Below are 69,486 nucleotides of genomic sequence, written 5' to 3'. Positions count from 1 at the left end.
CCTCCAGGGTGATCTGCGTGGCTTTGTTTCCACCACTGCGGCAGGCCAAGCCCTTTGACTCCTGCGCCTTCTCTGTCCCCGTCTCCCAGCTGTGTCGTCTCTCCTTGTTCTTGTCTCCTCTCCCTGTCTATGCCTGTCTGTGTCTCTCGGTCCCTTTCTCTCCCTCCTTCCCTCTCTCTCTCTCTGCCATCCACCTCCATCTTCCTCAACATAACTATTACTCCTCCACCTCATTCAACAAACTATTACTCCTCCACCTCATTCAACAAGTTAGTTTTATTCAAAGTTTGTTTTTATTTATTTTGAGAGAGAGAGCAAGTAGATAAGGCCAGAAAGAGAGGGAGACAGAATCCCAAGCAAGCTCTTTGCTGTCGGCGCAGAGCCCGATGCAGGACTCAAACTCACATCGTCGTGAGATCATGACCTGAGCAGAAATCACGAGTCGGACGAACGCGTAACCTGCTGAGCCACCCAGGTGTCCCAACGAGTGAGTTTTAAAAACCAGTTGCTGGTGCCTGTTATATGGCAGACACTGTCCCAGGCTCTGGAAAGTCAGTGAAGGCAAGTCAGAGTCCCAGGCTAGGGGCAGAGGCGCCCAGCAAAGGAGGGCTGCGGTAGATGAGCCCCTTTTATCTTCTGCCTTCTCCCTACCCCTCTCTTCCCTTCCAAGAACTACTTAGCAGAACGAGCCAGAAGTGTGCTCCTCTTAGCTTCCAGCCTCCCCATACACAAGTCTCCCCAAGGTTCACCTCTTCATCATTGAGAAGGGTTTTGGGGGCCCCACCAAGGCCTTGAGTGATTCAGTGACTGAGATCTTACCACTTCCACTCTTACTCATGTGTTAGACCCCGGCTCCAGATGGGGCCAACTAAGGAGATTCTTTTTTACCTTCGCCCAGATATTTACCCCACCTTATTCCTCCTTCTTTCTTCAGGGTAAGGGGTCACTCCAATTGTCCACTGCTGATCCCTCCATCAGACTCAGGTCCATTCTCTCTCTCCTCTAGAATCCCCCTCCCCTCCCTCTTTCTCTCTTCTTACGGAATCTTTCCTATCGGTGTAATAATCTCTCACTTCCACCTTCAGAGTGCTCACCTCCATGCCAGCCAGTGCAATTAGACAACAAAGAGCATCTCAAAGCCTTGAAAGGAGGAGATAGAGCTAACACTTGCAGGTGGCTGGGTACTGAAAAGGAAGTGCTATAAATAAAAATACAGTAAGTCACCGAGGCACAAAATTCCTACAGAGTAAATTGCGTCCTGATCAGATATTGTAATGGAAGGAAAGACTTTATTTATAGTAGTATTAGAAAAGATAAAGTACTTTGGGATAAACTTAAGAAATGTTCAAGATCAATATGAAGAACATTGCAGGATTTCTGAAGAACACAGAAGACCTACAAACATGCCACGGCCACGGGGCAGTAGACTCGATATCACGAAGATTGTGACTTTTGGTGTGTTTCTTTGCACATTTAATGCAATTCCAATAAAGATATCAACAGAAGAAGACGTGTGCCCAGCAAGCATATAAAAAGAGGCTCAACACCATCAATCACACCCACTAGAATGGCTAACATCAAAAAAAGACAATACCAAGTGCTGGTATGATCACTTTGGAGTTGGTTTGGCAGTTTCTTGACCCAGAAATTCTACTCCTATTTACCCAAGTGAAACATATGCCCATACAAAGGCTTGTATATAGATGTTCAAAGGAGCTTTATTTGATCACCAAAAACGGAAAACTACAAATAAGTAAATTGTGCAGTTATCCATATAGTGGAAGGAGCATAAACTAAAAAGGTGCCAACTACAGATAGACCTAATAATACAAATGACCCTCGGCAGCACTACAGGGAGAGAAAGAAGCCAGACACAAGAGGGGATGTACTATGTGACTCCATTTTGTATGAAGCTCGAGAAAAGTGGAATTTATTTATTTTTATTTTAATGTTCATTTATTTTTGAGAGAGAGAGAGAGACAGAATCCGAAGCAGGCTCCAGGCTCTGAGCTGTCAGCACAGAGCCCGATGCAGGGCTTGAACTCTTGAACCACGAGATCATCACCTGAGCCAAAGTCAGATGCTCATTGGACTGAGCCACCCAGGCGCCCCTGGAAAAGTGGAATTTAATCCATCGCAATAGAAAAGCAGATCAGTTGTGGCCTGGGAAAGGGATAGGGGAAAGGGGCATGGGGGAATTTATGAGTTGATGGAAATGTTCTAGCTCTTGATCGTGTTGGCTGATGGTTACACGGTGCTCACATTTGTCGAAACACATCAAGCTCTACATTAAAATCGGCGCATTTCATTATATTATACTTTTTTTTCTTTTTTTAGTAATTTTTTTTCTTTTTTTTTCTTTTTTTAGTAATTGCTGGAGGAAAACCCTGTTTTTGCTGGGACTGAAAATCCAAGTTAAAGAGCAGTAAGCAATTGAATGGCAATAAAAACCCTACGCTGAGATGCAATTTTTCACTTAACCAGATTGTTAAAAAATCCAAAAGTTTAATGACACACTGTGTTGGCATGGCTAGAAGGAAAAGCACACTCTTCATCACTAATGATGGGAGTGTAAATTGGAATAACCCCTAGCGAGGGTATTTGGGCAATATTTAATTGAACTACGAATGCTTTGACCTAACAATTCCCCTGCTGGGATTTTATCCTCCAGATCTCAACCACAAGCAAAATCACGTATGTTAAAGATTATTACCAGTGTTGTTGGGAATAGCAAAACATAAAAAATAATCTGAATGTCCATCGATGCAGACAGGTTAAATATATTACGATACGTTTGTAGGAGGGAATCCTACGTAACTACAAAACCCAGTGGGAACAGTCTCTGCCTGCTATTACAAAAAGATCCTTAAGGTGTAATGTTAAGTGAATGAAGGATTGTTATATTTGATGTTGCCATTTGTATTTTAAAAATCCAGAGGGGCACCTAAGTGGCTCAGCCAGTTGAGTGTCTGACTCTGGATCTCATCTCAGGTCATGATCACAGGGTTGTGGGATGGAGCTCTGTACTGGGCTCCAAGTTCGGCGTGGAGCCTGTTTGAGATATTCTCTCCTTCCCTCTCTCTCTCTCTGCTCTTCTCCCTTACTTGCATTCTCTCTCTGAAACAAACAAATAAATCTAGAGGCAATATATTTGGATTTTCTTGTATTTATATGCATTAAAAAATTCTGGAAAAATAACAAAGAAACTAGTATCAGGAGGAAGGTGTGGGAAATACGTGGATGGAGTGAGGAGTAGGAGAGACAATTTTAAAAGTAGGCCTTTTTAATCCTTAAAAAGTTTTTAGGGGTGACTGGGTGGCTCAGTCTGTTGAGTGTCCGGCTCTGGATTTCAGCTTAGGTCATGATCCCAGAGTCATTGGATGGAGCCCCGCATCAGGCTCTGCGCTGAGTGTGGAGCCTGCTTAAAATTCTCTCCTTCTGCCCCTCTGCCCTGCTCACCATCTCTCTCTCTCAAAAAAAAAAAAAAAAAAATTAAGGAAAGTTAAAATAATTTTTTGAACAGGACCATATTAACTATTCAAAATTTACTTATTTTTAAAATAACATCAAAGTAATATGTCAACATAAGTATTTTAATTATCATTACACACAAGGTCATCTTGAGGGGGGAAATGATATATAGCAAGCATCTAGTCCAGTGCGGGGACATATTTGGTAGTGTTACTATTTTTTACCCCCCCCCCCCACCATACTTTAGGTTCTGGTTCCCCAAATGGAGGCGCTGGGCTGCCTCTGCTGTCTGTGTCCTCCAGGGCACTTTCCGGCCTATGGAACGCTTTGCTCCCATCTCTTCCCTTCCTCATCCCTTCCCTCTCCACCACCTCCTCAGGGAAGCCTCCTCCGACACTTTCTCCCTCCCTCCTCACATCCTCCTCCCTCACCTAAGTGCCCTGGGGACGGGGAACTGTAAGGCCTTCTCAGCCCCCCGCAGCCCAGGGGTCCTTGAACCCGTGTGCTCCCTTTCTTGGAGTGCTGCCCTGGCCGAGGAATGAGTTCCCCTCGACAGGGGGACTGAAGGGCAGGCCTTACCCTACACCTATACAGATATCCAAACGTTTCCATTTCCTGTAAATGTTTTGTTCATCTTCCCACACCCACAAAGAAAATCTGAGTTTCAGTTTCTCTGAAGGAAGACGCCTGGGTTTTCCCGTGAACTCGCAGTGCACCGTGTGCAGTCGTGGCGGAAGGAACAGACACATGGCTCACTTGTGCAGCTCATGGTCCAGCAAGGAGAGCAGGCACTTCTGCAAGGAACAGTGGCACAGTGTGACAGCCCCAAAGTGGAGACGGGGCCCAGTCAAGAGCGGAGGACCATGCCCCACTAGGCCTCAGGGGTGGCAGAAGGGTGGCTGGCCGGGGCAGGAAGGATTGGAGGGAAGGCTTCTGAACAGAGCCCTGGCTAGTGGGGTGGCCTCCAGGTGAGGGGACAGCGGCAGAGCGGGGACAGCGGCCTGGGGCTCTGGTTCTCCAGGACGGGGCCCCATAGCTGAAACCTGAGCCCGCAGGCTACGCAGGGTAGGCTGGGAGGACTTACAGGAGGAGGAAAGGGTAGGCACTGGCAGAAACCAACGGAGCCTGGTGCCAGGGGAGCTTGGGGGGGGGGGGGGAAGCCCGGAGGGGAAAGGCCTGGTGCCAGAGGACAAGCCAGAGGCTGCTTCTCAAAAGGAGAGGTCCGGGTTTCTGTGGCCTTCCCCACCCCCAAAACTTTCCAGGAAATGAGATTCATTTCTTAGGGCTGAAGAAGTAAAAGTCCCCTTCTCTGGGGTCCCTGGGGTTTGGGCTGGACCACTGGAGCAGAAAGCCGCGGCCAGGCCTCCAGGCCCAGTTCCTTCTGTTTCCTTCCCTTCTGCTGGTGGAGAAAGAGTGACCTGGGTGTAACAGGATAAGGGGAACTGACAGTGGCTCCTGAATGTGATCAGAGCCCCTACCCGGCCCCTCAGGAGGCTGTTGGCAGCCCCAGCTCTGACACACCCATTCCCTCTCTTCCCTGGCAAACCTCTGCCCTAAAGAGGAACAGAGTGCCCAGCACCTGCCCCAGGGGCTTTGAAACCCTTGGCAGGTAGGGGAACTGTGGGTGGTTCAAGTGTATCTTGAGGGCGTGTCAGCCTCCAAACCCTCATTCTTGCCTGGGGGTGGGGGGCAGTAGGGAAATGGCCTCAGGAACCCCCCAGTCCACCCAGTGCCCCCACTACTCTCCAGGAAGTGTAAACAGCACATTTATTGGTAGTTTGCAAATCTCTGGTAAAAAGCACAGAACAGCAGGGCTCTCCGACATGCTGCCCTGGGCCCCAGCCCGCCAGGCATGCAAGACGGAGCTGGCCAATTAGTCAGGACTCAAGGCGTCTTCAGGGGCAGGGCCGGCGGCAGAGCAGGCCCCACGCTTTCCCATCCCCACCACCCGCTAGCCTGGGCCCACACTGCAACCAGGGAGGCGGGCCCAGCCCAGGCCCCAAATCCCTGCCCTGCAGTGGCCTGCCTTCTCCCCGACTCCACCTCTCTGATCCCTGCTCTGGAGCTGGGACCCGAGCCACACGCCCTGCTCCCTCACACTGGCACCCACCCAGCTGCGGTCAGACTGCTTCCACGGGCCCTGCGTCTCCAGTCACCTGTCATCACACTGTGTACTCAGCTCAGGGCTGGGCACCCAGCAGGAGACCAGGATGGGCAAAGGCTTGTCCAGAGAACAACTGGAGGGGAGAAAGGCAGGGCGGCCTGACTCAGTCTCTCCCAGCCTGTTGTGTGCCAGCCTCCATTCATTGGCTCCTGGCTGGGGATGAAACTTCTCCGGGCTTCAACAATCCAAGGTGCAGCACTGGTGCTGCCTCCTCCAAGATGCCTGCCTGGCTTGATGCCAGATTCAGGGCTGGGCTATGGACAGTCAACCAAGGCTGCTACTTTAGGGCCCTGAGGACAGCCTCCAGCTTCATGGCCACGGCCAGGTCACCTTTCACCTTTAGCCGCCCACTCATGTAGGCCCCCAGGGGCCGCAGCTCCCTGCACAGAAGGGCCCGCAGGTCCGCCTCAGCCATCTCCACCACCACGTCAGGGACGCCGTCAGGCACCCCGTGTCCTACTCTCCCGTGCCCTGTGTGGCGAGAGAAAACTGAGTATTAGTAGGGATATGGCTGTGCAGCAGGGAGGAGGGGAGAGCAGTAGTTATGTGTTCGGGTTCTAATTCCCTGGGTTCAAGTCCTCTTCGCTGTGAGACCACTCAGGGCTTTGGCTTCTAAATTGGCAAAACGATCATCCCAAAATCAGAGATCTCGTGGTGAGAAGCAGGCGAGATAATGCACAGCAAGGGCTTGGCCTAGAGCCTGGCGTGCAGGAGGCCTGCACTCCATGTGTGGCTCCTGGTGTAGGAAGCCACTAGACTGTCCCGCTGACGAGGGCGGGGCAGGGAGACAGTCACTGCACATGGTGCCTGAGCCCCTGACCAAACTGTTGGCGGGAGCAGGGAGCAACTTTAAAAAGGACCACGGGGGCGGGAGGGGGGTGTGACAGAGAGGGTGGGGAAGGCGGTGGCACCTGTAGTAAGGTCGAGGAAGTAGATGCTCTGGGTACCGCTGGGCAGGAGGACATTGAACTGGTAGCAGGCCCCGACCTGGCCGACCAGGGCCTCCGACAGGAAGGGCTGCAGGGCAGTCAGCAGCCCCTCGGCCAGAGGCTGCTTAGGGCTGGGCCCAGCACTGCCGGGAGGGGCAGGCAGCTCCACTTCGCTCACCATCTCCACAGTGTCCGCTGGGGGGGGCCGACAGGGTGGGGGAAGGAGGCAGAGAGGAGAAAGTCAGTGTGCTGCCAAGATCAGGGTCACCGTGACCTCCATACCTCTCCTGGCAGCTTCCTCTTACATGCCCTTCAGGCCTCAGTGCAACTTCCACCTCTGCTAAGAAGCAGCCCTTAGGTTTTCAGCCTTACCCCCAGACTCTGTTTCTAAGCTACTCCAGCCCTGAGAGTAAAATCCTTTCCCAGTGCTGTCACTTCCTCCCACAGAGGCTCCCAAAGGCCTCTACTCATTCAGATACCTGGGCTCTTCTTGCTGCTTAGCCCTGGTCCGCTTTACAGTGGGGCTGGCTGAGCAGCTGGGCAGGGGTGCACTGTGCACAGGGGCGGAGCTCAGGTAGGGGGACAAGTGGCAAAGTGGAGCCCGCGCAGGACACCAAGCTGAGAGCCCTGCTGAGCACCTCCCAGTTCTTCCCTGGGGCTCCTCACCTGGCCCTGGGGGTGGGGCCCCTCCTGGCCCTGAGGACAGGCCTCCTCCCAGGAAGTGGAGGGCCAGCTGCTGGAGGGTACTGTCCAAGCTGGGCCCCACTGGGCTGTCCTGGGGGGGCTGGAGCACGGCCTCCACTGCTAGTTCCACTCGGTCCACCTCCAGCCCCCAGGCCCTGGTCACATCATTGATTTCCATCTGGAAAACAGCATGGGGAGAAATGCGGTTAAATCAGCAAGGCTTTCTGGGGGCCTCTTCTTTGGGCTGGAGGTACCACAGCCTCCCAGGACAAGCTCCCCTGAGGGCCACTGCAAGCGTGCTGTGCGAAGCTGGTGAAGAGCAACTGGGAGAGGGGCTGACCCCCCGGAGGCCCAGGGCGGAGCACAGGTGCTGGGAGGGCAGTCAGAGTGGTGACAGGGCCTAACAGAAACGAGGATGGTGGTGTTATACGAAATACACATCTGAGCATTTAAATCATCAAAATACACTTCTGTGCATTTGCTCTGTTCCTGGCTCCCAGCTCCTACAACCCTTGCAATTGCCTGTGAGAAAAGTGATAAAGGTGTCTCTGGTTCTGATGGCAAAGGTGATTTTGGAGCCTACCCAAAGGTGGGGGCTGGCTGCCAGGAGCCATGTGACTGGAGAGTCGGAACTTTCAGTGCTCAGAAGCCTCCCTAAAATCACCAAGAGGCCTAGGATCCAGAGCTCCCCAGCTGGTGAAGACCAGGGGGGTGGGGAGAGCGGTGTGTCTGCAGAGGGTGTGGGAGCTCCGTGCCCCTTCCCCAGGCCACGCTCTGTGTATCTCTTTGGCTATTGAGTCATATCTTCTATGTTTTAAGAAACTGGGGAACATTCAGTGTCCCCCGGAGTCCTGGGAGCCGCTCTAGCAGGAGAACCGGGGAGGTCGCCAGAACCTCCGGTCTGCAGCTGGCAGGTCAGAAGCACCGCTAACAGCCTGGGGCTCAGGACTGGCATCTTTAGTGGGGCGTGGGGGGCAGTCCTGTGGGACGCAGACCTCAACCCAGGGGATCTGGTGATGCTGTCTCCAGGTAGATAGTGTCAGAAGTGAGCTGAATTCTTGGACACTCTCCTGGTGTCTAAAAATTGCTTGGTGTTGTGTGTGGGGAACCCCCCCTCAAATTGGAAATGGGTCCGGGAACCCCGAAAAAAGGACTCTTCCGGGCAATGGAACAGCATGTGCAGAAGCCCGGACGGGAGAACCTGGAATGTTCGGGGAAGCGTAAGTCCACGGAGCTAGCCCAGCAGGTGGGTTGGGAGACCGGAGCCAGCTGAGGGCTCAGGGTGGATCTGCCACGGTTCACTGGGTCTAATCTGACACACAGGAGCCCAGAGAGGAGTTTAGCAGGGAGGTGACAGGCTGCTTGTCGGGACCCTCCCGGCTGCTGTGTGGACACTGGAGTTAAGGGGGCCGAAGGCGCAGGTGTGGAGTGCCGGGTAAGACACTGTTTCAAACTACAGGCAGAAATGATCTGGATCTGGCGTCAGGCAGAGAGGTGGCTGGAAGCCAAGATACACAGAGGCCAGAGCACAACCCCGTAAACTACAGAAAGCTACAGCAAGACACCAGAGAAACAGCAGTGGGCTCGGTGGCTGCCTGCATGTGCAATGAGGGAAGCGGTGAGCAGTCGGGTTTCTGGTGTGGGTTGCTCTGTGGATCGTGAGTCTGGGTGCTCCCCTAGACAGCAAGCACAGACAGACACACAGACTGGGGGGTGGCGAGGGGATGGATGATAACTTTGGAACGGCCAACTCTCCAACAGGGGCCACACTGGGGGTACACAGGGTCCAGGGCGCAGGAGTAGGGCTAGAGCAGAAAGCTGTAAATGGTGTCCAGAGGTAGCCCAACGCGCAGGTGGACGAGCTCCCCCAGGCGGTCCTAGACAAGAGGAGGCCATTGACGGAAACTTGGAAACTGAAGGGCAGGAGAACAAGGAGTAACTGCGAGTGAGCTGGAAGCAAGGAGGAAAAGCGGGCTGTGGAACAGTGGGAGCCAAGGGAAGCAGAGGGTCTGAGAGTGAGAGGAGGGTCCCCAGAGTGAAAGGCTACCGCCGGGTGAAGCGGGTGAAGCGAGCGCAGGACTGAAACGCACCCCAGGGCAGGCAGGAGGGAGGTCATGCTGCTATCTGTCTTAGGGGCCTGGAGGAGGCCTACACTGAGGACATGCTGAAGGGCAGGAGAGGGGCAGGTGGGAGCCAGGAGGGGCCGGGTGGCGGCAGAGCCTTTGCCCACAGGGAAAGGAGAGGAGGAAGGACTAGCGGAGGCAGGAGCCGAGCCCTGGACCCAAAGCACCGCCCTGGCAGGTGGAGTCTCCAAGGAAACTGGCAGCAAAAATAGCACCGAGGTAGAGCAGGTAGAAGAGGTGACACTGGAGGTGCTGAAAGGGCTCTTGTCCTGGAGTGGCTGCCACCTCCCCCCCCGCCGCAACCCCCGGCCAGGAGCAAGAGGAGAGGCTGCAGCAGAGGAACGTGGGGTGGGGTGGGCAGTGAAGGGGAAGCAACCAGCCTGCAGGAAGAGTGAGCAAGCAGCTAAGGGAGGGCCCGCAGGGGCAGTGGGGAGTGTGCACCCCTCCAAGGGGGAAGTAGGCAAGAAGGCGACTGGGAACGAGACACTCCCGGCTGACCAGGGCTCCGGGGAGGCATGCCGGGTTTCCTGGGATTTCGTTTTAACCACAGGCCCCTGACCCTATCCTACCAGGCACCAACTCACGCTCGGCACCAGGCCCTAAATGACTAACATCATGCTGTGGGACTGACCCCCCCCAAACTGCCTCTTTTCGGCTCTGTTGCATAACACATCTGGCTTTCTGGTTTCTTCCCTTCCCCGCTCCTGACAGCAATGACGGAGATCAGTCTTCTCTGCAAAGCACATTAAAATGGAATGTGGTTTCATAAATAAAAAGTGGTATCAACTGTAGAAGATGGAGCACTGGATGGAGGGGTGTGGGATGGGAGTGCAGGTGATCTGCTTCTAGGCTAGCCCTGTCCTTGACCGAGACTGTTAGAGGCATCTCAAATAGTTTCTGAGCCCTGGGTGCCTGAGTGGCTCAGCAAGTTAAGCCTCCGACTTCGGCTCAGGTCATGATCTTGGGATTTGTGGGTTCGAGCCCCCTGTGCTGACAGCTTGGAGCCTGGAGCCTGCTTCATATTGTGTCTCCCCCTCTCTCTGCCCCTCCCCTGCTCATGCTCTCTCTCTCTCAAAAAGAAACAAACATTAAAAAAATGTTTTTAAATAGTTTCTGAGCTTTTAGGGTCCTCAGTCTGAAATAAAACAGTGATAATCCAGCCCTCTCGCAGCAAAAGGTAAAGCAGAGCTACACCTGGGCAGGCAAAGGGGCCCGTAAACTAGAAAATGCTCTGCACGTGAGCGCTGTGGTCACCATCACAGCAGGATTTCTTGAGGAGTTTCCCTCACGCGGCTGATCCACCTCCTGAAGGGACTGGCATCACCCCACCCCTCCTGTCCTCTCCCCCCAGGTCCCTGGGGGAAAGCGAAGCCCAGGGGAACAAGGGGAAACCTCATCCACGGTCCACTGGGACATGGGACAAAGCACATGTTGAGCGTGGGGAGCAGGGGACGTGCTGCCACATGCATATTCACTTCTGCCCCATCTTGTCACAGAAGGGACATGAGGGGAATTCTGCTGTAGATCATTACTCACGCACGGAGAAGAGGCAGGAAAAAGGTCCCCGTGTCCCTTTGTTCTGTCCCCAAAATGCACATGGTGCACACGAGCCTGGAATTCCCCAGAAGGTGACTGGCAAGAGGCCTGCCTGTGAGGCCCAATGGCTCCCGGCCACGCTGGCAGGGCAGGGTAAAACCCCAGTGGTGAGGCAGGGCCCAGGAATCTGGCGGGCCGCTCCCCTCCCCTTTGCCTCTCTAAGACGGGCTCACCCAGGACCGCTATGGTCTGCATCCATTTTCTGTTCCTCAACTCACAGTCCCACCCACACCACTGGCTCTTCAGAAGTTAGGACACATGGTAAACTGAGGCCCAGAGTGATCTGGCACTTTGCTCAAAGTGCTCTGGAAGCAGAGCCAGGCCCAGGTGCCCACCACTGACCTCTACCGTGTGAGGAGCTGCCTACCAGGAGCTGGTCGCTGATCTTGAGCTTCTCCATCTGGATCTCCCGCAGAGGCCTCTTGAGCAGGGCCTTGGTCATGGCATTCTGGGCCGTCATGCGTGTGGCTGTGTTCAGGTCCTTCACAGTCATCACAGATAGTACGGGGTCCCAGATGCGGAACTGGACATCGGCGCCCACAGACAGCACAGCCCCATCCTTAGAGGCCAGCTATTGGGGGGGGAGGGGCATGAAAGAGGAGACACTCAAGGGGCTGGTGCTGCTGGGAGGTCGGGCCCATTGAGACCACCCAGCTTGACCCACCCACCAGGGACCTAGCTCCTCAAGGGGAAAACTACGTCCTCAGGTGCATGGGTTTAGGTACATGAAGCAAGGACGTCGTTCCACCTCCATCCTCAATGTTCTGGTCACTTCCCCCACCCCAACCCCGACGGCTACTCATACACCAGGGTACCGGCTCCCACAATACACTCTGCACCAGCCCCCCGCCCTCTGTCCAAGGGAGCCAAGAAGCCCCGCACCTTGCAAGGAGGGATGTTGAAAGCTCGTGTCCTCAAATCCACCCGCTGAAAGGAGTCAATGAAGGGCAGGAGCAGAACCATGCCAGGACCCTGAGGGGTGCGGATCCGGCCCAGTCGAAACACGATCATTCGCTCATAGGTGGGCACGATCTGTTCACACGAGCAAGGGAGAGGGGTGAAAACGCTGAGCCTAGACAGACAACAGCGGCTGGCAGGATCCCCCCCACCTCTCTCTCCCTTGCTTTGGTTGGTGTCAGTTAGTCTTAGATCTTTCTAGAAAGAAAACCAAGGCTCTGAGAGATTAAATGACTTACTCAAAAATCTCCGAGACCCCATGTGAAAAGCCAAGATGTGAATATAGTCCTAAATGACTCCAACCCCAAGCAAAGGGCTTTACCAATTTTTGAAGTAAGTATGTCCCAGTTGAGAAATGAAGGCCCAGAGAGGCAAAGTGACTTGCCCCAGGTCACACAGTATTTGTTTCAGTGGCAGTTGTAGGACGAGGATTTAGGACCTTCATAGGCTTCCTCCCCAACCACACCAAACCCAAAGGCTTTCTAGAAAAGTTAACTATTGCCTAGGGCCACACAAAGGGCAAGGCCTTCCTGGGCTTCCACCTTCACTGCAGCTCTCAGATGTGATCCTTAATGGAAGTTCATCTTTTTCCCCTCTGCACAAGCCCTTGTTGAAAACCAGGCCCGAATTCCTATTACTCATTACCTGCTGGGCCAAGTTGAGTGTTTTTCATTTCAAATTTTAACCTAACCCAAAGAAAGGAAGATATGGCCAAGATATCCGCATGTACCATCAAGCCAATGTCCAGACCCCAGGACTTGGGAATTTGGGAAGGCTTGCTGAACATCTACTGGCTCCCAGTATGACTTTGAGCAAGTCTGAGCCCCTGTTTCCTCATCTGAAAGATGCAAATGAACAATCTTTGACTAGCCCATTTCATCAGGGTGTGATAATCTAATATTTAGGGGAAGGGGATGGAGAATGGGGAATTCATCCAACAAAGCTAGAGCTTTCAGTGTGGCCCAACCACCCTGAGGGTGACCTGGCCAGCCTTACCTTCAAAGCAAACCAGCCAGAAACAGGAAAGGTGATCATCAGCAGCAAGAACCCCAGGAAACTGATGAGGCCGTGGCAGAGGTAGGAAGGCCAGCTCTGAGGTGCATCTGGGGACAGGAGAGCAAAGGCAATCAAGAAATGCCACTGGTTCTGGTAGGATAGCAGCAGACTGAATGAACTTGGTCAAGCGTACCTTTTGCCCACCCCACCCCCCAGCCCCCTTCATCGGTTCTTTCCTTTTCAGGGCTCTCAGTCACCTCCTTGCCTAGTACTCCCATATCTTGAACCAGATGCTAGTTACGGGGGTTCCCTCCTCCTACACATCAAAACTAATCCCTCTCAGAGTCCCACTCCCACAAGGCCCAGTCTCTGCCAGGCAAGAGCCATTAGATGTGAGAAGCCAGTCCATGGGATGCTCTCCTCACTGGGTATCTGGATCAATTCCCTTGTCTGATAGAGAGCGCCTGGCATCTGTACACACCGTGCTGGGCTGAATGGAATGCGGATGGTATACAACATTCCTCCTCTACCATCAGCCCCAGAAGCCTGCTTTCAGGGACATCCTTTTGGAGATAATACCTTAGCCTAAAGGGATGAAGCATTAATGGCTCAACAGGGATGACAGGGAAGATGTTCGTCTCTGGCTCACAATTCACCCCCTTTAATGCCCTAAGGACTACTGAATGCTTCACTCCAAGCAGCTTCAGATGGGAGGTGGAACTAGGAAGACAGCCTCATCTGAGACAGAGGTCCTGGCCCCTGGAGAACCAAGAGCCCAGAATGAAAGTGGAGTTGCGAAAGCCCCAGAATCTAGGATGATTACCCTCTGCTCTCCTTCCCATCCCAAGACTGGACAGGAGGCAGATAGGAGCCTCTGCTGGCTCCTCCCAGGAACTCCATGCCCTCTGGGCTCTCGGAGCCCTAGGAGACTGCCTGGCTCTGACTCCTGTGGCTGCTGCAGCAAAGAAACCCTTGGATAGACAGGTCGCCTATCCTTACAGGAGGGTTCTATTGTCGGACTGAGGCATGTGGGATCTGGCCCTGGGGAACCACGCAAGCTCTGGAGCAAGAGGACCAGAGCTGACCCAAAAGGCAGCCTGAGGCCTGCCTTTGTCTCTGGTCGCTATCTACCAGGAAACGGGTAGCTGCTTTAGCTCCGGACATGCAGAAGCAGTCACTGGGTTGAAGACGCTGCCATTTCTCTGTGGCCAAAGTGCCCTTGGCGCGCCGGTGACCTGCTATACCTAGACCCTGGGTTTTTTCTGGTCAAAACGGGAATGTGAAATCCCTTCCCAGGCTTAAAGGCCTGATAAGAGTCGAGAGGAGAAATCAGGGGCGTGAGGCCTGTGAAAAGATGAGAGAGCTCCGGGGCAACAGCCCAGCAGTCCTAGGGAGGGCGGAGGAGCGCTAGCATCCCAGTGTTCGGTCCAGGCCCTTCCCCACATCGGGGCCACTCCCGGTGCCTCCTCTTAGGGTGCGAGGGCGCCAGACTGGCTGACTCCAGAGGGTGCCGGCCGGTCCGCGCGCCGGGTCCGCTGTGCTGGGCGGCCACTCACCGGCCCCCGGCCCCACGCCGCCCCGCTCCGGGGACAAGCAGCCCTTCTGCGAGCCCAGGAAGCCGAAGCTCGACTGCTGGAAACGGTCAAAGTCCCCCAACGGCAGCGCCCGGTACCCAGACCTGCCGAGCATGGCTCTTGCCTGGGGCGCGCCCCGCGCCCCCGCGCGGTACCGGCCGAAAGCAGCCGGACGCTCCCCAAGCCTGCCCCCGGCTGGCAGGGGCCGTTTCCGGTTTCCCGGGCCGCGGCGCAGGAGATGGCTAGCTCGGCCTGGTTCCCCCCGGCGCACAGCGCCCCCTGCTCCGGGAGGACCGAACTCGCTGGAGCCTTGCCTCCCTGCTCCCTCCGCCCGGCTCTAGAAAATCTAAATGCAAATGGTGAATTTACTCCGGGAAGCATTGACTTTCAATATGGTGTTTGGGCAGGGTGTCTTTCAAAGTAAGCAAAGAGGGGGAGCCTGGGTGCAACCGACTTTAGCTCAGGTCTCCATCTCGCTGTTCATGGGTTCCAGCTCTGCATCAGGCTCGGCGCTGAGAGCTCAGAGAGCCTGAAGCCTGCTTCAGATTGTGTGTGTGTCTCTCTCTGCCCCTCCCCCACTCACACTCTTTCTCTCTCTCCCCAAAATAAATAAACATAAAAAAAAAAGTGAGCCTTGAATGCCGAGAACAAACTGAGGGCAGATGGGGTGGGGGGAGTGGAAGGGGGTGATGGGCATGGAGGAGGGCACTTGTGGGGATGAGCACTGGGTGTTATATGGAAACCAACTTGACAATAAACTATTTTAAAAAATAATAAAAAAACAAGTGAGCTAAGAAATTAATAAAACTTTCCTTGTCTCAGCCACATGCCAGTCCTGCCTCCTCAGACCCCTCACACCCCAGCCATAGCCAGGTCTCTTCGACGTCCTTTCTGCAGATGCTGCTCACCATCTTTGGCTTTTCCTAGTTTGATGGCCTGATTCTAAAGCCCTGGTGGGTACTGGGCAGGCTGGTGGGTAGGGTAGGCCCCTGAGGCCTCACACAGTTCCTGGGAAGTTGGGTCTCCCAGCCATTCCCTTTCCCCTCCACACCCCAGACAAATAAGCTTTACAAGGGCAAGGTCCTAGCACCATCCCTAGTCGGCTCCAAGCTGGAAGTGAGTGCAGAATTGTATACAGCAGTTAGCACAGTGGTTGGGATGGTTTGATGTTTGAAGCCAGGGGCCTGGCCCCAGTGAGGAGTGCGCTTTCTCCCCTCACCAGCTGGGAGCTGGCATGCTTCTCCTTCGGCCAAGAGCTGATTTGCTCTCCTTGTGGTCTTCATATCTCCTCACCAGTTCTCCCCCTCCCAGCCTGCCTGCCACCATTGCCGCAGACTTACCAGCCTTTCCAACTGTCACCCAAGGCATCGTCCTGTCCCCCTCATCTCCACTCAGTGACCTCCCAGTGTCTCTGGCTCAGATGCCTCCTCTGCATCCCATAGCCGTTGTCCTAGAGCAGGCCACCTGTTTCAGGTTGTCAGAGTGACCATCCCAGCATGCATGTTGGGTCATTTTCCTGGGTTCTAAACTCACTCTCTTGTTGCCCACAGAGCTGGTCCATCTCCTTGGCTCTGATGTCACTCATGGGTCCCCTCTTAAATCTGAAAAGGACTCAAACAGGCTCTCCTGTGTCAAACCTCCATGCCTTTGCACGTGCCGTTCCAAGCTTCCCTCCACCCCTAAACCCTGGCGACCACCCACCCTCCTTCCCGTTCCTTCAAGTGCCACCTGAGAATCTCCTTTCCAGCCAGGCCCAAGAGTGTATGAAAACCTCTGTTTGGGTAACTGCTCTTCTACTAGACCTAGGGTTCTCCCAAAGCAGGGCCACCTGTGGCTCATCTCTGTGCCCCCCTCCCCGCCCCTCCCTCAAAGCCAAGGACGAGCGCTGCTCCCTTTCCAGCTCAGCTCTGCTACATTCCCTTTACCCCCAGGTCTGTAGAACATCTACTCCTCTCCTCCCACCCCTTCCTCCGGCCCTGGGCGTGTCTTCAAAGCCCATAAGCCGGCCTCTCCGCCCATAGAACCGCCTCTCCGCCCCTAGAACCTCCCCTCCGCTCTGTCTCACTTCCTCTCGGGAGGCGGGCCCTCAGCGGGCACCGCCCCTTTCAGACTGACTCGCAGCGACTCCAGAGACTTGGCCCTCTGGCGCCTGCCTCTCGTTCCGTTTCTCCTCCCTCCCCTCAAGCTCAAAACCCAGAATCGAAACTGTGCTGTGATCCATGCAGCGGGAGCCTGCACTCGCCCGATCTCCGGGTCCCCAGCAAGACCCCGCCCGGCCCCCCACACCCACCATGCCTCCCCCGGAGTCCGTCTCCGAAGGCCACCAGCCCAGCCCCAGCCACAGCCCCACGGAGGTACTACTGGGTTTGGGGAGATGGGGTTTAGACTTCGTTGATTTGGTCAGTTGCGGGGAGCGGTGGGAAGGGAGAGGGCAACTTGGCCAAGTGCCTTAAAGAGTGCCACAGCGATAAAAGCGGACATCGGGTCCCGACCCTCTGGGCTGGGGTAGGGGGAAGTGAGCGCAGAAAAGGGGACCAGCATGAGTTAGGGGAGCCTCTCTGGCCTGTGATTCTTCACGATTCTCCACGAGCAGGGGTCAAGATGCCCACCCTGGCGCTTTGCCTCCTAAGCCCCTGCCTCAGATGAAGGTCCACGGGTTAGGGAGGATGCCCTATTTCGCAGGCCTGGGGCCAGGGGCACGTTCCAGGTGTGACAAAACCAAAACCCGAGTTCCCAGATCAGGAAGTGGGAAGCTGGCCCAGATGAGAGAATTGTCTTGGCTAAGGCCTCACAGTTCCCGTGGTGGTTTCTTTGCTAAGATACCTCCAGGATCTTTCTCTTGGACCACCTCGGGTGCACAGCCCCCGCCCACAAGGGGGTTATTAGGTCCTCCTCCTGGAATCTTGCCTCAGTCCTCTCTGGGGCAAATGCCCCAGCTCCCTGAAGGAGCTACTTATATCACTTGCTGTATGTTCTTCCAGGTCCTTTGGCTTGCTTTCATGAAAGCACCTTTTTGCCGTAACTTTTTTTATTTGCATTATTACAACTAGGAGTAATCTTACTTAATTCTGAACACTCATGTGCCAGGTACTGTGTTAAGCACTTTTTTTTTTTTTTTTTGCTGTAAAATATCCATAACATAAAACTCACCATGTTTTTAAGGATTTTGTTTTTTGTAAGTAATCTCTACACCCGACATGGGGCTTGAACTTACAACCCTGAGATCAAGAGTTGCATGCTCTTCTAACTGAGCCAGCCAGGTGCTCCAAAAACTTAAGCACTTTTTTAAATGTTTTATTTATTTCTGAGAGAGAGAGAGACAGCATGAGCAGGGGAGGGTCACAGAGAGAGGGAGATAACAGAATCTGAAACAGGCTCCAAGCCCTGAGCTGGCTGTCAACACAGAGCCCAACGAAGGGCTCGAACCCATGAACCGTGAGATCATGACTGGAGCCGAATTCGGAGGCTTAACTGACTGAGTCACCCAGGTGCCCCAATTTAAGCATTTTTAAGTGTACCTTTCAGTGGCATTAAGTATGTTCACAATGTTGAGTAATTATCACCACCCTCTATTTCCAGAATTCTTTCATCACTGGCAACAGAAACTGTACTCTTTAAGCAGTAGCTCCTTAGTAACTCCTTCTCCCACCAATCTACTTTCTGTTGCTGTGACTTTGCCTAGTCTAGAAAGTGGCACCATGCAGTATCTGTCCCTTTGTGGTTTGGCTTATTTTGCTTAGCATAATGTCTTCGAGGTTCTCGTAGCATGTAAGAGAACTTCCTTCCTTTTTATTTTATTTTTAAAATTTTATATTTAAGTAACTTCGACACCAAGCATGGGGCTCAAATTCACAACCCTAAGATGGAGAGTCACGTGCTCTACAGACGGAGCCAGCCAGGCACCCCCTTCCTTCCTTTTTAAAGCTGAATATCCCGTTGCACATGTAGACGACTTTTGTTTATCCATTCATCTATTGATGGACACTTGGGTTATTTCTGCCTTTTGGCTATTGTGCATAATGATGTTGGGAACATGGGTGTACAACTACTTGTTTTCAGTTCTTTTGGGAAACACATCTAGGAATGGTATTTCTGAGTTTGTATGGTTTAACTTTTTTTTTTTTAATTAATTTATTTATTTCTAGGAGAGAGAGAGAGAGCGTGAGCAGAGGAGGGTCAGAGAGAGAGGGAGTCACAGACTGAAACAGGCTCCAGGCTCTGAGCTGGCAGTCAGCACAGAGCCCGATGCGGGGCTCGAACCCACGAACCGCGAGATCATGACCTAAGCGAAAGTCGGACGCTTAACCGACTAAGCCACCCAGGCGCCCCTATATGGTTTAACTTTTTGAGGAGCCACCAAACCGTATTAAGCACTTTATACGATGTTAAATGAGATACACTTTAGTGTGTCTCCTTTCTAAACTGAGTTCATCGGAGGCAGAGATTTATCCCATCCATCCAGGTATCTCAGGGCCAAGGGGAAGCAGATGCTCAGTAAATTGTGGAGGGAGAGCTGGAAGGCTTGATGAGTGGGAGAGTGGGGTGCTGGGAAGCCTCGGTTTTGTATCATCCTGCCTGCAATGGGGTATGGAGTCCCATTCCAGCCTCCAGCCACAGGAACGGGTGCGGTGGGTGGGGACTTCTGGATGTCAGGCCTCACCCGCATCTCTCTGGTCCCCGTCTCTGGTCCCCCAGAAAGCCGTGGAGGAGGAGTTCCAGTTCCTGCGCTGCCAGGGCTGCCAGGTAGAAGCCAAGTGCCCCAAACTGCTGCCTTGTCTGCACACGCTGTGCTCGGGATGCCTGGGGGCGCCAGGCATGCAGTGCCCCATCTGCCAGGCGCCCGGGCCCGCAGGCGCGGACTCGCTGGCCCTGGATAACGTCTTCTTCGAGAGTCTGCAGCGGCGCCTGTCGGTGTACAGGCAGATCGTGGACGCGCAGGCACTTTGTACCCGTTGCAAAGAGACTGCCGACTTCTGGTGTTTCGAGTGTGAGCAGCTCCTCTGTGCCAAGTGCTTCGAGGCGCACCAGTGGTTCCTCAAGCACGAGGCCCGGCCCCTGGAAGAGCTCCGCAGCCAATCGGTGTGCGAGTTTCTAGATGGCACGCGGAAGTCCAACAACATCTTCTGCTCCAACCCCAACCACCGCACCCCTATGCTGACTAGGTGAGCCGGCCGGCCCATGGTGGGGTGGCACATCCCAGATACAGGGAGAAGGTGCAGGGAGCAGAGATCCAAAGAGGCACATAGCTGGGAACGTGGGATAAGGAGGGTCTAGGGTCTTGCAACTCAAAGTGTGGTCCTCAGACCAGCACCATCTGTGCTGTGGCCATGGCCGCAATTTATGCTGTCTCATACAAATAGATAGTAATCGTTTCTGGGTTCCCTCTGTCCTAAATAAAGCTGCAGAAACCGCTTTACACACTTATCCAATAATTTCTTCAGGATAAAGTTGGAAATGCCATTGCTGAGTGGTGAAGGGGTGTGAAAATTTTATACTTTGATACATGTTACCAAACTGCCTTTAGAAAGTCCTACAGTGGAATTTTCCATATCACAGCCATGGAGTCGGGGTGTATAGGTGGATTCTAGATGAGATGCAGGTAGTGCGTTTCTGTCTGAAAAGCCAAAACCATCACACCATACTATCTCAGAATGTCTATTTGAAAGAAATCCTATCGACTCCGGTTAAAATTCTTTTTATTAAACAGCACAGGATTTTAATTCAATATTTTTGATAATACATTTGTATGTCAAAAAGTCACAACATTTATAAAGTGAGGGGGCAAGTCTCCATTCCACTCTGCCCCCATCTGCTTAATTCCTACCATTTCTCCCTCCCTCCCCCATCCACCGTTAAACATCGTTGCCAGTTTTGAGTGCTTCCAGAGTTTCTTTGTGAAAATATTCACAGATAGGGGTATATAGTCTTATACATTCTTATCTTCCCTCTTTTAGCCAAAAAGGTAGCCTACAAATGTGAACTATCCCCACTCCCAGTAGATTGCTTCTGTAAGATTCTGTAGATTCCTTGGGGATCACAAAAAGTGAAGGTATTCTTTGCCCATTGGGGACACAGAACTGCACTCCTCAAAAAACTCACAGTGGCCTGCTTCCTGCCTGGTCTTTTACCACCTGCACTACCAGAATGCATTTCCTGCAAATTCCTCAATAGACAGATAGTATCACTTAGAATTTGGATTTCTTTGTTGTTAAGATTCAGGTTTAGTGGCTTTTTATATGTTTATTGGCCATTGTCTTTTCTTCAATTGTGAATTGCCTACTTAAGTCCTTTGCCTATTTGTTTTTATTTCCTTCCAGAAATTAGTCTCTTTAATTGCAAGAGCCAGTAGCTGTGCAAATGTTTTCTCATGTTGACCTTTGTCATTTCATTTCCTAGAAGGTATTGTGTGTAAGTTTTTAGTTTTATAGAATTCAGTTCATCAGTCTCTTCCTTTACAGTGTCCGGCTTTAATCCTACTAGGAAAGACTTTTCCCCCCTGCCAATATTAAAAATACTTTCCTATATTCTATTTTAATAATCTCATGGCTTTGTGTTTATAATTAAATCTTTAATTCATATGGAATTTATTTTTCTGTATGGTATAAAGTAGGATTCTTACTTTGCTTTTCTCTCCAAATGGAAAGCTGGTTCTCTCAACAACTTTTATTGAATAATCCACTCTTACCTTGTTTTGAAATACCCTTTAATGCTCTACTAAATACCCAAGTAATGAGTATGTTTATAAATATCTGTCCTGGGCCAATGATCTGACTATTCCTGCACTAATCCTTCCTGCTCTAGGGAATGCTTCATGTTTGATAGGGCAAATGAAATTCCCATTATTCCTCATTTTTCTTTTTTTTTCTGTTCTTACAGTTTATGCAATTTCAGAACTTACATATTTATTCGTTGGGATTTTGATTGAAATTGTGTTAAATCTGGGGAGAGTTGGCCTCATGTCTAATTATATCTTTTGAGTTTTATAGTGTTATTGACATACCTCTTGAACTTTTAAATTATAGTTGAATTTATAATATTGAATAGCCCTGTGAATAAACTCTGTTCCATTATCATTTCTAGCTGGTTATCATGAACATCCTCTAGGCCCCCTGATTCATGTATATTCGTATTACACTAGCCATCTGATTGAGCTCTTTCATTTTGGTAAGGTTTTCTAATCGATTTTTTTGGATTCTTTTGGAGTTTCTAGGTAAACGATCATATCCTCTGCAAACAATAAAACCTTTTTCTCTCCAGTATTTATGCATATTTCCTCTCTGTAGCTTTGTTTCATTAGCTAGAACTGCTAGAATATTAAATAGTGTGAAGAAGTGGTCAGGAAAGGCAACTTTATCTTATTGCTAGCTTTCATGAGAAAGTTTATGTGTTCTTATTTAGTACGCTGTTTATTATTGGCTTCCTTAGGTAACTTTACAAAATCACCTTCGCATTCTTCTCTCTTACTATGAGTTTTTTTTTTTTTAATATTTTTATTTATTTCTAGGAGAGAGAGAGACAGCGTGAGCAGGGGAGGGTCAGAGAGAGAGGGAGATACAGACTCTGAAATAGGCTCCAGGCTCTGAGCTGGCAGTCAGCACAGAGCCCAACACGGGGCTCAAACCCACGAACCGTGAGATCATGACCTAAGCAAAAGTCGGACGCTCAACCGACTAAGCCACCCAGGTGCCCCTCTTACTATGAGATTTTTGTGGCTGCTATTTTGTTTTATTTTTAACTCAAGAATGGGTGTTCCTTGGGATTCTGTGAAGGTGTCATTTTACCTTTCAGTATGATGAATTATACAGCAGTATGTTTCCTTATGTTGAGCCATTTATTGATTCCCAGGAGAAAAAACCCTGTTTGGTCCTGATATACTATTATTTTAATTCACAGTTAGATTCCATTTAATACTGTCTTATTTAGGCTATTATCTATATTTATAAATGTGATCAATGTTTATGATTATGTGTAATTTCTTTTAAGTTTTTTGATCCATTTTATACTAATCTTCAGTGAATTTGTAAGCTTGTTTGAACTGGTACACACACACACACGCATGCACGCACACGCACACACACAAATTGCTTAGCACAGTGCCTGGCACATATTAGGTACACAGTCAACGTTAAAACCCTATCCCTATAATTTCTCTGTTCTGCTCTAGAACAGTTCAAGAACATAAGCAATTTGGGTTTATTTCTTTCTTGAAAAACTATCTGAGACTGGTGCTGTGTTTTTTTTTTTTAATTTTTTAACGTTTATTTATCCATGAGAGAGACAGAGACAGAGTGTGAGTGGGGGAGGGGCAGAATCTGAGACAGGCTCCAGGCTCTGAGCTGGCAGCACAGAGCCCCATACGGGGCTCGAACTCACGAACTGCGGGATCATTACCTGAGCCGAAGTCCGACGCTCAACTGACTGGGCCACCTAGGCACCCCGAATGGTGCTGTTTTTGACGAGTCAGGTTTTTTCTCTGGTATGGGTCTGTTGGTGGATCTTGAGTCAGATTTCCTAGAAAATTTTCCAGTTCACCCTAAGCTCTTTCATAATTTAGACATTTCCTTTATACCTGTAATTATGCCCCCTTTCTTATTTCTAAATAAGATGTTAGTAGCTTACAAGTGGTCCCACCTCTGACGTAGGGGTTGGGATGGGTTTCTGTCCAGGTACAATGGGCAGGGGCTGGTCCAGCCAAGAGAGCAGGATTCAGGTCCCTTGAGCAAGGCGGATGGCTTCAAAAACCCAATCATACCACTTAAAAATCATACACAGACACTCACAGTTTACCTTGTTTTCACAATTTGCTAGCACTTACTGGAAACACTCAACTTGTTTTCTCTGCACAAAACTTCAGTGCCATAAATAATCCACAGCTTTCTTCAGGTCACAGTGCAGTCGTAAACCACTCCATCCTTTGACACCGAGCTGATTTAGGAGTCTGGTTGGGCAGCAGCACCACAGGTGGCTTTAAACTCACAACTCAGTCTGGAAATGTCTATCCTGGGGCCACTGGCTTTGATCACAATCACCACTCCTACCACGTGGAGTACATTTTTCTTTTTTTTACATTTCTTTATTTTTGAGAGACAGGGATAGACAGAGCACAAGCGGGAGAGGGGCAGAGAGAGAATGATCACCACTTTCAGCACTTGTAACCACATCCACCACTTGTGTGGAGTACTTTTTTTTTTGAGAGACAGAAACAGAGCACAAGTGGGGGAGGGGCAGAGAGAGAATGAGACACCGAATACAAAGCAGGCTCCAGGCCCTGTCCGAGCTGTCAGGATCTGACGCGGGGCTCGAACCCACAAACCAGGGGATCATGACCCAAGCTGAATTCAGATGCCCAACCAACTGAGCCACCCAGGCACCCCGCGTGAAGTACATTTTTTCAGCCTGCTTCCTCATATGTGGCAGGCTGTCTACTAGGTGCTAAGGTATAAATATGAACAGATACATCTCTGGCCCTCTGTGAGGTCGCAGTCTGGTAGAAGAACCAGATCTGCAACTCACCATCAAGGCTAGAAAGTGCCAGGAGGAAGTCTGCTCACCCTGAGCTTGGATAATTGCCCTTTTCATGCTGTCTTCTACCTTACTACCGTTCATTTTCCCCAAGCAGTATCCCCACACGCACTGGGTTGACATCTGGATGTGTGCTCAGTCAATTGTTAAGGACAGAAAGGAGGAGGAAGCACAGGCACAGAAGTGAGTCATCTTAGAAAGGGCATTGGCTGGCCGTATGCAGCTTCCAAGAGGGTGTCACGTTTAGCCTGACATGTGAGAAAGGAGAAATGGCACTGGGGGCAGGACAGGGTGGACCGGGCAGCATGTGCAAAGGCAGAGGCACTAGCCGGTCGGCTGTGTTTCAGGAATTGCAAGTAAAGGGTGCGCCTGAAGGCAGGGGCTGGAAGGGGGAACTGGGGTCAGACATGGGAGGCTTGATGGATTTAGAACTTGATCCTAAGATTTTAGGACACAGACTGTTCTCAGCTTGTTCCTTTTTCATGCATTTCACTCTTGTTTTATCAGGGAACAGCCTAGAGAACACACTTTGAAAGGGACCCTATGAGGGGTGGGGGGCTCTATTGGAAGCCCACTGATGGCTGTTAAGGCAGAGGGTGGGAGGATCAGATTCTCTCTCTGTGCTGTGGCTCTGTGAAATGGGTAAGCTTGGGAGCCAGGAGACCCAGTATTTGTTCCTTTGGCTACTTATTTATACTTCACCCCATTCCATAAAGAATTTGAGGAGATTGACTACCATATGGTTGGGCATATGTACCCAGCAGAAACTGAAGCAAAGGATCTGGACCAGGAGAAAGGGAGCCCCATTAGGAGACTGAGGCTGTGGTACAAGTAGGGGTGAGGTCTGCAAGAGGGTGGAGGTGGAAGAATGGGGAAGGGCCCTAAATCTCACACTACCAAGGCCTGCCTGACCTGGAGTTAAAGGTGGCCACCAGCCTTCCCATTCTGGGGAGTGGTGGGGAGTACCTTCCACCCAACAGTACTATGGGCCTGCAGGTGGAGCTAAGACCCCTATCTGGGTGTCACTTCCCAAAGCTTGGCCAGATGGGGTGGGGGAATTAATCCAGGGGCATCAAAGCTTGTAGCCAGAAAGCATTTGAAATAGTTGAGTGGAAGAAACAAAAGATCTATTAATCCAGTTGAAAGGTATGATGAGATCATAACCCGGGGAAAAGAGTTCCCAAGACCAGAAGTTGGAATAATTCTCCTAGGACAGGGAGAAGCAGGCAGGACAGCCCAGGGCAAGATTCAGGGCAGAGACAGACAGTGCACAGTGGCAAAGCTGGTGACAAGGAAGGGACGGGCTGCTAGCTGAGAAGGAAAAGACATCCTCCAGGGCCCCACTTGGGGCTAGGGCTGGGGAGAAGAGGGCCAGATGCCACAGGTGCAGACTATAAGGAGCCCCCTTGCCCTCGTGAACCAAGCAAGTGCCTCCTGAAATTGTTTTGCACCCTTGGTGTCTGGCGGGCCTCCTCGGGGCCTCTCTGGTACCACTGTGAAGTTATCAGTAAATTGCATCCTCTTGATGATCTCGCTGGGGTTGAAAGGTGACCCAGGAGCACCACATGGGCAAGTGGGATGATGCTGCCGGGAGTTAGGGCACAGACAAAGAATCCATTTCCTAGTTATTCTATGAACTCACCCAGGGGACTTGGTTTCCAGACCCAAGAGTGGCTGCTTTTCCTTTCATGGGGATTGGGGGCATGGAGCCCCAAGGTAGATTTGGTTGAATGCACAGATAAAAGGGCCATGTGAGGCACCTGGGTGGCTCCGTCGGTTGGGCATCGGACTTCAGGTCAGGTCACGATCTCACGGCTGGTAGGTTTGAGCCCCGCATCGGGCTCTGTGCTGACAGCTAGCTCAGAGCCTGGAGGCTGCTTCAGATTCTGTATCTCCCTCTCTCTCTGACCCTCCCCTGCTCACGCTGTCTCTCTACCAGAAATAAATAAAGCACTCAAAAAAAATTTTTTTTTAAAAAGGGCCATGTGAGCTGTGCCTTGAAGAGGTCTGTCTGTATGAGATACAAAGAAAACAAATATGTAAATTACTAACAACTTTTTACTTAGTGGCTTAAGCAAAAATGAATGAATGGCTTATGTAAGAAGTGAATAGGGTTGTGGCCAGCTTCTGACCCTACTTGATTAGATATTCATATTCAACAGGACCTACTTTCTCTGTATTTCTTGTGACTCGGCTTTGCTGCAAGTCAGCCCCGTTCACGGAAGGGTTTCATCCTCTCGCTTGCAGCACCACAGGTCTTTGTACACACCCTCATCCTCAAATCCAGTGGGAGAGAGCAAGAATCTCCGCCCGCATTCTAAGCCTAGTCTGAGTGTGTTTCTGATTGGATCAGATACCCGTCCATGTAGGCTATAGGTTTGAAGCCAGCCTCAGGTGAAACTTCCCAAACCCTCGGAACCTGGACAGTCCCTTTCCAGAAGGAAGCTTCTTCCCTTTTCCAACATGGGCAGAGAATGGGCTCTTCTGGTTGGAGTATCCCTTTTGTTAGTACCTTCCCGTCTTTTGAGATGTTTTTCCTGGGCTGTTATCTTAATTCTCACACCTTCTTGAAAGAGAGAATGGTTCCCATTGTATAAATGAGGCGAGAGGCCAGTGCATTCATGGGAGCTAACCCAACCAGGAGAACTTGTCTGAGCCAAGACCCACCTGGGGTCCAGGGTTTCCTGACTGCAAACCGTGTGTGCCTTTCCTGGCGCGGCTGGCCTCTACATGCAGGCCATGAGGTTCTCCTCAACTAACAACCGGGCCGAGTTGCAGAAAAGGATTCTGCAAGTTGCTTGTTTAGAACTCGAGTGGTTTTTCCCTTGGAAGCAGATTATTGAAAGAAAGCGTGCTATTTAAGCAATGATAAATTTAATTTTCCTTAACTTTAACAGAAGAAAAAGGCACTGAAATAAAATTGGACCTTACTAAACTTCAAAGAAATACTTCTTCATTGTGAAATGGTTTCTAAAATATCTAAGATTAAGCAAAAAAAAAAAAAAAATATATATATATATATATACTAAGACATTAAGAGGTTGTAGTTATTATAGTTTGGTTTTAAGGAAACATTTCCATTTTAGACAGTAGTAACTAGAATCTCTGCTGAAAAAGATCAGGATGGCCTCCTTCCATCTACGTCTCTTGTTTCTATGTTAAAATGGCTCTCATGTGTGGCCCTGGCCCTTGTACTTTACCATTCCTTCCTACAAATTCTTTATTTCAATTCAGCTCTTAATTGGATGGATGTTGTCAGTAAGCAGTCTAAATTCCTAGGGTCTCTTAGTTTGAAAATATCTATCAGCTGCTCTTCTACTTGAATGATATCTTGGCTGGGTATAATATACCTGGGTCACACTGTTGCCTTTAGACTTCTGTAAACTTGGCTGCATTGTCTTCCAGCATCAAACGATCATTTGCTTTTTCTGTTTTGATACCTAAAGATTTTTTTTTTTTCATTCTTGAAGTTGATTAATTTAACCAAACTGTCTTGGTGGTGAGCATTTTGTATCCAGTTCTTCTGAAACCTGGCAGACTCCTTCAGTCTAAAAATTCTCTTATTTCAGTGACGTTTTCTTACTGCTCTTTTTTCCTCTTCCCTTTCCTCCTCATTGTCCTCTTTTTGCTCTATTGCCATTGGTATTACAATGTGTTAGTATTATTTCTTGGTTTTTCTGATTCGTAATATTGACAGTATTACTGTGATGTGGGGGGAACTGATTTGTTTAATGACTGTTGAATGAGTACTGAAGATGATGATAAATCATTTTATACACTTGAGTACTCGAGACTATCAAAGTTATTTGCTGCACATAAGGATTTACCGCCTGTTTTCTATTTTACCAGAGTCCATTAACATTTAATGATTAACTTTAGTTTTTGAATTTTGTAACAAACTCCTGCTTTGGCATGTCTTTCAATTTGGATTTGTTCTGTCAAAGCTGTTAGAGTTAGAAAAGTATTTCAAGACCGGTATGGCCAAGTAGAAGCGCTGCCTTTTTATACCATATGCCACTTAACTATGGTATTGTTTCTTGTTAGCTTAGTCATCAAATCACATTTTTCTTATTCCTGGGTTTAATTAATCAATTGTTTTGGCTACTTCCATCTCTTTTGCCATCTCATTTACTGAAATTAGATCAGATTTAAATAGTTTGATAGTCAGTGTACTTATCTATGTGATAAACCTTGTCTTGTTGCCTTGCAACATTTCCTGGCATATAAATCCCTATTTCATCACTGTTCACCAACACTCAATACTGTATAATTGTAGTACGTTATGATAAAACGCAGCGAATTCCAAGTTGTCTAAAACGTTGTTCCAAAAATCAAATCTCCAAAAATACAAGCTGTGTTAACATATAGCTTAGGTGATGCTTTAAAAATGTCTTGTACTTGATGCTGTTTGGACTGTACTTTGGGGGGGTGGGGGTCATTGCAATGGTCCCAGCATATGCGATCATCACATTTCAGAATGGGATGTTGGTGGCACTGGGAAGGGTTGATTGGAAAGACCAGAGGCAGGGAAGCCCGTTAGGGGATATGCAAAAGGAGATAAGTTGTGATTGAGATGAGAACAAAGGTGGTGGCAATGGTAACTCATGTGACAGATTTAGGAACCAGGATTCTACCTTGACTGTCTTTACATCCAGTGCCATGCTTGTGCATAGTTGGTATTTAATTAATTAATTTATTTATTTATTTATTAGGTAAATGAAGGTAGAGTCAGCAAGAATCAATGACTTGTTGAAGTGTTTGCAGAGGGATGTGTATCTGGCATTCCCCCATGGTCTCTGGCTTGAGTGGCCTTTCAGTGGGCCATAAATAGTGATGTGGCCTAACAGAACACTGTCCACCATGAACATGCCAGCCCTCTGTCTTGGGAGCAGGGACCTGTCTAGAAAAGAGTGGGGAAGGTAGATGGGTGATGGGCATTAACAAGGGCACTTGTCATGCTGACCCCTGGGCATTGTGTGTGAGTGATGAACCACTGAATTCGACTTCTGATACCAATATTGCATGGTCTGCTAACTAACTAGAATTTACATGAAAGTTTGAAGAAAAAAAGAAAAGAGTGGGGAAAGAAAAGCACAAACTTTCTCTTCCTCATTCGTGGCTGTGGGATCGGCATACAGTGGGCGTGAGAGACAGATGAGGCTTCCTCACTGCTGCTTTTCAAGGATCTTCCTCTCTGAGCCCTTAGGTGCTCCCATCTCTGCCACCACCTTCTCAACCAATGAAGAGTTGGAGAAGGGGAAGTCAATAGGAATGATGCTTTTGCTCTAAGTATCCCAGGCTCTGCAATTACCCATGTGCTCTCCTGGCTTCAGAAATCTTTCCTCAACTCTGTTTTCCAGCTGAGATTTTTGGAAACCAGTCTGATTAAAAGCCTTCATACTTGTATGTAAATGGCTGACGGATCCCTTTAATTGCCCTCTAGCCAATAATTTGAGTTTCCAAAGGAAGCTGTTCCTTTTGCTGTTCCAGCAAAGTGAAAGCTCCTATACCTCTTGTGGAGGTGAGCATGGCAGAGTGGAGAGTTTTTCAGTTGCCATTCAGACCGCCGGGCCCTGCCCTGGCATCCTACTCTAGGGCCAGCTCTCCATGGGTCCCGTTTTCATAGGATTTTTGCTTCCTGCATTTCCAGGCCCTGTTTCCTAGAACAGCGGAAGTGGCATGCCGCTCTGGTCTCAGCAGGACGGTCAGGGGTGGCCTGTCCCTATGGGAAGGGAACAGCCCAGAGACCATACTCAGTATGATTCCTTTCTATCCGAAGTTGAGAGGTCAACCCACCAAAAGTAGGGCCATCCTTGCCGTGCATCCATGTGTTGTTGATGCCTCCCCTTCTTGTGTGGCCCCAGATTGTCCAATGTGTAGCTGGCACTGTGCAGGTGGCTTCACATACACCAGCCCATCTTTTGTCCTCACAACAGTCTATGAGAGGCATTCTTATTTATCCTCATTTTATAGACAGGAAAGTTAAGACTCAAGAGAAAGTATTTTACTCAAGGCCTTGAAGCTAGGAATCAGAAGGGCTCAGATTCAGGCCCAAGGATGTCCACCTCCAGAACCCATATCCTTTCTGCCATCACATGGTCTCTAGCTCAGCAACTTAAGACATAGGCAGCTTTCAGATGGGGAGACTGTGAACCCAGGAGACATATGGAGACGTCTACTAAAATATTAACAACACAGTCAATGCACTGAAGGTCACAAAGGGATAAGTGAACATGTCAGGGAAGAAGAGGAAGAGCTTTATAATTCCTAGTTGGCATGTTTTCTGAGGGTTCTCCATTGCCTCCTATTTAAAGTCCAAACTCCTTCACTTGGAAGTGATTATGGAAATTTTTGGAAAATCTAAATAGATGGAAAGGGGGAGGGAAAGAGAAAGAGAAAGAAGTAACCCCCATCAATATAGACTGTTTACGCTCCTTCCTGCTGTCTCGATAATGACCTGAACTGAAACGAACAGCAGGTAGTTCTGTAACTTGCTTTTCTCATGATAGGAAGTTGTGAATGTCTTTCTGAAAAACACATAATTTTGAATTTTTAGGTCGTCCATCTGTTGAGTGTATGATTTCTTCCATCTCTTGGTTGTTATAAGATCTTTACCATCGTTAAGTAGTCAACTGTCGCATCTTTATCGTGTTATGGTTCCTAGTTAAGTCTGTGACCCGCTGGAAATGTATTGTGGTGTCACATGTGAAACAAGCTCTAATTTGCTTCTTCCCCTCCCCTACCCCGGTAGCCAGTTTTCCCAATTCTAACTGTTGAATGGAATTGTTTAATGTCCATTAGCATGGGATGCTTTCTTTATTCTATAAAATATCACATTCTTCTATGGATGCCAGGACCCAGATAAGGACTATCTGGTCTGTTCTGCTGCTTTTTCTTCCTCTTTACTCCTGGGCTAGTGCCCCACATACTTTTTTAATAATGATAGTTCTATCCTGTGTTATCTGGCAGAGAAAATTCCCCTTCCTGACACTGATTTCCCAAAAATTCCTTTTTTGTTGTTGTTGTTTAAGTTTATTTAGTTGAGACACAGAGAGACAGAGAGAGAGAGAGAGAGAGAGACAGAAAGAGAGGGGGAGAGAGAGAAGTCCAAGCAAGTTCCTCACTGCCAGCACAGAGCCCAACGTGGGACTCGAACTCATGAACCTTGAGATCATGACCTGAGCAGAAACCAAGAGCTGGTAGCTGTTAACCGACTGAGCCACCCAGGGGCCCTTTCCCAAAAATTTCTGAACTCTTTGATCTGTTTATTCTGTCCTGTGAAATTTAGAATCTGTAGGTGAAGATTCAAACTCTCATCTGTAATTTGATTAAAACTGCTTTAAGCCTTTATCTGAACCTGAGGAGAATTGATATTGTGATATTGACCCTTTCCAATTGGGACCTTGATACACTTTTCTGTTTTTTAGCCTCTCTCTCAGTGGAGTTCTTTTTTTGTTCCCCCATGTATATGTTTTTTGTTAGATGTATGCCTACTTTTTTTGGAAGCATTTGAAAATTGTTTCTGAATGAGAGCATGGAGATATTTTCCATATTTCTTTTCATTTGAGTTGCTGGGATAGCATTCCACTGTATGGTGGTATCATAATTTATGCAATTCCTTGCCTAGCGCTGTTTCATTTCTTTGCTGTCATGGACTGTGTTGCATTGTACAGATGTTATTTTGTACATGTTGAGGTAGAGCTACAGAATAGATACACAGAAGGGAGACTGCTGGGTCAGAGGATAAATGCATTTGTGATTCTGATGGATATTGCCAAACTGCCCTCTGTAGAGTTATTAGTTCTTTTCATAATTGCTCAGCATTTATTTTTATTTTTTTGTGTGTGTTTATTTATTTTTGAGAGACAGAGCATGAACAGGGGAGGGACAGAGAGGGAGACACAGAATCTGAAGCAGGCTCCAGGCTCTGAGCTGTCAGCACAGAGCCCGGTGAGGGGCTCAGACTCAGGAACCATGAGATCCTGACCTGAGCCGAAGTCGGACGCTTAACTGACTGAGCCACCCAGGCGCCCCCGAGCATTTCTTTTTAATAGTATCATTGGTGAGCATTAATACTGAAGTCAGTTATAGTAATTGCAGTCTTTGTTGAGAACACGTATGTAGGACTTCTCTCATTTGACCCTCTGTAGCATTCCCATATGACGTGGGGATTATCCCTGTTTAACAGATAGAAGATACAGGCAACAAGAGGCTAAGTGACTTGCCAAGGGCACAGAACTGAGGTCAGATACATATTTGCCCTCTGCTTCCCTTGACACTTACCTCAGTCACTGGCCCTGCCTCTTGGTGATGGGTCTCTGTTACTTAGGTCACGTTTCTCCAGGCTGGAGTTGTTGAATGCTCTTGACCCAGTGGCAATCCCCATGCTTCCCTCACACTCTGAGCTCTCCAGGAAACCTCTGCTAGCCTGGCATACATCTCCTGTGTTTGGTCAAGAGATTCAGGCTCCGAAACCTTGCCTTGTCGGGTGATCTGGAGAGGTGGAGAGCCAGCCATGCTGAGCACCAGTGCCTAGTGCCACAATTTTCGAGTCAGGTTGGCCAGCAGGGTCTTTACTGGCAGTTCCAGGACAAGCTGATCTTTAACTGAGGCCAGAGTGGCTCCACCTAAGAGCCTGTCTCCTGGCCTCAGGTGGATCGACTTATTATCACTACTGTGGATAATAGATGACACAGTATTTCTGGGCAAGTAACTAACAATATTTTCCTGGTAGTATTTGAAGAGGCAGCATTACAGTGTTTCAGAGCACAGGCTTGCACCAGACTGCCTGGCTTTTTATATTAGTTTCCTATTGCTGCTGCAACAAATTACCACAAATTGAGGAGCTTAAAACATTACACATTTGTTACTATGCACCTCTGGGGGTCAGAGTCTGAAATGGGTCTCATTGAGAGAAAATTAAGATGTCAGCAGGGCCATCTTCCTTTTGGGGGCTCTTGGGGAGAATCTGTTTTCTTGCCTTTTCCAGTTTCTAGAGGCTGCCTGCATTCCTTGGTTCATGACCCCCTTCCATCTTCAAAGCCAGAAGGATAGCACGAGATCTCTGCTTCCATGATCACATCTTGATTCTCACATCTCCCTGCCTCCCCCTTTTCCTTGTAAGGACCCTTGTAATTACATTGGGTCCACCCAGATAATCCAGGATAATCTTCACATCCCAAGACCCTTAACTTAATCACAAAGTTAATTAGCTTAATACAAAGTCCTTTTTGTCATGGAAGGTAACATACTCTGGTTCTGGGAATTTAGTGCATTATTCTGCCTCCTACAGTTTGTCCTCTGCATTCTATCACTTACCAACTGTGATCTTGGATGAGTTCATGTACCTCATGTTCAGTTTCCTTATCCTGAAATTGGGAATATAATAATTCCTACTCTGTAGGAGTGTTAAGAGAATTAAAAGAGTGATATTTCTCAAATGCTTATAATAGTGTCTGACATAGAGTAAATGCTATGGAAGTGTCTGCTAGCTAAAATGTATTAAATAAATGAAAATACTGCACACTCTTTAATTTACTATTCCTATTTTTTGTAACCTATTTCACAGAAACAAAAGCATCCATGTGTTAGGCCACATAAAGCTTTGTCCGATATTGACAAAAAAAAAAGTACAAACAGGAAATCACTAGAATGTCCATTAACAGGAGAATGACTGGATCATTTGTGGTACATGTGGAATTTAAGGGAGCTATAAAGAGAATACATTAGATCTACAATTATTAGACCTAGAGAAATGTCCTGAACAAAAGTTAGAGGAGGAAGTTACAAAGGCATTACTCATGATCTTTTATAGCATGATCTCTCTCTCTCTCTCTTTTTTTTTTAATGTTTTATTTATTTCTAGGAGAGAGAGAGAGAGAGAGAGAGAGACAGCGTGAGCAGGGGAGGGTCAGAGAGAGAGGGAGTCACAGACTGAAACAGGCTCCAGGCTCTGGGCTGGCAGTCAGCACAGAGCCCGACGCTCAGTCAGTTAAGCCTCAGACTCTAGATTTCTATTCAAGTCATGATCTCAGTTCATGAGTTCAGGCCCCTGATGGGCTCTGCACTGATAGCGTGAAGCCTGCTTAGGATTCTCTCGTCCTCCCTCTCTGACCCCTCCCCCCAGATGTCTACCTCAAAATAAATAAACTAATACTTTTTTTAAAGTTTATGTGTTTTTGAGAGAGCGAGCAAGCGTGTGTGCACGAGTGGGGGAGGGGCAGAGAAAGAGCGGTGACAGAATCCTCAAGCAGGCTCCGCGCCGTCAGTGCAGAGCCCGATTGTGGGCTCCATCTCACCAACCCCAAGATGATGACCTGAGCTGAAGTCAAGAGTCGGAGGCTCAATCTACTGAGCCATCCATGCACCCCGCGCCCTGTAAACCTTAAAAAGAAAGAGGATGAAACGTATCAAGTCCTTAAAATCCTGTAGGCAGTCTGGATATTTGTGTGGAGTGGTTTGAGCAGACAGTTGCAGAAGGATGCACCCAAATGCTCACCGTTGCCTTGGAAGCGGGGAAGGGAACTTCAGAAGTGGTGTGAAGAGATGATCTGTGTGCCTGTGCATTATTTTTTGTGTATCTGTGCCATGTTTCACGAATGGAAGCTAGCTGTTGTTAGTTAAGTAACTTTTTTACGTTCTAATGTTTAGTTGGTAGTTTGGAGACTGTCACCAAAACCACACACTGAATGGGGAAAAGCACGAACTTAGATTCAAACTTTTGTAATCTTTGAAGAGGAGTTTAATAACGACAAATGTACAGGGGTTAAAAGCAGGAGAGCCCTAATTAAGGCCGGCCTCATGTGTCTGCAGCATCTACTGCCGAGGCTGCTCCAAGCCGCTGTGCTGCTCGTGCGCGCTCCTGGACAGCGGCCACAGCGAGCTCAAGTGCGACATCAGCGCGGAGATCCAGCAGCGGCAGGAGGAGCTGGACGCCATGGCGCAGGCGCTGCAGGAGCAGGACAGCGCCTTCAGCGTGGCGCATGCGCAGATGCATGCGGCTGTCAGCCAGCTGGCCCGCATGCGCGCGGACACCGAGGAGCTGATCCACGCGCGCGTGCGCCAGGTAGTAACGCACGTGCTGGCCCAGGAGCAAACGCTCCTGGAGGGAGTGAACGCGCGGTACCAGCAAAGCTACGATGAGATCGCTGGCCAGCTGGGCCACCTGGAGGCGGTGCTGCAGCGCATCCGCGTGGGAGGTACGCTGGTGCAGAGGATGAAGCGCTACGCCTCTGACCAGGAGGTGCTGGACATGCACGGCTTCCTGCGACAGGCGCTCAGCCACCTGCGCCAGGAGGAGCCCCAGAACCTGCAAGCCGCCGTGCGCCTCGACGGCTTCGACGAATTCAAAGTGCGCTTGGAGGGACTCGTCACCCGTATCACTCAGGCGACAGGTGAGCACCCGAGCCACCCTTGTGGCCGGCCCTGTTGACCATTTAAGAACCTCGGTCTTGCTGTCGCTCGCTGGGGGAGACCGGGCAGAAAAGATCATCCACATGTGACTGAAAAGGAAACTGTGGGTTTGGGTTTGGGTTTGGTTTTGTTTTAAAGGCTGGGATTTGCTCACATTGTAGATTCCAAGGCACGGGATAAGGAGGAGAGGAGGCTGACGTGGGTCTGTAACCACCCCGGGGTTGGGGGTGGGGTCACGTTTTACTAATTTACAGGGCCTTGTGGATTAGCTCTTGTGACCCTCAGAGAAGTTACAAACTAGAAAGCTGAGAACCAGACACAGTATCATTTTAACCCCAGAGGGATAACCACTGCAAGCCTGTCTAGCAACAGAGAAGTCAACAGGAACTTGAGGTTAGAGCAGGAGGGGGCTGAGAAAACACCCCGGAGTGGTCAGGTGTTTACCCAGAACTGTGCTGTGGCCCAGTGGAGGCGATACTTTGTCTCCAGCCTGGCCTGCCCTCTGGACTGGCTGCCTACTTTGTGGGCCCTGCCTGGTTTTAGGCCCTTGGGAAGTGGAGAGCAGACCAATTTCTGTCCTCAAGAGGTGTCCAGTCCAACTGGGACACAGGGTGGAAACACGTCGCATAGCCGGAGAGTGAGGCAGTGCTTGGATCCGCAGTCCAGGTCCCGGGGTTGTAGCTGGTGTGTATCTGTGTGAGCTGGTGACGTCCTGGGGGCTTTCAGGAGACGCCAGGGGTGGGGGGGTGCCCCAAAGGGCCTCCAAGGTGAGAAAGCTTTAACAGCTCTTTGAGGAGATATCTAGGCTCAGATCTGAGCTCTGCTGTGAGGATGCCCTTACTGGGAAAGAGGTGGATGGCAACAGAATCTGAAGGCATCGGGGCAAGTGCCAGTGATAGGGGCTCCCTCATTCACTCCTGCCCTTGGAGCTGATGGCTGTGGACTCAGAAAAGTATAATCCTAGAGTGGGCGTGGACTTGTGCCTATACCTAGGCCGTGAATATTTCCATATACAGGAAATGACCCCGCAGGGTTGAAACAGCTTGCTTTGGGTATCATAACTGTGTAGTGGCGGGGAGAGGGGCTCTTTTATTCTCAAGCGTGAGACATTTAGATTAGATGTAATGAAAATCAAGCCATGGGTCATAAGTATCATGAAGCTCTCACTGTGTGCAGGGAAGTGAGCGAGCAGTAACAACTTGAGGATTGTTCACACTTGCCTTGGTGGTGGCCAAGAGACGGACAGAGATGCACCTGGGGTTTGCACTCTCTAATGCCACCCTCCCTCGCTTCTGTCTGGGTGCATGCTCAGTGCAATCAGGGAGTTCTCCTTCCAAATGACAGTCCCTCCATAGAGCTGCCCCAGTGCTATGAGGGGCCCGGAAGAATGAGTCTCTAGGAAAAGCAGCAGGGACATTTCCTCTGTCACCGTCCCATCTCAGGCGAAGATGCCTCCCACCAGACATGTCCCTGACCTGCCTGTGACCTTTTCTGTGTTCTCCAGATGCAGCTCTACCCAGGAGAGCGAGCCCAGAGGCTACCAGCACTCCCAGGGACGCTCCTGACATCGACTCGGTGAGATGGGTTGAGGTCTGAAGGGGAGGCGGTATGGTTCCACAGTTCAGAGGGATTCAGAGTTCTCCTGTGTCGGGAAGGAAACCAAGTCTTGTTGTCCCTGTATCTGCAGGCACTAGGGGGGGAGAGTGCTTGAGAGGGACAGCAAGTGGCTGGACTGGAGCTTTCGGTGGGAGGGAGTGAGGGAAGCGCAGGTGAACTGGCCGGTTCTGGGATCCTAAATGCCAAAGTAGCACCTGATGGACTTGAGAGGGGTGAGGAGGTAAGGGAGGGGGTCACCAGTACGTGGCCCTGACAGATGTGGTAGATGACCTCTCCCTTACCCTGTCCCCCATCCCAGATATGTGAGTGTTTTCCTGGAATCGACATGGAGGCTTTCCCCTCCTGTCTCCCCAACATGGTTCTTGGACAGGAGAATGGGGCCAGGAGGCAGACCTCAGTCCCAGCAGGTTGGGTTTCACTGGTATGATTTCAGGACCAGCATACATGCAGGAATCATAGCTTCTCAGGGTTGGGAGGTGCCCATACCCCCTCTAATGTTGGCAATCCTCCACAGCACCCTTGACCTGTGTCTGTCCACCCTCACACACCTCCCAAGGACAGGAATCTCACTCATGCCTGAGACAGCCACTCCCATCTCTGGACTGCCCATAGATTGCTTCCCTGGGTGAAAATGCAGCGGTACCCCTTTGGCTTGCCCTCTCAGGTGCTTGCATGCACGGCTCCTCTCTGGGATAAACTTCCTGAAATCCATTCCTGCACTAGGCATCTGGTCTCCTCCACATGCTGGTCATCCAGGTTTGTCTGTGTCTGTCTGTCAAGGACGTGGGCCCAGGATGGATCAGACGTCCATGGAAAGCAGGTCTTCTGGTAGTAGCGGTCAGGTGGTGAGCCCAGCTTTGCCATGCATGGCCGTTGGGATAGAGACATTGTTGTAGGTAGAGGCAATCTGGAGAGGCTTCCTGGAGGAGGCAGGATTTAGGATCTGACAGTTTTAGAGCTAGGAGAGCACATGGAGTCTAACCCCCTATTTTGCATAGGTTGAAGCTAAGGCCCAAAGAGAGGGTGACTTAACTCTGGGCCACGTGACACAGCAAGCTAGGGATAGGACTGGAAGCCAACTCTTAACTCCTTTGCATCTCCATATACGTAGCTTGAAAAGTAAAAAAAAAAAAAAAAAAAAAGACATTTTTATTTCGGGGGGGGGTGTTAAATAGTACAATCACATGGTCAGAAGTAAAAACGTGAATGATAAATCTGTCAACTGTACTTCAGTTTTCTTAATCAATTGATTTGTCCACTTCCCATTTGTACATTTCACCATATATAAATTGTACCTGGATCCCCAGGTACAATTTTTTCAAGTCTCCAGGTGATGATAATCTCTAGCTAAGTTGAGAACCAATGCTTGGAGGTGGGGCGGACACCCCAATAACTCCTCTCCACACCCTGTTCCTCCTTTGAGCTCTCCATTACTCAGCATCACAGAGATTTTTTATGCAAATTAAGACTGTATTTGTGCATATCTGATATTTTCACATAACACCCTACATATGGCAACTTACTGCCCGAATTCTGCACATTACAGTATCTGGTGCTTAAGAAAGAAAGTGACACATCATGTCTCCCTCCCATCTGGTCCCTGTCCTTCCACTTCTTATGCCCATACACCTGTCTTTATTTCTTGCATATCCTTCTGGAATTTCTTTACGTGATTATAAGCAAATATGATGACAGGTAGTTCCTTTTTCCATTCTGTCTGTTTTTGCACGAAGGTAGCATACTACCCTCTCTTCCTAGTATCATGTCCCAGGCTTTTTCATCCAACAAAGTATTCTGGAATTCTTACACTTTCAGTAGGTAGGGAGCTCTCTGATGTCTTTCTGTGTCTGCATGGTGGCCTAGCGAATGGATGTAGCATGTTTTATTTTGCCAGTTCCCTGTTGATGCATCTTTAGGTTGTTTTGGTATTATAATGCTAGGATGAATACTGTCCCCCAAAGAAACCCTATGAATAGTTGGGGAAAGTGCCATGGGGTCCACAGAGCTCAGCCATATTGCATGTGGTTAATGAACAGCGAGAGACCCTGTACTGTCTTGTATAATCCTAGGCATTTGCCTAGAGTTATAACACTTCAATGGAAAAACTAAAAAAATATAAAGCTATCAAACAACACATTGGGCATCCTGATTCTTTTTTTCTTTATATATATATATATTTTTTTTTTTTTTTAATTTATTTCTGAGAGAGAGAGACAGCATGAGAAGGGGAGGGTCAGAGAGAGAGGGAGACACAGAATCTGAAACAGGCTCCAGGCTCCAAGCTAGCTGTCAGCACAGAGCCCGACGCGGGGCTCAAACCCACGAACCGTGAGATCATGACCTGAGCCGAAGTCGGCCGCCCAACCAACTGAGCCACCCAGGCACCCCTGATTATTTTTTTCTTTAGTGAGCCTTCATGTGTGCCTCCTGCTTCATTAACACGTGAGGGAGGGCATCATGGGTAGGACAGAGGCAGAGAGAGGAACACAGGGACACTTTCGAGGAGTTCACAACCCACATGGAAGAGTCTTTCACATACCAGTGATTTGTAGATCCAGGCACGAAAGAGCCTTTTTAAACTTTTTTAAACTAAGTTTTTAATGATGGTAAAATACACGTACATTTCTTTCTTTTAACTATAATTTTTTTTTTATTGTGGGCAAATTCATCTAGGAAAACTCCCTGTACTAACCATTTCAGAGCATACAGTTCAGGGACATTTAGCACACTCCCAACCCTGTACAGCCACCGCCCCCCTCTAGTTCCCAATATTCCCATTAACTTGAAAGGAAACCTCATCCCCAGGACGCGGCCACTCCCCATCTGCCCCGCCCCCACCCCCACTCCAGCTTCCGGTCTGCTTTCTGTCTCTATGCGCTCAGCTCTTCCGGAGATTTCACACAAACGGAGCCACACAACATGTATCCCTCTGTGGCTGGCTTCTTTTCACTTTGTGTGACATGTTCAAAGTTCATCCGTGTTGCACGTCCAGAACTTCATACCTTTTTATAGCTGAGTAATATTCCACTGTACGGCTGTCAGATATTTGGGCTGTTTAGACATTTGGCTGGTGTCTCAGAGGCTGATGGGCCCATTTTGCTGTTGTGAATAGTGCTGCTGTAAACATTTGTGTGTAGGTTTCTGTTCAAACATCTGTTTTCAGTCCCTTGGACCTATGCCTAGGAGTAGAGTTGTTGGATCATAGGGGAATTCTGTGTTTAACTTGTTGAAGAACTGCCCCAAGTCCATCATGGGGTGGGTTTCTGTACAGTTAGCGCTATGCCTGGCTCAGAGTAGCAATAAAAATGGATTTTACCATCATTCTCAGCAGTGGCGCATATGAAGTGCTGGGTGCTCTTCTGAGCATTTTACTGGTGGTAACACATTTCATCCGCGGTGTCCTGTGAGACAGAGATTAATATTATTCCCATTTTACAGAGGGGGACTGAGGCCTGGGGAGTTTTGAGGGATTTGGACAAAGCGTGTAATTCCTGTTCTGACCCAGGGGAAGTTAAGGCCCAGTGAGGGTCTCAGGGAGGTTCCTTGGAAGGGTTTCAGCTCAGTGGTGGAAGGGGGTCTCCGCTGTTACAACCGTGCGGCTGTAGAACCATTGCTTCCATCAGGAGTGCGCGCTTTGTTCCTGGAGCTAGCTGTGGCACGAGCCTTAAGGCCTGGTTGGGCCCGTGTGACCTCAGAAATCACCTTATGGCTCTGTCAGGATGCCCAGGAATGGAAGGGCCCCTGGATGCCAGCACCTCAGGGTCAAAAGGAGGTGAAGTCAAAAAAAAAAATAATAATAATAAATTTTAAAAAAATTAAAAAAAAAGGGCGCCTGGGTGGCTTAGTCGGTTAAGCGTCCGACTTTCGCTTAGGTCATGATCTCGCGGTTCGTGGGTTCAGGCCACGCGTCGGGCTCTGTGCTGACTGCCAGCTCAGAGCCTGGAGCCTGTTTCAGTCTGTGACTCCCTCTCTCTGTGACCCTCCCCTGCTCACGCTGTCTCTCTCTCTCCTAGAAATAAAAAAAAATTAAAAAAAATAAATCAAAAGGAGGTGAAGTCATGGAGGGTATGAGGAGGACTCCTGGCCCCCAGTAGGCTCTGGGCTTTCGACCGGACAGCCTGCCCCTGTGGCTGGCCGAGGCCCTGGGGATCAGGCTGACCGCAGGCCCAGGGTCTCAGCCCTGGGCCTGCCACCCGCTCATTTCTGTTTCTCTCACTTCTGGACATTGCAGCCAGAGGAGATGCCGAGGGCGCAGGCGCAGGCCCCAGGCCCGGCTGAGACCCAAATGGGGGCTGTGGTGCAGTCGGTGCCCGGGGTACACCCAGTGCCCGTACATGCCTACTCTATCAAAGATCCCTCGTGCAGAGAGGTAAGGTTCTCCCCGCCCTGCCCTCTGCACCTGGAGGCCCAGATCCCAGCAGACAGTCAGTGGGTGTGGGAGGAGAATCCCGGCCTTAATCAGCTCCTACTCTGTTTCCCCGTTGCTTCCTGGCTGCCCCGCCAGGAAGCCCCCCTGTAAGTATGAGCCATTCCAGAGCAGGCAGAGGCCAGTGGGGGCAGTGGTCAGCAGACAGCCAGTGTACATGGCAGCCCAGGGGGCTTCCCATGAAGAGAGAGAGACATGATCTGCATGGTAGAGAGCAGAGGGAACAGTAGCAGCAAAGGGGGAGGGCCACAGGCCCCTGCCACCCAGGTCCGTGTCTCTGCCCGCCACCCCAGCACCCCTGAAGGCTGCTCACCTGGCCTTGTGACTCCCCACCGCACAGGACATCTGCAACCCAGTCACTTCCCAGAAGAGGAAGTCCTGCCAGACTGAGTGCCCCAGGAAGGTCATCAAGATGGAGTCTGAGGAGGAGAAGGAGATACGGGTGGCCCAGAGCTCCCCTGAGCAACCCAGGCCCAGCACCTCCAAGGCAGTGTCGCCACCCCACCTGGACGGGCCCTCCAGCCCTCAAAGCCCCATCAGCGGGAAGGAGGTCTTCCTGCCCAACAGCAACCATGCGACCAACGAGCCTGGGGAGGCAGGTAAGCAAGTGGGCGGGCAGCAGGGGCTGAGGCCTCCGTGCTGTCCTCCAGGGGCTGGGGGCGGGGAGGCCTCTCCTCCATCCTCAACCCCCCCAGAGAGCCCAAAGCCAGTGGCATCCCCTATGTGTCCTGCTCTCGGCTGCCCCCAAATGGGGCAGGGAAAGCCCATGGTTTGCCCGGGGGGTATGAATGGATACAGTTTACCGTGTGATTTGCTGGGATTCCAGTGTAGGGAGCGTAACGGGGTAAAGCCCCCCGTTCCAGAGCCCCTTCTCCAAACACAGCCATCCAGTGCCCAGCACTGTGCCTCTGCTCAAGGTCGGTCTCCCCAGGAAGTGTCAGTTGGCGGGTGCCTGGCACATTCCCAGAGAGACGTTGGGTAAAGTCCACGCCCATCACTTCCCAAGCCTATCTGCAAAGGCCACGCCCATCACTTCCCAAGCCTGTCTGCAAAGGCCACCTGGCTATCCTAGATAGCTTTTATGGACATCACCAGACAGGGAGCTCTTGGGCATGAGTTGAGGCCAACTGATAGAATTCTGGAATGGTCAAAACAGTTCTTCTTAGATCTGCTTCACCCAGAGGCCCCCTTTGTTTTCATTCTAGGTCTCAGACCGAGCCCCGATCCTGCTTGCACACTGAGCCCTGACCGACATTCCTTGCTCACAATGCTATTGGTAATCAAAAGGTTTTGATTAACCAAACATAAAGTAGCTTTTAATTCAAGCATCACAGCTCATGAGACAGAATTGGAACAAACCAATATGCAGGGCCAATCGCTGAATTAAGTACTCACATACAGGACACTGTGACAGTGATGGAAAGTCCCTTTGAATAAATAGATCCTTACCAGCCCACTTGGTGAATGTTCACATCCCCTGCTGCAGGGTACACATCACCCACCCCATCCACTGGCTCACAGGGATTCTCACAGAGAGCACCCCACTTAGCGGGCCTCCCGGCAGGGCCTGATTCTACCTCTTTTTTTTTTTTTTTAAATTTTATTTATTTATTTCTAGGAAAGAGAGAGAGACAGCGTGAGCAGGGGAGGGTCAGAGATAGAGGGAGTCACAGACTGAAACAGGCTCCAGGCTCTGAGCTGGCAGTCAGCACAGAGCCCGACGCGGGGCTCGNCACGTTTAGAAGTAGTGCACACTCCCAGCTTTCCAAGTGGATCACAGGGTTTACACCCTGAGAGTTCTGACTGCCCCACAGCCTACTTCATATTTACAATAGCCAGTCCCTTTTCTTTGATTTCTTTGTTTTTTTTAAATTTTTTTTAATGTTTTATTTATTTCTAGGAGAGAGAGAGAGAGAGAGAGAGACAGCGTGAGCAGGGGAGGGTCAGAGATAGAGGGAGTCACAGACTGAAACAGGCTCCAGGCTCTGAGCTGGCAGTCAGCACAGAGCCCGACGCGGGGCTCGAACCCACGAACCGCGAGATCATGACCCAAGCGAAAGTCGGACGCTTAACCGACTAAGCCACCCAGGCGCCCCTGATTCTACCTCTTTTGCCCTGTTTCAGAGGAACGCGTCGTGGTAATCAGCAGCTCGGAAGACTCAGATGCTGAAAACTCGGTGAGTGGTCCAGAAGTTCTGCCCCGGACTCCTGCCTCCCCCCATTCTAGGTCCCAGGAGACCCAGCCGCAGCAGGTGACTCTTAGACTTGCCCTGCGCCTGGGGAGTTTTCCAGCGAGGCAGTGAGTTCTGAGCTGTCCTGAGGACAGTCTCCAGATGCCAGCTGCGAGCCTGGACCAGCCCAGCCCTCCCTCCATGCCAGGGCAGGAGCCTTCAGTAACCATATGTACTCTTCTGAAATGCTGAGAGATTGCTCCCTTCCAGAGCCCTCTTTTCTGGACTAGCCAATGCCTTTGTCTGGAGCTTCCTTACGTGTTCTCTGGCATCTAAGTCCTCAATGAGGAGAGTGGGCAAGAACCTATTCCCCAGTTAATCGCAGCCAGTGAGGGTCAGTGCAGGGGCGTGAGGGCGTGGGCAGCACCAAACAGGGCCCCGACAGGCAAGCTTTCACTCCATAAGAGAGAATTTTAAAAGCATCCCAGAGTGGAACAAGTATCTTCATGGATTGCACCCTTCTGTCCCTGGAGGTTGGTTAACAGAGGCGGGGAACAGGGGCTCTGGACAGAGGGTAAGGTCGGAATGGGTGCCCCTGAGGTCCCTTCCGGCCCTCAGGCTGAGGTTCTGTATTGGAAAGTGCGTGGAGCCCATGGAGACCGCTGCACCACACTCCTCGCCAGCCCACCCCCTGCCAAGAGCACCAGGAGCTTACCAGCCCTCCCGGGCCCCCCGCCTGCCCAGTGATGCATACCGCCCCCTGGCTTGGTCTCCCCAACATCCCGCCGAACAAGCTGCAGTCTCTGAGGGCGATTCTCACAGCCAGCCTGACAGTCACCGGGAGGACACTGCTGTTCACTGCCACCGCGGGACCAGCTTCCTGTCGCGTAGAGCACAGAGAATCCCCCGTCTTCACACCGCCATCCGCTTGCCCTTCAAAGTGTGTTTTAACCCCACATGGACACATCCTACCCCCGCAGTCCAGGCCACCACCCCTGCTGCCACAGGGCCTCCCAGCCACCCTACCGATCCCCAAGAGAGTCCCTACCACCTCCAGAGGGCCACCAGTCAATGCCGCTGGGCCCGGGGAGCAGCGCGCTCCCGCAGCCGCTCCCTCCGGGGCTCCCCCCACATAGCCCAGTTGCTCAACAACATCTTTGGCCTTCCTCTCTCTGTGCCTTCCCGGCTTGACACCTCTCTCAGGAAGGGTGGGGGGAGGCAGAGCGCCCCAGACTCTTAGGACAGGATCTCCCCCCGGGAATTCTGATACAGCCCCTGTGGAGAACCCCCTAGTCCAGGTCCCTCTGGAGGTGCCTCCAATTACATTCCCAACCCCCTGCCAGCCCGGCCCCCCTCCAACAGGCCTCTGAGAGCCCCAGCACCTCCCTCTTCTAGAGCTGGTGGCCACTGGCTCACTTGGCTCCTGCACCCCCCTACCCGGCCTGGCCCATTCGCTGAAGGCCCTGCGCACAGTAGGCACTCCATGCATCGTGGTCAAGGAGCGGACCAGGGAAGGAGTGGCTGCGTGGACCCAGCGGGGAGACGTAAGCCCTCTTCACCTGAAAGGGTATGGCTGAGTTTCAGGCCGCCCGCTCTTCACATCTCCTGGCCTCTTTGCCCCAAGATAGGAAGCTTTTGTCACCCTTTGCACCCCCACTGCCCCATCCCGCCACCCTGAGGCTTTCTGCTGGGCCTCTGTCAGGACCTAAGCCCACAAGGGCAGGGACTGTGTCAATCCCAGGACCTAGCAGATACAGCTGCTCAATAAATATTTGTTGAAAGATTATCCTGGCAACCCCTTCTTCCATGACCATCGTTTTCCCTGCTGGACTCAGCCCTTCTCCGCAGGCAGCTTTGTGTCCTCCCTGCACGGAAACTTGGTTCTCCGGTGGGGTTACCGAGTCCCTTCTTCCCAACACCCTGTGAGCATCAGAGGGGGGCGGGCGGTGGGTCACGGTCTTCTGTGCCTCCTGGACTGTGTCCATCACACCATCTAGTCAGGTTCTTTGTGCCTTTCTTGAGTTGAATCCTACTTTCCCCAGATCAGTTTCCCGCCTGCCTGCCTCCCCCCGCATAGGGGAGACCCCAGCATCTGCCTCCCGGGTGTCGTCTCTTCACCTGGGTCCAGCCTTCTTTCTGGGTGACTTCAACATCCAGGTCCCTGGCCTCCCTGGGGTCTTCTCCCCACTCCACTGCAGCCACCAGCCCCACGGCCACCCCCTGGGCCTCACCATACTGACAGCTGGCCCACAGGGACTCTGGCCATAGCTTCCTGTCCCTTGAGCTCTCTGGTACTTCGAGGACCCCCACCCTCCCCATCCCAGCTCCTGTAGCTCCAGCTGCTCCTCCTCACCCTCCTCTCAGGTCTCTGTTACTTTCCACATTGTTCTGGCTACGGCCCCTCTTTTTGGTCTCAGCTGTGCCCATGGCCTCAGTTAGTGCCACAGGCTGTTGGTGCCCAGTGCCAACTCCTGCTGCCAGACCAGGATAGCCAGTGGCCCTCCGACGTCTCCGCTCAGGTGCCCCGTAGATAACTCGTCTCTTCCTCTCTTCTCTGTAAGTCACACCATCTGTCTGGCTACACCGGCCGGGGCCCCAGAACCCCCCTGGATGCCCTTCTTTTGATTGTTCCTCACTGCCAGTCAGTTTTTCAGTCTTACCTTTCCCTGTTCTAAATTCCTCTGAAATCTGGGCATTTCTTTCCATCCCCTAAGCCTCATCAAACAAAATTGATCCCAAGTGGGGGTAGAAGCCTGGGGAGGAAAGCTCCAGAAAGGATCGGAATGCCAGTAGTCCCACCGGACTTTAGGACTTCACAAGAATTGGGTGCAGGGACTGAAACCAGCACTCCTGAAAGGGGCGCGGGGTATCAGTGTGACCCTCAGCTGTCATCACAGAGTTGCCAGTTAAGTGTGAGGTTAAGTGTGAGGCTGTTCAAGGAAGGAGGGAGAAGTGCCTGAAGGCGGTGAAGAGTTAAAACGATTAGAAGCACAGCTGCTCACCTGCGGAGACCAGGTCCAGTGTGGGGGAGGGGCAGAGGACCACCACTATTGTGTTAGTATTCTTAAGACACACATTTATTTTTTAAAGTTTATTTATTCGGAGAGAGAGAGAGAGCACAAGCAGGTGAGGGGCAGAGAAGGGCAGACAGAATCCCAAGCAGGCTCCCCACTGTCAGCGCAGAGCCCGATGCGGGGCTGGACCTCACGTACCGTGAAATCACCACCTGAGCCGGGATCAAGAGTCAGATGCCTAACCAACTGAGCCACCCAGGTGCCTCCAGACACACATTATTAAAATTAACCATTATGTGTCCCAAACTTTAAAAAATGTCTCTTTAAAAAGAAGGCAAACTCGGTCTCCTTTGACACACTTCTCACCCACCTCCTACGCCCCCTTCCAGACTCCCAGCGCTCCCAGAGTCCCCGCAGGGACCTGGGTGGGGGGCAGGGTGACATCCGCAAGGTCCTCCAGACTCCCACATACCCATGTCCGCTCCCCTCCGTGGCCTTTCTCCCACCTTGCACGTGTGGAAGTTGGCCTTTGAAAAGAGCGCATTTTCCAAGTATGCCAGGTGTGTAGGTGACCCTGCCCCAGGCCGCTGCTGGAGTCTAGCTGGACACGCCTGGGGGCTCTGGTGCAGGCCTGGCAAGGTGGGCAAGGCTCCGGGAGAGGCGGTTGGTGCGGGAAGAGCGATCTGTAAGAGCCCCTGCCCCTGCTGGAAGCGCCAGGGGGGGCGGCTGTTGGGTGGAGGGGCAAGACCTGGGCCTGATGGTGGAGGCCTGGGGTGAGGACTACCCTTGAAAATGAGGAAGGGTCAGCAGTGCCTCTGCCCTAGGCCCTGTGTTAGAGTCCAAGGCAGAAACAGATAGATGCTCTCACCTACTCTTACAACAGATGTCTCGCCCCAGTGTCCGGCAGTAGCAGGACCAAGAGGAAGCAGGAGAGGACAGTCCCTGGCTGCGGTGGCAGTGGTGACCAGCAGTAGAAGGAGGGGCCTGTGGGGAACAGCCGATCCAGGGGAGGGGCCGGGATGCTGGTGAGTGTGTGTAATGGCAAAAGCAGATGAGAGCCCCGTCCCCTGAGGGGCTGGCGCAGGAGGGCAGCGGGGGCCATAAGCTAGCCAACAGGATGGTCCAGTTCACAGACACACGCGAGGTATCTTGGGGCTTCCGGACTTTTCCGGGGCTGGGATTTTGTGTCTGCAACACAGAGCAATCTGCATGTGTTGCCAAACCGATCCCAGCTGTTGTTGAAGCGTGGGTGCTCAGGAAGTCCCTCAGGAACCTGGGGACTCTTGATAAGGATTAACATTGGACACTGTATAGACAACTTCAGGCAACCAGATGCCAAATATCAGAGTTTGGCTCCTGAGTGGTTGGCGACCAACCATGGGGTGAATCAGTAGGACGGGAGTTCTCTACCCTCACTGCACACTGCAATCTTACGGGGGCTGGTTACCAACGACAGATTCCTGGGTGCCACCTCCCCCACCCAGAGATTGTAATTGAACTGGTCTGGGGGTACAACCTGGGCATCTGGGACATTTTGAAGTCACTAATGCACAGCCAAAAAGAGAACCACCAAATGGGGGGATTCAGTTGTATATCTGTCATCTGTGTGTATATCAACCTTGAATGGGGGTGGCCTGTACATACTGGGATATGATCCGGCAGGGGTGCAGTGGTGCTGGATCTTCCCAGAAAGACCTAGACTTGTGGAAGGTGATTAAAATGTCAAGCCAGCCATATGAGTGTGCTTGGTATGGCCGTTCGGCCTGCTGTGTGGAGTGTGGAGGTAGAATGCCCTTGCCCTGCTAAGTGGATCTGTGTTGAAGACAAGTGAACTATAGCTCACAAACCAGACAGCACGTGGATCCTAGTTACACCTGGATCCTGAGAAACTCCCAGGTCTCCTGTGGCTCAGTCTGAGCACACTTTTGCAGTCAAAGAAGTCCATTAACCAAGTATAATAAAGAAATGAATCCTGGGGCACCTGGGTGGCTCAGTCGGTTGGGTGTCCAACTTCGGCTCAGGTCATGATCTCACAGTTCGTGAGTTCAAGCCCCTCATCAGGCTCTGTGCTGACAGCTCAGAGCCTGGAGCCTGCTTCAGATTCTGTCTCTCCCTCTCTCTCTGCCCCTCGCCCACTCATGCTCTGTCTCTCTCTCTCTCTCTCTCTCCTTCAAAAATAAATAAACATTTAAAAAAAGAAAAATGAATCCTATTATTTACTTGCATCTTTCAAAGACTATTAAAGTGGGTTTGACTCCTCCAGCTCTTAGCAGCACATCTTAAATTCCTCTTCATCTTTTCTTTGGCTCCCATCACAGCCACTCCCTACTTCCTTGGAGCTTTCTCCACTATTCGCTTTCCGGGCCGAGCACATGGGCTCCAGTCTTCCCCACTCCATTGCCTTCTGCCACCGTTCCTTTTCCCTTCCCAGCACATCTCAAGCCTTTTCCAGTAAAAGGCCCTTGCCTGGCTCAGGCCCGGGTCTCTGTGACTATCAGTCTACACTCCCTGCCCACACACTCAATTACCCTGAGTGTGGATGAAAGCCCAGCGGCGGTGCTATGGGCATTGGAATGTAGGACTTCCCTTAGTGAGCAGGGGACAGAAAGGCTTCCTGCCCCAGAGCCTCTTGGGCTGATTGCCCTTTTGCTAACCCTGGGTCTTGAGAAAAGTCCTTTCTAAGCATGCGGGCACTTCCTAGCCACGTTGCTGGGATGTAAGGCAGGGAGGGGGAATAAAGTGGACAGCTGGCTGGAGTTTAGTGGAAGGCATGCTGGCGAGATCACCTCCACACTCTAGCCCCAAGGGTGAGGAGGACTCGGAAAGGAAGAGGAGTCAGAGCTGGAAGCTTCAGCCTTCTCCCCATTGACAAGCTCAGCAGAAAGGGGGTGTCCTTTTATTAAGGAAGCCACCAAGTTCTTCGTAAGTTCAGGACAAAAGACACCACTATAAGAGGGGAAAATGACACCAGTGCAATGGGAGGCCCTAAAAATGAGATTCTGATGGCCATCATCAATGACCCTGGTTGGGGCGCCTGGGTGGCTCAGTTGGTTGAGCGACTGACTCTTGATTTTGGCTCAGGTCGTGACCTCACAGTTGCGGGATTGAGCTCCACGTTGAACTGAGCGTGAAGCCTTCTTGGGATTCTCTCTCTCCTTCTCTCTCTGCCCCTCCCCCCACTCACGTTCTCTGTCTCTCTCAAAATAAGTAAATAAACTTTTAAAAAACATAAACGACCCTGGCATGGAGATGGAGCTAGCCCAAAGACGCAGCTGTGCTGCTCTCCAGGAGCTCAAGTCTTGGAAGAAGATATCCGAAGAGGTGACCAAGGCTCTAAGGCCTGAGAAGACATCCAGAAGGAAGGAGACGGGGGGAAGAACTCAGGGCCACTGCATGGGCTCTTACAGTCATCCTGGGAGCAAAAGTGGAAGGAAGAAGAGACAGCTCAGTGTGCCATGTCGGAGGTGACAGAGAGCTCTGGGCCAAAGGACAGCTCTTCAGTCCGGGGGAGGATGCAGCAAGGAGAGCCCAGCTCTTTCCACCACCCTAAGTGCAAGGGCAAGGTCTAGAAGGTTGGTGATAAACACCAGCTGGATTTTCCCTCGGGGAAAGAAGGTGGAGTCTCTGGCCCACCAGCTAGCAACTTCAAGGAAGAGCCCTATAGAAGGCTTCCTCACAGGGAGGAAAGGGAGCCGGGACAGTGAGACAGAAGACTCAGAGCAAGACTTGCAAAGTAAACCTTTGATGGGTGGCCGGATCAAGGATACAGATGTGCAAGGCATTTGACAAAGACGTGTTAGGGCCTTGTGTCCAGAGTCTCCGAACCCCAGGCTTCTCTAAGCAAGACCAGCTCTGGATGGATTCCTAGTGAATGTCCCTAGTGATGGGGAGGAAGTTGGTGAGCCTGGGAAACAAATAAGGTGAAAATTGGCCACTCCTAGGAAAAGCCAGCACATTTTACCTGTCATTAGTAAGGACTTTGCTCTTGGCTGAAGTTTTGTTAAAATGTTTCACCTGGTGAATAAAAGGGCCCATGCTTCTTACCTCGCGGGCCAGGGACATTAGCCAGAGGCCAGCGTTTGTGCATGGAGGCTTCAGATCGCCCTAGGTGAGGCGGTGTGTGAGTAAGAAAGACCCGAGGGCTGGTCTCTGTCCCAGCAGTACCCCCAGCGGGCCCTGTGACATTGGCTGTGTCCTTTCCTCCTGGTCTCTGGCTCACGTCCACAGGTGGCATTCACAGGAAGTTCTGAGCAGGCCTCCGGGGACAATGTCTTGGTTTGGCAGCTTTGCAGATGGCCACCCTCTGTAGCCACAGCCCCTTGGGGCTCACAGAGCCAGAGCCCTTCTCTTACCCCTGAGGCCTTTCAAACTCGTTGCCTTGATGTTGGTGAGAATGGGGCCTTGGGTGCCCAGGCTAGAGGAGCCCTGGGCCTGAGACTTCCCTAAGCAGCCCCTCCTGGATGCTAAATGACAGAGAGCCTCCAGGCTTCGTGTGTCCACCTAGATGTGGCATTCCTGAGGCGAGCGGCCCCCCCTCCCCCTTTGTGTAGGACACTGGGGCCTCAGCTGGCTATGGGGACAAGAAGAGCCAGGCTCCTGGCCCCCTTCCAGTGAAACCTAGAGTTTGAGGTGAGACTCCTTCCTCCTGCCCCAAGAAGTGTTTCTTCTGAGCCTGTTCAGAGAGAAGGGAGCAGCAGATCCCTCCCGCCCTACCCACCACGGCATTGACCCCTTCTCTGAGCTTCCATACCCAGCTCTATGCAACCCATGTGCACACTCACTCACACATGCTCACATTCCCACATCCCTGTCAACACAGGTTCGTAAATTCACACCTGATGTGCGCACACACATCTGACATTTGCATTCATTCCCATGCTCGTGCTTTCACACACTCTCATCTGCATGACCTCAGCCTTTCACCCCACTCATGAATGTGTGGTTCACACCCAGCCCTCACACATGCACACGCACATGGACATCCATTCATACACACGCATCCTTCTGCACACACACTCATTCAGACCTACACCTTCCCCTCCTCTGCCCTCCCACACGTGTGGGCGGATGCACCTGGCCGCACCAGCGTGCTCGCGTTCCCACGTTCACACCACACGTGCGCATGCACCTGCCCATGGGCACGTGCTCACCTTGCCAACACGCCCCCTCTCGCCCTCTGGCCCCCTGACCTGTTGGTTTCTCTGTGTTGCAGTCCTCCCGAGAGCTGGACGACAGCAGCAGCGAGTCCAGTGACCTCCAGCTGGAGGGCCCCAGCTCCTTGAGGGTCCTGGATGAGAGCCTGGCCGACCCCCAAGCAGAAGACAGGCCCCTGGTTTTCTTTGACCTCAAGATTGACAGTGAAAGTGGGTTCTCCAGCAGTCACCCCTGCCCCTTTCTAGCTTAGTCCCTGAGCCCCTGAAGTAAGTGCAGGCAGAGCTATGTTCTGGGCCCAGGAGAGCCCAGAGCTCTGGCCAATGGCTGCATCCAGAGAGCAGACAGAGCACGCCTCTCCCCTGGGACTCCAGGGATACCGCTCCGTTGTCTGAATAAGGACGCGGGCCGTAACCGGGGCCTGAAAGCAGGCAGGTGCTTCCCTGAGCTCACCTCTGACCAGCGCTTCTCTTAGAGAGCCTTGGTGACACACTTCAAAACACAGATGTGGGAAGTCACTGCCAGGAGGCCAGCAATGCAAGCAAGACCATAACCTGCGGCTACAGAGTTCTGAGTACAGAGCCCATTCCCCAGGGAGGCCAACAGAGCCAAGGTCATGGAGAGAGGTGACCCCTTCTCCCAGAAGCCCCTCAACTCTCCATGGTGCTTCCCGTGGCCCTGTAATGCCCTTCCCTGAACCAGCAGCCCCCGGCCTGCCTTGTGGCACATGGGGCCAGCCGGGCCAGACAGAAGTAGTGGGTTCCACAAGGACAGGGAAGTCTTTTGCAGACCTCACAGGGCAGCTGTGAGCCACGTTCCGAGTGAAGTGGTTTGGGCAGGTGTGCCACCTGACACTGGGTGCTGCCTGGGCTGGGAGTCTTGATTCAGTGACCGGGGGATTGGAGGCTGGGGCAGGGAGGCGAGGATGCAGCAGAAACAATGAGGGGTCCCGAGGGCAGGTGGGTAAGGCCAGCAGAAGAAGGGCAGGAGGGACCTGGATCTAAACTGTTTGGCAAACTCTAGGGCAGGGGAGGGGGGGAGCTGGACTCCCAGCAGGCGAGTAGGTGGTGTTTGGAAAGCAGCCCACCCACCCCCACTCTGACCCCTGTCCCCTTTAGAGCCAGTGTAGAGCTGCATTTGGAGGCTGATGCCTCCAAGGCAAGGTGGGGTCTCTATGTGGTGGGACAGCACCATTCCTGCCCTGTGCCCCCCGCCCCGCCCCTGGGGCCTCACCCTGCCCTTCTCTCCTGCCCAGCCCAGAAGATTAGCCAGCTGGCAGCCGTGAACCGGGAGAGTGAGTTCCGCGTGCTCATCCAGCCCGAAGCCTTCTTCAGCATCTACTCCAAGGCCGTCTCCCTGGAGGTGGGGCTGCAGCACTTCCTCAGCTTCCTGGGCTCCATGCGCCGCCCCATCTTGGCCTGCTATAAGCTGTGGGGGCCCGGCCTCCCCAACTTCTTCCAGGCCCTGGAGGACATGAATAGGCTGTGGGAGTTTCAGGAGGTAATCTCCGGCTTCCTGGCCGCTCTGCCCCTCCTCCGGCAGCGCGTGCCCCGGGCCAGCAGCTTCAAACTCAAGAGTCTGGCCAAGACCTACCTGGCGAGAAACATGAGCGAACGCAGCGCCCTGGCCGCCGTGCTGGCCATGCGAGATCTGTGCCGCCTCCTCGAGGTCTCCCCGGGCCCCCAGCTGGCCCAGCACGTCTACTCCTTCAGCAACCTGCAGTGCTTTGCGTCCCTGCAGCCCCTGGTGCGGGCGGCCGCCCTGCCCCGGGCCGAAGCCCGCCTCCTGGCCCTCCACAATGTGAGCTTCACCGAGCTGCTGGCCGCGCACCGCCATGACCCGGAGCGGGGCTTGAAGAAGTACAGCCGCTACCTGGGCCTGCAGACCACCTCAGCGTCCCCCGCGCAGCGCACTGCCAACCTGCAGGCCCTGAGCACCTACTTCAAAGGCCTGTCGTCCGAGGAGCCCGTCTCGGCACGGGCAGAAGGCATCGTTGGCCTCAGCTTGACAGAAAAGGCGTCCCAGCAGAGCTGAGAGGAGGCAAGGACTGGCTTGGAATCTCAGCGAGCCGAGAGCCATGAGGTCCCTGCGCCAGGCCCCACTCATCACAGTGTTTCCCGACCCCGGTCCCTAGTATGCAGCTGTCATTTGGTTCAGGATCCATTGTCTCAGACCAAACTGGAGCCCCACAGAGAAGGGTCCAAGTCCGAGTCCTAACCCCCCAGGGCCACCAGATTCCCATTCAGGCTTTGGGAGCACCAATGGAGTGGTTGCTTCACCAGACACCTGGCCCCTCTCCTCCAGGACCCAAAACCAGGGAGGTTTTGAGTAAAGAAAGCCTGGGCTCTGGGCTGAGTGGCCCCCAGCCACCCATCTTGCCACTTCCATGAGTGTCCCCGCAGCTCCTCCCTAACCCCAGCCACTGCCCTGGGGGACCTGCTGACAGCCCCCGTGGACACTGCCTGCAACACCCCACGGGCACCCAAAGTGCCTTTCAAACCAAACCACCGTCCAGAGTTTGGCTTCTCCCACCACCTGCCTTTCTGAAGGCCAGCTCCCTTTTCACATCTCCTTTGGGGATAAAAATGCATTCTCATCCCCACAGGGCCTCGAATCTGCAGAGACAGAATCTGCTGCCCTGTATCTGTTCCACCTTCTAGAGTCTGACCCTTCCAAGCTTGCTTCTTTCCTTCTGGCCACACAGATGCCACTCCTTTAGTCAGGCTTGGCTCTTTGGTCCTCAGGCCATCAGCCCCTCTCAGCATGGCTTTTGCTTTCACTGCACCGCCCCCCTCAGCCCCATTAGGAATGCCTGCTAGCACCGGGTGCCCGCCACATACACCAGGACCCCGCAGTGTTGGCATCCCCTGAGACCCTCCACCCCAGGCCTCTGGGATCAGCGTCTCTGAGAGGTGGGCCCAGCAAGCTGTTTTAGCATGTTCTCTGATTCTGATGCCCGCTCTGATAGGCCGCTTCCTGAAAGAGCAGCAGTGTGGAGCAGCAGAGAAAGTCCTGGCCCCAACTGTGCACGTTGACAGGGTCCTAGGAAAAGACCCCTTCCTGAGCCCCCGTGTCCCCACTGGGCCAATTGGCCCAGATGGGCTCAGAGGTCCCATCCAGTTCCGCCATTTTGGGGCTTTAGCCACCAAGCCTGATGAGCATAGTTTTCAACTTAAACCCCAGCTCTCAGCCCTAACCTAGGCTAAGGTCCTCAATCTGTGGTCACATGAGAGGTCAGCAGCAGGACACAGCAAGCTCAGGGCCTTCCCTCTGACTAGCAGAGCCACTGTCCTCTCCATAACCTCTCCCTTCCCCCTTCCTTGGCTCCTGCCAAGGGCCTCCAGCCCCTATTGCCTGAGCTTTCACAGGAGTGAAGTCTGTGTGCCCGCACCTCAGCCCCCATCCAATGGGTGCACTGGAGATCCACCAAGGGAGTACATGGGGACCGGCTACCACAGTGGGAGTGTCAGCTCTAACGTGAACTCTGACACGTTTAAAATAGCATTCGCGTTTAAAGCAAGTGCCCGCTCAAAAGCTCCTGTAGGAACAGGCTGATGGGTGAAGGGAGGAGCAGGCTGGGGCTCCTGCCTGGCTGTGATGACCGCCTTGGCAATTGCAAGGCAGCACTTGGGCTCCTCTTCCCTCAGCTTCGCCCTGAACTCGGCAGTGCCCACTGGTTTCCAGCCCTCCGTGCTTGCTTTCTGCAGATGTAGTCCACCGCAGGTTTTATAACAAAAGGCTCTTCTGCCCTCTTTCCATTTATGTAGCCTTTAATAAAGATGTGAATGCTCAAAGTCTGATGCACCAACCAAACTCTGCTCAGCCCACCTGGGAGCCACTGAGCAGCCTCTGGCCTGGGGAGGAGGGGGGTGCTCCTGAACGTGGGGGAGCTGCACTTTGTGAAGTCCTTTCAGGACTTAGCAGAGCTGAGAGTCCCTTGTTGCTCAGTGCCGAGAGCCTCACAGATGTGAGCTCCCCCCATTCCAAAGGAGGAAACCCAGGGTGGGCCCATCAGAGATCATCTCCCAAAAGGAGAGGCACATGGCGGGAAAGAGGCGCCAGTTTCAAGAATTATCCTCTAGAGGGAGTCAGGAGCCAAAGATCAGCATCCGTAAGAACTTCACCTCTGCCCCCTGCTGGGTAATCTCGCACCCCTGTTTGTGTACCCAGAGTCCCAGGTGGTAAAACCCTTACCAAGGGGGAGGGGAGCTCAGGACATTAGCAATGTGGAATTAATGTGTTTCTGTCCGGGGTGTCCTGTCTGGGGTCCACGTTAGTACCTACAGGGATTCCCATGACACAGACAGTGTGGAAGCTGGGTGAGCCTGGGCTCACCCTGGGCCTGGGTCAGCCACCAGGTAATGTCATTTGATCAGTGCCACCACCCTTAACCCCACCTATCTGGCCCAGGTGCCCAAATTCCAGCTCTGGAGTTTTAGCCTCTAAGACCAAGTCCAAGTGTGTCCCCAGTGCTTCATCTTTGAACACTATCACAGATTCATCTATGTCAACTAACCATGAACTTGCAATCCTCACTCTGTAGCCTCTGACTGGTCTGGTGTGTCCAACTCACTGAGGCTTGGGCCCCGACTCTATCCAATGGGATAACAGAGATCATTTTTACCTCACAGGCGATTGCGTGAACCGAGAGAATGTGGAAATAGCTTTTTAATACGTGAAGAACCACACAGGGGCGCCTGGGTGACTCAATTATTTGAGTGTCCGACTTCGGCTCACGTCATGATCTCATAGTTCATGGGTTCGAGCCCCGCATCAGGCTCTGTGCTGACTACCCAGAGCCTAGAGTCTGCTTCGGATTCTGTTTCCCTCTCTCTCTGCCCCTCTCTGCCTCTCAAAAATAAATAAGCATTAAAAAATTTTAATATGTGAAGAACCACACAAATGTAAGATCTTGTTTTACAGAGAACCAAGAGTACAGTTTTACTGCTTCATGAGTTATAAAAATTAACAGATATTAGATCTTAGCAGAAAATGTACATGGGCTTGGCTTCAGGTAACAAAGAACAAGATCTGAGACAGAGCAGACAATTGTGGGGGGTCCTAGGGTCCCAGAAGATCAGAGAGTCAGAAGAGTCCACCTTGCAGTGGCTGAGAAGTCGGTGGCTCTGTGTCTCCACCACAGCCAAATGGGGGATTTCAGCCATGCACACCTCAGCCCTGGCCAGCCCTGCCTGCTCCAGGGCCTCCTTCTGAGACCCAAGGACTCCCACTCCCCAGAACATCACCACTCAGAAATCTGCTTTATTTTTTTTTCTATATATACTTGTTAAGTTTATTTATTTTTGAGAGAGAGAGACTGTGCACACATGCAAGGAAGAGACAGAGAGAGAGGGAGACAGAGAATCCCAAGCAGGCTCCACATTATCAGCGAAGAGCTGGATGCGGGGCTCGAACTCACAGCCTGTAAGATCGTGCCCTGAGCCAAAACCAAGAGTAAGTTGCTCAACAGACTGAGCCACCCAGGCGCCTCTCAGAATCTGCTTTAACTCCAACCCAGCCCTTCCTTCTACCTGCACGACATCCAGCCTGGCCTTGCCGTCCCCCACCCCCTTCCTTCCTCCTCCTGTCCCAGCCTGACACACTCCATCCTTATTCCTACCTCAGACTCACTCTGACCCCTAGTCCCAACCCTGACAATTCTCCCTATCCCAGAGTTTACCCTTCACACTACACCTGCCCGCAGGCCCAGCCCCTGCACTGTTTCCGGCATCCTCTGACTTCAAGCGTGTCTCCAGCCCACACCCTACGTGTCCCCTGCCTCTGAGCCTAGAGTTAGGGGGAGGTCTTTTCTCACCTTTCTTCACTCCTCTCAAGGGAACTCCGCAGTTAATGACACCAAATGGCAAGTCAGAGAAAGTAGCACTTGTGAACCGCCGCGCAGAGGGAAGGGAGCTGAGCTAGAGCGGCTCCCAGACTCTGCCAGCAGGGGGCGCTGCAGCCCCATCGGGCCTCGCGATCAGGCTGTGGTTCCCGTTCCACGTGGGTGGGGGGAGTGGAGGAGCGTGGGGGCTTGGGTCGCCCTCAGTCTCTTCCAGAGCGGCTCGCGCACTTCCGGTGGTATGGGAGGTAGCTTTAGGTGGACGGTGGGTGGAAAACCGTTTCCAAAACGGTAACCGTGTGTTGTTTATTCTAACATCTATTAGAAAAAAATATAGCCAGCGTATCAAAACCGTGATTTCGGGAATGTAGATGCTCAGAATAACACTAGAATGGGATTATTTAAAGGTCTAATTTAAGAACAAATGCTAGGTATGGGTGCTTGGGTAGCTGAGTCGGTTCCAACTTAGGCTCAGGTGGTGATCTCACAGTCTGTGGGGTCGAGCCCCGCGTCGGGTTTTGTGCTAACAGCTCAGAGCCTGGAGCCTGCTTCAGATTCTGTGTCTCCCTTTCTCTCTGACTCTCCCCTGCTCATGCTGTCTCTCTCTCTCTCTCTCTCAGAAATAAATAAAACATTAAAAAATATTTAAAAAATAAATAAATAAAAAGAACAAATATTAGGTAACTACAATCTCAGAAGGAACACCGAGTTAGCGAAACTTGTATGGAAGGGAGGGACTTAATCTCGGGAAACACTGGGGTTCTGGTGGAATTAGGGTGGAGGTTATGGATGAGGGTTAAAGCTAAGGTTAGGGCCCGGTTTAGAATTGGGGTAAGGATGGGGTGGGGTTAGAAGTTGGGGTGAGGCCTAAGGTTAGGATTTGGGGCTAATATCAAATTTAGGGGCACATCTGGTGATGAAGGTTAGCAATGGAGTTAAGAACCAATAGCAACGGGGGGCGCCTGGATGGCTCAGTGGTTAAGAGTCAACTTTGGCTCAGGTCATGATCTCACAGTCAGTGAGTTCGAGCCCCATGCCAGGCTCTGTGCTGACAGCTCAAAGTCTGGAGCCTGCTTCGGATTCTGTCTCCCTTTCTCTCTGCCCCTCTCCTGTGTGCGCTCTCTCTCTCAAGAATAAATAAACATTTTGTTTTAATTTTTAAAAAAGAATCAATAGCAATGGAATTAGGGTCACTCTTGAGGCTACAGGGATTTGCTGCTTTAGCAGCTGAAGAGTCCATGAGGCCATGGATAGGAGCTTCTGAGAACCCCTCCATATGGCACCCTAAGTGCTGTCTTCCTCCCCAGCATCCTTTTCTAGAAGCACCCCACAGGGGTTTCACCTGAGCTCACTGAACCCCAGGGGTGGGGGAGGCACAGTGATGGTCCGATCCAGGACTGAGAGCCTCCACCACGAGCTGGTGAATCCTGCCCCCAGCTGACACAACTGGAAGGTAACTACGTGCTAGACACCATTTCCTCACTTAGCACAGGTAACCTCATGGAGTCTTGCCAGGGCCCCTCTGCCGTGACATCATCATTGTCTTTCTACAGATGAACACAGGCTGGGGGTGGAGGGGCAGGAAGGTTGCACACCTTGCTCAAAGTCATTAAATCTGTATGTGGCAGAGTTGGGTTTGCCCAGCAGGGGGCGCCTGTGTCTAGTTTGGTGCCAGCTATGGCCCATGCCCGCGAGGCTGCCTGCTGGGTGCACTGCCCTGCCACTGGAGGGTGGGGGGCAGCTCTCTGCTCTCTCCTTCCTGTACCCTCCTGGTCTGTTGGTCTCACAAGATGAGAAGTTTAAGCTTTAGAAGGCCAACATCCCAATCTTCTGGTCCCAGCCCTTGAACTTATCCTAATTCCAATTTTTTCTTTTATTTGTTTTTAATGTTTATTAATTTTGAGAGAGAGTGAGACAGGATGTGAGCAGGGAAGGGGCAGAGACAGAGAGAGCCACAGAATCCAAAGCAGGCTCCAGGCTCTGCGCTGTCAGCACAGAGCCTGATGCGGGGCTCGAACTCATCAACTGCGAGATCATGACCTGAGCTGAAGTTGGATGCTTAACCGACTGAGCCACCTAGGCGCCCCTAATTTTTTCTTTTAGAGCAGTGCTTCTCAAACCTTTTTTTAAATTGCTCCCATACGGAGACTCTTTAGACATATTTTTCCTAGTCATGACTCCCCCCAGTGAAATTTTAATACCATAGATACCCTATAGTTTTCTCATGATTCTCTACATTAAAAAATCATGTCATCTGCAAATAGAGATAATTTTACTTCTTCCTTACAGGTATCATGTATCTGTTAATGTACTGTGGTCCTTTGGAGGATCAGAAACCATTGAAATATCTAGGGTGGTTAACGGGCCCCTCTTGAACCAAATTTTGTCCTCTGTGGGTTAATATTTCTCCTGTTGAGAAGGCATGACTTAAGGTAAGGTGCCAGCCCCAGTTACAAGGCAAGTAAGAAGACTGGGTGGGCGTGGATGGGTCTTAACCCCTCCTTGTGGCTCAGTTCACTGGTGGGAATGAGGTAGGAAAAGGCTGCAGGGAGATGGAAGTGAACTTGAGCAGAGGTCTGTCAGGACAGGCTTCCTTCAGTCCCTGACTAGGACTGGTGGCTGAGCCTGGGGCTAGGGGAGAAATGGGAGCAGCACCATCATTTATTTTTGCGGCCGAACCTAGGTGTCCGCTCCAGACCCTTTGGGTTTCAGTAAACCAGATGTCTATGGTGATTGTACTGAGAGAAGGGTCTAGAATTTCAACTGACTCCCCTTCTCAAAAAAACAAAACAGCAAGTTTGGAAGGTCTCTGCCCACCCTTACAAAACGCATTTGCTGACAAGTGAAGGGAAAATTCCTTCATTCTTGGCTCAAGGCACTTCCTTAAACTCAGCCCTGAGGAATTCTTTAAAGGCCAGCTGCCTGGACTATGCTAAAGTCAGTTTATAAATATAAATATCCCAGACTTGATAGCCAAGCAGATTACAACAGCGAGTTAGCGAAGCACAGAAATTTTCCACGAAGCTGGCCAGCCAAACAAGTGTGAGAGGAGATATTGTGAGATCTGGTCCACTTGTCTGATTGCCTGAAACTGTGGATAGAATTTACTGCAGTAGACTCTCTTTTGGGGTTCTATGGCCATCAAGCCCTGGCTGACACCAGGACGGACCAATTCTACAGTAAATCAGACCAACCGAGGAGGAGGCAGAGGGTGGGTGAGGCTGGGCCCACGATGGAGTCATCATTGAGTCTACTTGGGACTGGGGAAGGGTGTGGGGAAGGCTGCGGCGTGGTGGTTAGGACACGGGCTTTGGAGGAAACGAATTTATAATCCTAGCTCCGCTGTGTGACCTTGGACAAGCTACTTAGCCTCTATGGTCTCGTATGCAAATTGGGGGTTGATAATACGGACTTCGAAAATGATAAGGGTTAAATGAGATGACATACATAAAGCACTAAATTGTGATTAGCAATGCTCAAGAAAAAAATACCTCTATGTCTCCAATGCCCTAGAGAGGGCGCTGTTGCTGTGACCCCCCCCCCCCCCAGAAAGCCCCGTGGACTCGTTCCCTTCACTGCCTTCCCCTACTTCTCCCCTCCTCCTTCTCTCCCCTCTCTCTTCACTGCTTTCCCCCTCCCCTCCTCCTGTGTCCTTTCATGCCCCTCCCCCTCCTCCCCTTCTTTCCCTCCCTTTTCTCCCTCTCTCCCTCTCCGGACTCCAGTCCATTTAAGATCTGAGAGACCCTGTCCCCAACTACTTCTCCCAAGACTTCTGTCTCCGCCTCCCCAAGCCTCCTCAACTGTCTCCTCTACCCTGATGACAGGGTCAGCCTGCAAACAGAAAGAGGGAGGGATTTACTGCCGTCCCTTCCCTCCCCAGCCCGCACCTGGCTACCAGACACGGCCAACTGCAGGAAGGTCACATTGCAGCACCAGCAGAGATGTGGGTTGGACAGAAGAGCTCCTGAGAGAAGCAAATAAATACATCAAGTTTCCAGCTGGGGCTGGAGATAAGGGCTCAGGGAGATGAGACTGAGGTGCTCCCTGGCTTCGGGGGGAAAACCTATTTGGGGGCACTGCAAAGAGGAAACAGGCGGAGCACTACTGGGAGGTCACTGAGCACACGTCTTCCTTTTAGATTTGGGAGGGACCGGCTAAGGCAAGAATGTGACAGATCTAAGCTCCTGTCCCAGCTGAGACAGGCAGGTGGAAAGAGAAACTGAGATGAAGAAGAGAGAGAGGTTTTCCCAAAGTCTCACAGAAAGTCGGTGGGAAAGTAGGGCCACCTCCCTACTCCCTGGTCTCCCGCTCTGCACCCCCTTACACAGAATCGCACCTGGCTGTTCCCAAGCTTGGCCATTAGAACTGGCCTTACCTGGATGTAGAATTGAAATGCCAAGGCCCCCCTGAGGGAGGGCTCTCCTTCCTCCAAATCCCTGCCCCAGCCAGCTGCCTGGCAGGAGTTGGGCGCTTTCTCTCTGGAACATGCCATTAGCTGCCCCAAGTGAGGGCACAGCCTCAGTCTCTTCCAAACATGGGCAGGGCTTTGCTTCAGGCACCCATGAGCATTGGAGTGGGAGACAGGGGGTGAATACAGGAGACCTGAGTGAGAGCACGTTTCCCACCCAGAAACAGCCATGAGAGAAGCCACCTCTGCCTGAGAGTCCCAAGGGCCTCCTAACTAGCAAGATCAGTGCTGGCCACCAAGTTTGGCCTGCTCTTGACCAGACTGCCCTGGGAGGGCATCTCAGACACGCCGCGTGCTGGAGGCATTTCCCACTCCCACCTGCTGTGACCTCCTTCTTGGCCTGTCTTCCCTCCAATAAAATGAAGGGCTTAGGATAGGGGACCTGCAGCCCCCAAGCTCAGGTGATCTGTGACGCTGGACAGCTCCCTGTCTAGCCTTCCTCTAAGGCAGGTGTGGGCTCACAGACCTTCTAGCCTTGGCCCCAGGTGACCCGCTAGAGCTGATGGAGCCTATCCTGGGATGCCAGAAGCCCCAAAGTTCACACACCTAAAGAGACCTGAACACGCTGTGTGGTGGAGGGCGGAGACGGCGTCTGCCTGGTTCCCAGCTGCACCCATGCCAAGCACAGCACCTGGCAATACCAAGGAGGCTTGATTCCGGTCTGTAGAGTGAATGATAGAGCAGATCCATTTCTGTGTGTCCATCCCTTGGCATCTGTGCTTCAGAGAGCTCACATCTGTAGCTTTCTTCCCGGGCTGCCCTTCGGCTATTGGAGCTGACTTGGGCACAGGGAGGAGGGGGGGAGAGAGGGAGAGAGAGAAGTGCCTGGAGGTTTCCATTCTGCCCCCACCACCCCAGAGGGCAGCCCCTAGTCAATGTCTGACTGCTGTGCATCTACGGAGACCAGAGACCGGAGACCCAGGTTCCCTGCCTAAATCAGTACCAACTCCGACGCGTGACTTCTGCCTTGAGCTCCTTGGGATCAGGCTGCCGCTGAGACTTCCTGAAATCACACCCTGGCTTGGCTTCCTCCCCTTCCTCTCCTGCTTCCCTTCTCTCCTGCCGGTTTCTGTGAAGAACTTTCCACAATCCGTGGCTTGCGCGTGAATCTGTGTCTCCATTCCGCTTTGGGAAACAATTTCTAAGAACAAAGAGCCTGTGACCGTGAGACGGAAGATAGCGGTGAATGCAGTTGATCTGATGGTGCCATGTGCCCTATCATGCGCTGTCCTGACTGTGATGGGGAGAGTAGATGAGAAGGCTCTGGGTGACCACCCTCCCCAGGAGCTTTCAGCCCAGAAGATGAAGGAGGAGGAGCCCCAACCCCCCATTCCGGCCCTGCCCTTCTGGTCTCTGATAGGGCCACATGCAGAGCTCAGGTGGGTCTCAGAATATAGGCTTACGGTGACCTCTCTCCACTGGTGCCACCAGGCAATGGAGAACTTGGGGCCGTAGAGCAGAGAGGAGTAGACAAAACAGCGAGAAGAGTTGTGTCTTCCTTCTGCAAGTCCCCCACCAGTCAGGGAGCCCCTGGGAGCCTTGGCATTTCTTCCTGGGCCTAGGCACCAGGCTCCTGAAATAGTGATCAGATCTCATCTCTAATGATGTTACACACACACACATACACGCACACACATGCCTCCTGAATCTGACTTATGTGTGGGGCCTTTGTTGTAGCAAGAGGGCTCCCCCTGCCATCAGAGCAACGCACAGCAGTTTTGGGGAGAGGGTTTGCTCCTGGGCCCAGGCATCCTGCTCACCATGTTACTGAGGCAGCTGCAGTGTGGTGGGAGGGAAAACAAAAAGCTACCCAGGGTCACAAGGAAGAGGGCAAGCAAGGTCCCCAGACTTTCCAAAGGCCTCCTCTCACAGGAAGCCCAGCAGAGGCCCCCTAGATGCTCCAACTCAACCTGCACACTGGCTTCTAAAGTCACAGCACCCAATTGCCAGCGACTGGGAGGGCCCCAGCAGTGGAAGGGCTCCCGAGCACATCCAGCCCACTCTCCTACCTTCCCGAGCACAGAAGGAGGGAGGACAGGAGCTACTTAAGGTCACACAAACTAGTCTGCGAAGCCTGCAGCTTTGCACTGCCTCCGCGTTCTTCCCGAGGCCAGGGTACAATCTGTCCTCCTGTTTCCCACCGTGACAGTAAAGTGCCACTCTTCTCGGCCATGGGACCGGGCGACAGGTTCAGTCATGTGAAGTCATGTGGGAACATCTTCGAGTTCATAAACATCTCCTGTTCATAAATATCCGACCGAAGACGGAAGCTTCTACTGCTCCCAAAATAGCTTTGGATCCCAGCACAGGCATTTCCAAGAACAAATCTTTATCCTTTCAAGAATTCTGTGAAAGCACAGACTTCTCTAGTTTGTATGTATACCTACCCAAGGGAGCTCCCTAATCCTGCTCACATGCCGGGCCCCAATCGTGGTCACAGACGGTGGACATAGACTGGCCTAGTCTCCAGATAAGGTGTCGAATATGGTTTAATGTCTAATACGGTTTCTTGTAAGTATGGTCCATTTCAGTTCAATTCATTCTGACACAATAGTAGATTACTCTGATCAGGCAACCCCCCAGCACTTTTATTTAAAGGGGATTGCTTGCCTATAGATAATCTTGGGGTTGACTCCTCAACCCCCTTTCAGGGCTAGATGATTACTCTGAGCCAATCCATTCGATTCCCTTTACCAGTGATTGGCTCAGAGCTGAGAAGTCCCGAGCCAACAGCTGTCCTTAAGACCTAAGGAGAGGCTGTGGCTTCGAGAAAGAACCCAGTCTCTCTGTTCCGCTGGTCTGTTACCATTAAGCATGTTACCCTGGCTGCTGCAGAAGCCCTCCAAGGGCACCAAGGAACACAAGTCTCAAGCAGAAGCCCTGTTAAGGGTGGCAGAGGAGATGGACTGAATCTGGGTCTGGTGGTGTCATCCAGCCGCCCAATCAACCAGCCCTGAAGCCAGCCCTGCCTCCTCCTTGTGAGATGATACAGGTTTTAAAACACTGAAGTGAGAATCTTGTTATCTGCAGATGGAAGCCCTCCCTCTCCCTGCTTCACCCTTTTGTGGAGGCCCAAGACCCCCCACTGTGGGGAGACCACGCGCGGCCCACCCCCCCTCCAGTCCTGCCTGGGCTGGGTAGGACAGCTGAGCACATGCTGCCTCTTCCAGGCAGGAGTTCCCCATCTTTACTGAGACAAGCACAGACACATCTAATTACACGAAGAGTGTTGTTAATTTTGATGGCAATAAAGGGCCTCGCCAGTACGTTAGGCTAATTTCATGAAAGCACTAGGAGGAAGGTGGTGGGCTGGATCCCAGATTATTAATAATGTCGAGCTGCATTTGAACCATTCCAGAAATTCCTCCCAGTTGCCTCGAGCAAACTGCCACAGGTTGCTACTTTCCTCGGAAATCAACAGCCATCCCAAATGCAAATAGGGATTTTTTTTTCCCCTAGAAAATAATTAAAGTCACAGAGCCCAATAAATACGTAAACAGATTGTGGTTTTAATTAAAAACCATCCACCAGGGCTGCAGCTGCAGGTCTCTCTTTCCAAACAGGCACGCTGGAAGTGTCAGAATCTGAGTTTTAAGTTATCTGAGATGAGACTAGAAATTTTTACAAATAGTAATTCTGATTGCTACCTATGCCATGGCAAGTGGGGGGCGTGGCAGTCTGTAAAGACAGACATTTGGGGGCTGGGCCAAGGTCCTTCTCCCTGTGGGGGAGGCAGGAAGGACGCAAGCATGTAGGGGCATGTGTAGCAGACATCTCAACATACCCATACCCAACTCTGGAAGGCAATAATGATGGCTAATTCAGGCTAATGTTGTAAAAAATAGTAGCTCATTTCTGAGCACTATCTAAGTGCCAGGCACTCCGTGCGCTACATGCCTTGACTCATTTAATCCTCAGGGAAACCCAATAACACAGATAGTCTTATCTATACCCTCTTCCTCCTGAGGCACAGAGAGGTTAAGTAACTTGGCCAAGATCACAGAGCTAGTAGGTGGTGGAGTCTGATGCTAATACTTTTCCTCCTAACCACTATGCAGAGCAGAGCGTGCAGGAAGGGAAGGAGAGATAGAAGGTGGGAGGGGGCGTTATAAACAGAGCTGGCTTGGGGCGCCTGGGTGGCTTAGTTGGTTAAGCGACCGACTTTCACTTAGGTCATGATCTCGCGGTTTGTGGGTTCGAGCCCCTCTTCGGGCTCTGTGCTGACTGCCAGCTCAGAACCTGGAGCCTGTTTCAGAGTCTGTCACTCCCTCTCTCTCTGACCCTCCCCTGCTCACGCTGTCTCTCTCTCTCTCCTGGAAATAAATAAAATATTAAAAAAAAACAAAAAACAAAAAACAGAGCTGGCTTCCCAGAAGGGTGAGCTTTCTGATGGAAGTTGGAAAAAGAAAGCAGCTTCTTGGGAAGACAGGTAAGAAGATGTTGGGAGGGAGATGGGAGCCGGAACGTTCTGGAGACTCTGGCTGGAGTGTCGCTGTGGAAGGGATTCTCTGAGGCCGCTAGGCTGCGGGTCTGTGATGCCCTTCTGGGCCCTGGCTTTCTGACTTTCCGAGGACTTCTCACATCCGTTAAATCACCCCCAGGCCACAGTAAATGCAGAGGCGCGGACGACTCTGAATTCAGTTGGAATGGAATCGCTTGCACAATGTTACCTGTCCTGAACATTTCATTAAACATCTATTACTCCCGATTTCGTAGTTTTCTTTCCCCTCTTAGAGCCAATAGATTTTCTTTTTCAGATCTCGGTCATTCTAGGCCCCCAGATGAAGTCACAAGACTTAAGGACGGTGCTCTAGAGCCCTCCTACGGGACTCAGAGAGACAGCGCTCACCCCGCCCCGGGGGCGGGGGGGGGGTGTTGACGGTGGGGGGGCGCTGTTGGCGAGAGAGGCGCACAGGACGGTTTCTTCCCAGGAGAACTAAGCGCATGGGTTCGTGCCAGGGCTGATTCCTTAAAGGAGTATTCAGAGGGTGCCTATTGTGTCCTGGGTGCCAGAAACACAATGGGGTGCGAAGCGGGGGCTGTGCCTGTGATGTGCAGATTCCTGGGACGTAGACTGGGTGGGCATGAGAAGGAAAGCTTCGGTGCCTTGGGTAAGCGTCCCCGCACTCCTGCACCTTGCGCATCGGGACCACAGAGCCCGGGACAGAGCACGTCTTAGCGCAGGGGGGCTCCAGCCTCCGCGCTCCTGGCGCAGGCCCCTAACAGCCATTGCCCCAGCTTGCGCGCCCGGCCAGCGGTGTGCAGCAGGGGGCGCTCACGAACCAGGCCTGGGAGAAAACCAAGAGCGCACCCAGCCTCGGGAGCGACTGCGGAGATCCACTGGGTTTCAACCCACCCCACCCTCCAGACCCTCCGGGTCCTCAAAGTCAAAGTTATAAGTCCGTTTGCAAAAAAAAAAAAAAAAAAAATCTGCCCGGGGCCAGAGCTCTGGGCCCTTGCGTCTGTCTAGGGTCTGGACCCAGCCTGGTTGGTCAAAAAGCCTGAGCCCGGATGCTACAGATTCCGATTCTGGGTCCTCCCCTCTGGTGGCTTAGAACCGTGAAATCCCTCCTTCACCCACATCCACTTCCACGCACCTGATTAGGTGCCTGTTTCTTTAACGATCAAAGACGTGGGCGGCGGCGGGGGTGGTGTATTCGCTCCCAGTTCCCCAGCCCCTCGGTAACTGTACCATTATTAACATTATAGACATCAGACTTGCTCCTGCGCGCCCGGGCGGCGCCGGGCGAAACGCGCGGTCCTCTCCTAGCTGAGCCCGGAGGCTGATCCTGGAGTCGTGGCTCCCACCTCAGGCCTCGGCGGACTTTGCCAGGGCAGGCCCTGGGCGCTCCGGGGTCGAAGGCGGGGGTAAGGGTTGTCTTTTCCCCAGGCTAGGCTCTGGGAACAAAAGCGCTTGCTGGAGAGTGGGCGGGAGTCGAAGGGGCCCGCGGGAATCTGCGCCCTCGCCTGGGTGGCCACCACATCCTTAGCCGCCCTCCTGTCCCCTGGAGCTCTGCCTCTCTGCCCAATTCCCCGGGTTCTGCATCCCTGGCCAGTGAGCCAAGGAAAGGGGGTCTTATTTGGCCCGCGGGCCCCGTAGGTTCCCGGGACGCTGGAGGGGCGGGTCCCTGCGGTCCTGGGAAGCTCTCCGCGGAGAATAAGCGACCCCATTCTCCCTTCTACTCCCCAGTCTCTGTCCTCCAGTCCATCAACCCTTCCAAATAGTCCCTTGCCCGCCTGCCTACCTGTCCGCCTCCTCGACGAAGGCAAAAAGAACCAGAGAAAAAGGTGAAAACTGGGGAGGGGGGGGTCTACAAGCTGTGCGCCTCCCAGTCGGAGCCTCGGTCCCCACCTCTAGGGCAGGCGCCCCTTCCCCCGCCCGGGGAAGTCTCCAGGACCCGCTATCCCCAGCCTGACTCTCCATCCCCGCTACTGGTCCGCGCCTCCCAGACCCCTCTTCTAGGACCGAGGCTCCCGGAACCGCCCCCTTGGCATCCCCAACCCGCCCCCCTTCCTCTGCAGACAAAGAGGTTGTGCCTGGCCAGCCGGCCGCGCCACTCCCTGGCCCAACAGCAGGGACTCATCCGCAGACCAGGGGGCTGTCCCACCGCAGGGTCCAGGCGCCCTCACCCTCCTACCCTCCTTGAAGACACCTCCCCTCTCAGAGGTCCCCTGTGCCCTCCCCCTAGGTCATCTGTGGGGATCACAGGCCCAGGCAGGTGGAGTGAAGTTCTGGGTTCTAAATTCTAGTCCGAACGAGCTGTGCTGGTCCCGCCGGGCCCCCCCGCAGCGGCCGCAGGAGTAAGAGAGAGGGAGGGAGGCGGAGCAGGCGTGCGCCAGTCGGTTCATATTTAATTTACAAAGGATCCTCGGAACGCCCGGTCGGGTGGTCTCTTTAGCCTCAGCGCTCCTCGTGCGCCTCTTTCCCCCACTTCCCTGGCTCATTAAAATGCTCAACACTCAAATCAGGAGACTGATCTCCTCAGAGGCCCCAAACCCGCGCCATCGACCCACCGCCAGAGAACCCTCTGGCCCGAGGCGCAGGCTTGGGGACCTCGCGTGCCCTGAGAGCTCTGTGTCTACAGAAAGGACCGGGAAAACGGCGGGGTGGGGGGGGTGCGTGTCTCCGGGAGCCTGTTTCCCTTCTTCTTTCCCGATTCTGGCCAGCAACTCGGTCTCCAGGGATGCTATGGGCAGTGCGGGAGATACACATCGAGTTTCACCCAAATGCCTCGACATTCCTGCGCCTCCGCCTCCTCGTCGCTAAAAGAAATGTCGGGGTTTCGCCAGAGACTGGGAGCGAGAGTCGGGAACAGCGAGTATTCGAATCTGCTGAGGCCGGCTGTTGTGTGAGGGTGTGAGACGTGCTGGC

The 69,486-nt window shown here is 51.9% G+C and overlaps 2 protein-coding genes across 14 annotated transcripts; one reads left to right on the top strand and one right to left on the bottom strand.

Annotated features, from left to right (window-relative positions):
• Positions 1-5,220: 5,220 nt before the first annotated feature.
• Positions 5,221-14,703, bottom strand: STOML1 (stomatin like 1). 3 transcript variants are annotated; one of them, XM_039238222.1, is made up of 7 exons: positions 14,599-14,703; positions 12,921-13,027; positions 11,850-11,999; positions 11,335-11,538; positions 7,231-7,426; positions 6,547-6,759; positions 5,221-6,106 (listed from the first exon to the last, which is right to left on the bottom strand). In XM_039238222.1, exons 2-7 carry the CDS (start codon positions 12,957-12,959, stop codon positions 5,913-5,915), a joined length of 996 nt encoding a protein of 331 aa, XP_039094153.1. In that variant the 5' UTR covers positions 12,960-13,027; positions 14,599-14,703; the 3' UTR covers positions 5,221-5,912. The 3 variants fall into 3 exon arrangements, with proteins under 3 accessions (XP_039094153.1, XP_039094151.1, XP_039094152.1); XM_039238220.1 differs by having other exon boundaries at positions 14,477-14,692; XM_039238221.1 differs by lacking the exon at positions 14,599-14,703 and adding an exon at positions 13,744-13,819.
• A 1,914-nt stretch (positions 14,704-16,617) lies between these two features.
• Positions 16,618-55,601, top strand: PML (PML nuclear body scaffold). Of its 11 annotated transcripts, none has more exons than XM_039238151.1 (9): positions 16,618-16,848; positions 19,190-19,656; positions 34,829-35,409; positions 36,933-37,003; positions 41,277-41,414; positions 41,812-42,070; positions 43,596-43,648; positions 51,869-52,019; positions 53,063-55,601. In XM_039238151.1, exons 1-9 carry the CDS (start codon positions 16,714-16,716, stop codon positions 53,839-53,841), a joined length of 2,634 nt encoding a protein of 877 aa, XP_039094082.1. In that variant the 5' UTR covers positions 16,618-16,713; the 3' UTR covers positions 53,842-55,601. The 11 variants fall into 11 exon arrangements, with proteins under 11 accessions (XP_039094082.1, XP_039094084.1, XP_039094087.1 ...); XM_039238153.1 differs by having other exon boundaries at positions 53,068-53,157; XM_039238156.1 differs by lacking the exon at positions 53,063-55,601 and adding an exon at positions 42,677-42,747 and having other exon boundaries at positions 51,869-51,950.
• Positions 55,602-69,486: the final 13,885 nt, after the last annotated feature.

The sequence above is a fragment of the Hyaena hyaena genome, unplaced genomic scaffold (assembly GCF_003009895.1).
Source record: "Hyaena hyaena isolate Hyena2069 unplaced genomic scaffold, ASM300989v1 scaffold_137, whole genome shotgun sequence".
In the NCBI taxonomy this organism is placed as follows: Eukaryota; Metazoa; Chordata; class Mammalia; order Carnivora; family Hyaenidae; genus Hyaena; species Hyaena hyaena.
Note: the sequence above shows the minus strand (reverse complement) of the source record. Positions and strands in the feature narration are given on the sequence as shown.

Coding starts and splice junctions, on each gene's coding strand:
- STOML1 (XM_039238220.1), bottom strand. CDS start 14,609: ATGCTCGGCAGGTCTGGGTACCGGGCGCTGCCGTTGGGGGACTTTGAC. Junction 13,028..14,476: donor CGGCGTGGGGCCGGGGGCCG/GTGAGTGGCCGC, acceptor TCCTGTCCCCAG/ATGCACCTCAGAGCTGGCCT. Junction 6,760..7,230: donor GGCCCCACCCCCAGGGCCAG/GTGAGGAGCCCC, acceptor GGCCCCCCCCAG/CGGACACTGTGGAGATGGTG.
- PML (XM_039238151.1), top strand. CDS start 16,714: ATGCAGCGGGAGCCTGCACTCGCCCGATCTCCGGGTCCCCAGCAAGAC. Junction 19,657..34,828: donor CGCACCCCTATGCTGACTAG/GTGAGCCGGCCG, acceptor ATGTGTCTGCAG/CATCTACTGCCGAGGCTGCT. Junction 35,410..36,932: donor CCGTATCACTCAGGCGACAG/GTGAGCACCCGA, acceptor TGTGTTCTCCAG/ATGCAGCTCTACCCAGGAGA.